The sequence below is a fragment of the Dendrobium catenatum genome, unplaced genomic scaffold, assembly GCF_001605985.2.
Source record: "Dendrobium catenatum unplaced genomic scaffold, ASM160598v2 fragScaff_scaffold_133, whole genome shotgun sequence".
NCBI classification, from domain to species: domain Eukaryota; kingdom Viridiplantae; phylum Streptophyta; class Magnoliopsida; order Asparagales; family Orchidaceae; genus Dendrobium; species Dendrobium catenatum.
In genome coordinates this window covers 7,270,702-7,332,334 of record NW_021318595.1, presented here as the reverse complement: position 1 = coordinate 7,332,334, position 61,633 = coordinate 7,270,702, and the positions used below count along the sequence as shown (strand labels likewise).

The 61,633-nt window shown below is 32.9% G+C and overlaps 3 protein-coding genes across 3 annotated transcripts; 1 reads left to right on the top strand and 2 right to left on the bottom strand.

The window, feature by feature from the left end:
* The first annotated feature begins 1,733 nt into the window (after window positions 1-1,733).
* On the top strand, window positions 1,734-16,862 carry LOC110103096 (ubiquitin-conjugating enzyme E2 36). Its single transcript, XM_028699772.1, has 5 exons — window positions 1,734-1,787; window positions 11,353-11,394; window positions 11,467-11,540; window positions 12,515-12,612; window positions 16,539-16,862. The coding sequence occupies exons 1-5, from the start codon at window positions 1,773-1,775 to the stop codon at window positions 16,574-16,576; spliced, it is 267 nt and encodes an 88-aa protein (XP_028555605.1). The 5' UTR covers window positions 1,734-1,772; the 3' UTR covers window positions 16,577-16,862.
* Window positions 16,863-22,130: 5,268 nt separating this feature from the next.
* Window positions 22,131-32,389, bottom strand: LOC110103093 (polyadenylate-binding protein-interacting protein 9). The gene is made up of 8 exons (XM_020831660.2): window positions 31,808-32,389; window positions 31,511-31,618; window positions 31,342-31,386; window positions 23,175-23,247; window positions 22,967-23,079; window positions 22,785-22,844; window positions 22,373-22,423; window positions 22,131-22,292 (listed from the first exon to the last, which is right to left on the bottom strand). The coding sequence occupies exons 1-8, from the start codon at window positions 32,120-32,122 to the stop codon at window positions 22,146-22,148; spliced, it is 912 nt and encodes a 303-aa protein (XP_020687319.1). The 5' UTR covers window positions 32,123-32,389; the 3' UTR covers window positions 22,131-22,145.
* A 26,983-nt stretch (window positions 32,390-59,372) lies between these two features.
* Window positions 59,373-61,510, bottom strand: LOC110103098 (gibberellin 2-beta-dioxygenase 1). The gene is made up of 3 exons (XM_020831666.2): window positions 61,058-61,510; window positions 60,303-60,651; window positions 59,373-60,167 (listed from the first exon to the last, which is right to left on the bottom strand). Exons 1-3 carry the CDS (start codon window positions 61,435-61,437, stop codon window positions 59,925-59,927), a joined length of 972 nt encoding a protein of 323 aa, XP_020687325.1. The 5' UTR covers window positions 61,438-61,510; the 3' UTR covers window positions 59,373-59,924.
* Between the last annotated feature and the right edge of the window lie 123 nt (window positions 61,511-61,633).

Sequence of the window (61,633 nt, the reverse complement as noted above, 5' to 3'; positions counted from 1 at the left end):
AGAATCTTAAGATCTGGTTTTTTATTTGTTTTAACAAAGAAATATAAGGGGCTGTGTCTTCCACTTTTCTTTCTTAGCGTGAAGTTATCTGAGTCCTCGCATCTCTGTCTCGTCCCTTTCCTTCTTTCTCCTTCCTTTCAGTCGTCTGCTGCTAGAGGAGAAAACTACAGGTAATGGCGAATACCAATTTACCGCGGAGGATCATTAAGGTAATATTATACATCTTCCGATCTTGTAAGATCTTTCAAGAATTGCGCTCCGGCTAGAAATGATTGGTAAATATAGTTGCTCTCAGCTGTTACGATTTTTCTTTTTTTGTTTTTTTTTACTTCGTTATTTTCGGACTCATCTTGAAGTTTCCTGGTGTTCGCGACGTGTGATTCATGCAGTGAAAACCCAACGATCTTCTTTAGGCCGAAACTCCTTTAGGTAATTTATTCTCGTCCTTTTGGCTTCTGGTGCTCTTGTTTTTAATCGGTTATTGCCTGTCTGAAGCTGCTGTATGTTGGGTTTATGGAGTTTTAGTGTTTAGCTGGAGTAAGAAAGGTTTTGGGTTGTTGGTTTTTTGGTGGTCTGATCTGCCCCATGTTTTTTTCTTGATAATTTGATTTTTATGATTGTTTTCCGTTCTTACTTTTCAGCCCATGGGATCAGTTGACGTCACCTTCGGAAGATAACACATGCCGTATTTTAAACGTTAATGATTCTTTGGGCCACACAAGTCTCCGTTGATATGTGTAATATTCACTCTCGTTGGTACTGTTTTGCTCTTTAATTAATAGTCATGTGCCTTTGTGTTTATATTTTGTTTCTTCTGGCTTCTGTATGCTTTGTTAGTTCAGATCTGGGTTGTTAATTTTCAAAGTTTATGACATTCATATCACAAAATTCTTATGTTGTTGCATATCTGATGCCTAAATTATGCATCCCCCGCCCATAGGAAAGTTAGCTGCTTTGGTTTTTGACTTTTTATGTTGATTTATCATTCTCTCTTTCATTACTCAAAACGCTGTTTTTAGTTCGTATTTTTTCTTTGATTATTTATACTGTTCCTTTGTTTTGGTTCTTGACGAGCTTTATTTTAATCAACTCAATAGGATTTCGTTGCAGCCGCCAGTTTCTTAAAATCATTGAATCAAATATCAACTAAATGAATCGATGACTAAGCAACCCACACAACAACCAAACCAGTGAACTCATGATTGAACCGACCCACACATCTTGACCTTTGGATCAGAAATACCAAAAGAGTACATTTCGTTCTCATAGGCATTATTATAGGCATGTTTTCCACGAATTGAAAGCACAAACTACTAAATAAAAATTTGCAAGGCAAAATAATTAGAATGAATTAGTATTTAGATTTTGAATTTACTCATTGTAATGCACTAGAATTGTTCTTTCAGAGTGTAGATCTTCAGATTTTCATGGCATATAAAATTTAGGAAAATTGATGAGTTGATCTTCTGTGAAAGGAATGGAAGAGAAGTTGTGTAATGGGATTTATGTAATGTGGAGTTAACGTCACTTGCAAACCTCAATGGAATGAATGCCAATGATGGTTTCATAAAGAAAACATCAAGAAGTTCAAATGACTAAAAGGATTATTGATGATGATGATCTCTAGTAACTCAATTCTTTACTAAAAGACGAATGCCTTTGTAGAAGTTTTTTTTTTCCTCTAATTCCAATCTGATGTGTTTTTGTTTTATCTATTCCTTTGATTAGGAGGGGTTTTTAAGCTTGAATTGTTTCTTCCTGAAGAATATCCCATGGCCGCTCCCAAGGTATGCAGAATGCTTCTGAAAAATGTTTTCATATTTTATTGTTACTTTTCTGCAAAGGTTCTGATATGTTCTTTCCGCTAGGTTTTTGTTACATGCTTAAGTATTATATACAGGTATGTTAAAGAAGTAATTTGGATAAAATGTGGTACTTATTAGTTATCAGAAGATTTGAACTTGTTCAATCCATTTGGACTACCTTAGTTTATTCTCTCATTTACATAATTCTCATGGCTAAAGTTATTGGACAACTGATTTGGCTATTACATCGAGTCAGCGCATCAACTAAGGCCGAATTTTTAAAAGAAACATGTTTAAGATCTAATTAAATAAAAGAAGCATAATTAACAAAAAATTTAAAAAAGAGCAAATTTACCAAATTATCTAGCGCAATTTAAATACACCAAATGATTTGGCGAGTTCAGATTAAGTCAAATCATTTGGCGTATTCACCTAGAGAGAAAAATAAGTGTGAGTGAGGAGAAGAAGAACGAGAAGAGAGAGGGGAAAGAAAATAGAGGGAGAAAGATTACCAGATAAGAGAGAGGAAAGCAATGATTTTTGTTCTAAGTAAAAGGAGAGCAAGTGATTAATAAACTTAATATAATTAAAAAATTATAAGTTTATAATTAATTTAATTACGCATCATTTTAATACATTATTAAAGTAAATCAAACATTAATTAAATTAAATTAAGTTATTAAAATTAGTTAAATTATATTATAAATTTAAATAAACATAATTATAAATTAAAAAGTTATAATTATAAATTAAAAATTATTAATTATAAAATTAAATTGAAATTATAATTTAAATAAAGTTATAAATTTAATTAAGTTTTTAAATTTTAATGTAATTAAACTAAAATTTAAATAAATTTATTAAAAATTAATGAAATTAAATTAAATTAAGTTTATAAATTTTAATTTAGTTTAAAAAATTTAATAACTTAGTTTGTAACTAATTTAATTGTAATTATATTTTAAATAAATATTATAACTTATGTTAAATTTATAAATTTATTAATTTAAATTAAGTATAATTTAATTCAATTTATAATTTAATTTTACCTAAATTTATAGCTTAATTTTAATTTAATTATGTTATATTTTACTTATAAGTTATTAAAATTATAACTAATTAAAAATTAAAGTTATAATTTTTATTTTTAATTATATTAAGTTATATTAATACTGCTCCTCATCTCTACTTAGAAAAAAATCAGCTGTTCTCCCTCTCTCTCTTTCCACCCTCTCTCTCTCTATGGTGTCCGTTCTCTCTTTCCTCACAGTTTTTCTTCTCCTAGAGAGTACGCTAAATGATTTGGCTTATTCTGAACTCGCAAATCATTGGCCCGTATTTAGACTGCGCAGAATTTAACGGGGAATGGTTGCTCCTTTTTTAAAAATTTTTATTAATTACGCTTCTTTTATTTAATTAGATCTTAAGCACGCTTCTTTTAAAATTTCGGTCGGCTTTGTTTGCTTAAGCTTGTTTAACCTTAATTCTTGATGAACCATCAGGATGATTGGCTGTGCTTAATAATTTGAGGTTCCTGTACTTTTCTGTGCACAAATTAGTGGTAAAAAATGCACGGTCCCAGTACTTACTGCTTGCAGGGAATGCTGCAATTCATTTATGTGGCTTTCCACGGCCCTGGTATATCTAATGAGAATACTATTGTATTCCTTTTTCTGTTTAAATTTATGATGTGTATTGTTCATCATTTTGGTTTTATTAGTCTGTATCCCTGGTTTATTTAGACAAGGCTAATTATGATTATGACGTTGTATGCTATGTTATCTGTTTGAATATGTTACTTTCTTTGCTATAGAAGTTAGCTTTGGCATTGAGTTCCTTAGGAATTTCAAGCTTGCATAGCAATTTCACCATCTCTTGCTAAGCAGTTTTTTTTAATAAAATTTCTGGAAAACATGAAGGGTGTATTTTTGCAAGAATTTAACAAAATGGGGTATCTTATTCTTCTCATATAGTCCATTTCATGTGAGCCTTTAGATGATTTCTCAACAGTAAAGATCAAAATTATGTATTTTGAAAGTAAACAGATATTTAATAAAAACATACAGTCGGGGAACCATTTTACTAGTGTCCAAAATAAAGTACCCAAATGTGATTTTCCCCAAAAGAGTGGTCTATAATGTCATGCATGCAACTTGTTGATCAATATAATTGTTGTTTTTTACTTTTTTCTACCTATCATTGTCAATTAGGCAAGACAGATAAGGTCATAAAGCCTCATGCATCTCTTAGGTAAATATTATTATTAAGGTGTTGCTTTAACAAGCATCTTGCCTTTGGGTTCTAGAAAGTGAATAAATCACTATTCCTTAATTAGAGATGGTAGTGTGAAAACTTCTACATGGAAGATGATTTTGTTCAACATGACAATTTGACATGTGTCATATAAAACAAGCATCAATATTTAAATTAAATGTAGGTTAGAAAGCGTCATGTTCTAGAGTTGTAAATCTTTAGGGCAAAGATAATATGATGGTGGTGGGTAGCTTTTTAGTGAGATTAATGGTTATCAGATGTTATGGATCTTTAGTTTAATATTTAGAGAGGTGTTCTAAAGTTTTGGTGGAATGTTGAGGGTTTTAGAGGGGTATATTAGTAGGAATGCCAAGACTAGTTCAGTTTAGGCTGATTTAGAAGATCACTTTTGGGGATGATTTTATGTGATATATATAGCTAAAAAGATGCTGAAAGGTTAGCTTAGAATATGAACATGTGATATGGAATTAATGGTAGAGTATTTTGTATTTTAAGAAGGCGTTAAATTATAGGAAATAAGACTAAGTTCAAGTGTTTTTTTTTTAATTTGGGCTGATGATTATGTGAAAGTGTTTAGAAGAGTTTTATGATTTTGATTATTGGTTTATTGGTCTTAAAAGATGCTTATAAAGTAGAGGAAGAGTTATGAATAGTTTATGGCAAGTGTTTAAGAGGACTTATAAGTAACATAAAAACAAAGAAAACTAAATAATCTCATGAAAGAAAAAGTATATACTTGAAGTAAAAAAAAATCAAACAAATTAAGAGAACTTCTTCACAAAATTATTTTATTTCAAAATAAAAAATTACAATGAATATCAACCCATATTTATAGACATTATAAGTATAATTTTTGGAGATAAAAAGAAGAAAAATGGAGGGAAAGAGGAAATTTATGTGCATTAAAGAGGAGTTCCCACTACCTCCTTTTCTAATGCTTTCTCCTTACCTAACAATGTTATGGCTGACCATATAAGCTTCTAGATGATAAATAAAATATAAATTGCATTTAAAATATTTAAAACTATGGGCTCATTATTGAGCTATTGTAATTTGGGTTTTTCTTTAATCATTTTTTAGGCTTTGGTCTTAGCTTTTATAATTGGGCTTTTAGCTTGATTATCTTCGTCCACATGATGTGTTATATCAACTCCCCTAACTTAGTTGAGCTCTACTCTATAGAGTTAAAATTCAAGTAGTTTTCTATCAATTGTGGGGCCAAAGTCTTTAAGTCAATACGCATTAGTCACATATCATCACTAAGTGATTTATTATTGCAACAAACCCAAAATGATGACCAACAATTAGATTGGTTGGTGCTTTCTCAATGATGATATAATCGTGTAGATAAAGATAATCAGCTAAAAGTTTTATTGTAAGAGCTAAGATCAGAGCTTAAGAAAAAATCAAAGAAAATGCCTAATTATAGGGGCCCAGTCAAGAGCTCAATAAAGAGTTCATAGTTTTAAATATTTTAAATGTAATTTTTATTTTATTTTTCATCTAGAAGTTTGTATGGTCAACCATGAAATAGCTAAGTAGGAATGTGACATTTAGAAAAAGGATAGTTGGAACTCCTCTTTAATGCTCACCAATCCTCTATTTCCTTCTTTTTTTTTTTCTTTAAAAATTAGACTTATCATGCCTATAAATAAAAGTTAATATGCTTGCAATTTTTTAGTTTTGGAATGAATTAATTTTATGAAGAAGTTCCCTTAATTTGCTTAGTGCTTGATGGCTTTAAGTGTGTGACTTTTCTTTGCTGAGATTGGATAGTTTATCTTTATGCCTTTTTTGATACTTAGAAGTCCTTTTAAACACATGCTCTAAATTATTCTCAATTCTTCCTCCACTCATAAGCATTTTTTAAGACCAATAATTAGCAATCAAAATCATAAAATCATTCTAAACACAAAAATATTATTAAGTATTAATTTTAGCAATAATCAGTCACTTTTAATATAAAACAATAAAAATATTTCATTCAGAAAAAATGATAATTTAATAGTCTTAATTTTGAAATTCCACAAGAAAAATAACGGATGAATATAACATTTAAGCAATGATTAGGCTTCACTTAATGAAATGGAATCCAGTATGTATCACACTTCATAAAGTTTTAATTACACTTGTAAATCAACCTCTAAACAAATTAAAAGAAAGAACAATAATGAAATTCATCCAAATGAAGGATTGGGTCTCTTGCCAATACTTGGAGAAATCTCTAGAAGTCTATATCAAGACTTGCCGGGTACTCAACGAATACACATCCAACCAACATATATATATAAAATTGAAGGAAATTGGAATTGGTGTGTAATACTCAATATTTTTTCAACATGCCTTTGGAATCCTATTTAGCCCACAAATAGGAAATTCTCACCAACCTCCTAGTAAAAGAAGTTCTAATTCTCCCAGCATTTAAACAATTGGAATCAACGTCAAGTTTCAAAAATTTCAATTAAATTCTTCCACAAGAAAAATGAGAGGTGACACAATAAAATATATATATATTCTATGCCTTAGGTGTGATATTTAATGCACAAACAACTTAAATAAGAAATTTCTCATAAGTCTTATTGGTCTTGTAAAAATAATAAGTTCAAATTTCCCCAACATATAAATAATTTGAATCAACCTTAGGTTTTAAAACTTTCAATCAAAATTTTCCACAAGGACAATGAGAGGCGACATAAAAAAACGAGAGCTAAAAAATTTGAGTTAATGGCTGGACTATGGTATTTCATGGAAGAAATTTCTAGACAAGTATAGTCGGAAATATGAATTATTGCAACAAATCTTGGAATTGTAACATCAATTGAGACTGTAGCATAATAATGACAATCAAGGCTTAGTGACTATAGTCAATTAGCTAACTATAAAGTTCCCAATTTGCATTATTCTGCTTGAGATGGAAAATTTTGGCTCATAAATTAAGTATTTAATATTTTTCATGTAAAGCTAATGCAATTCTTGCAAGGTAACTTATGAATCTCCACAAATAAATCTATCATCTCAATACACAAGAAACTTATGGTTCCCACCAGCTATAGTTGAAATAATTATTGCATATTAGTTAACTTTTAGAACAAGATGAGTAGATCCAACTGTTAAGGTGTTTGATATGAATTCACAAAGAAGAGATTGAAAGAGAGAAATTTACCTGATTATAGTTTCATGAACTAAAGTCAAATTAGATGATCTTGAAGTTTGGACTAGTATCTGCGCTTTACATATTTTTATTGCATAGGTATTTATATCAATGCACTGTTTGATTTTATATGACTCCATATTTCTTCGTAGGGAGCCTTTCATAATTTAGCTGTACCATTACATTATCATTTGGTTTAAATTTCACATGTTTTTGGTTCACATCAATAATTCACTTGTAATCAACTGTTAGTTTTTTTATCAATCTCTTTTTGCAAATCATAAAACTTATATGTAAATCAAGCAAATGATATGAAATAAATAAAAAATAAATTAAAATGCCAATATGTACCCTATTGATTATAACCTATCTCTAGATGATGAGACAACAAAGGAGAGCTTGCAAGCCTCATAAATATGAAAATGCCTATCTGGAGGAACTACCTCTAAAGGAAATTAACTTACATGATCTAAATATCAATGAAGATTATTTACACTTTGAAATTCAATTAAACTTTAAAAATTTTATTTACTTAGATAATTTTTTATTCACAAATTTATTGAAATATTGATAATATTGATGCAATTTTACTCTCTTTGATGTGAAACCACATGCAAAAGAGCTTGATAAGAAATTTAAGAATAATTGACAATGTAATCTCAATTAATAATTTATTGAAATAACAAACAAATTCATTAAAGAATCTTAGTTTTCCACTTGCTTAGGCGAAGGAGCACATGTAGGTTAACCAAATCTTGTAGATAAACAAAAATAGTAGCAATACGAAGAGCTATTAACCGACAATCCACAATTTAATAATGAGAGTTTTCACCTCGGGGATTGATCACTCAACTACACTAGGCTTTGGCGAGAGAAGATTTTGCACGCTAGAATCGAGATCACCACTAGGAAGACGATGCCGGAGGTCTTTGCCCACAGGAAAGTAGTCGGAGTTGGTGGAGGGGCTGACCGTGGATGATCTAATCGTGGTCCTGGAATTCTCTATGTTGACGTCACGAAAGACGATCTCTGAACGTCCACACGTCCTTGGGGATCAAAGACTAATCTCTGATCGATGTTCAGATTGGCCATACGTCTTTGAAAGGGAGGTGGAAGGGAGTCGTCTTCTTCTTCTCTTGGCTTCCAAATTCACAAGGGAGGGAGAAATGAGGGAGGTGACCAAGGTAGAGAGAGAGGGGGCGAGTGACTTGGGTGAGGGAATTTAGGTTAGGTGGGGGAGAGAATGAGATTTACTCAAATCTTAAATTAACTTCAGAATTTGAGTAAATTAGGAGGGAATCAATTTGAAATTGATTTCAAATTTCAAATAGGGATAAGGGAGTAATGGGCATTAAATGGGGCCCATCAAGAGGGGGGCCGACGGGTTCTAGAGAGAGGGAGGGAGTTTTTTTCAAAACCTGAAATTAATTTCAGGTTTTTGAATGAAATAGGGGGAATATTAATTTGAAATTGATTTCAAATTAATGTGTAATCAATGCATTAATTAGTGGCTTGAATGGGGTTCCATTTATGGTGAGGCAGGCGGCTTCTGGAGAGGGGAATAGTATGGGAGCCATTGAAGAGTTTCTAAATCGGCACATAAGATTTAGGAAAGATTATAATGAAATCCATTTGAATTTGAATTCCATCATGATGCGGATTTAAATACTTTCCTAATTAGGAATTTCCAAAATTGGAAAGTTTTGAAATTCAAAATTTGAATTTCAAATTGACTCCAATTTTTCCCTCTCAAGCCCAACCAAATTTGGAAGGAAGCATGATGAGTGAGAGCTTCATCACAATCGGAAAGGGAGCTTGGTGGGGGCGGCGGCAAAGTGGAGGGGAGGATGGTTTGATTGCTTGACGTCGGGTTATGGTGATTTTGGTGGAGGAGGGAGGTGAATTGGGGAAGCTATTGAGTGAAAAGGATGGGAGTAAGTGGACGAAAATGTGGCCGGTGGCTTGGGAATGAGTTAGGGCCGGCGGGTTGGGGAAAGAAAGAAGAGCGGGATGAAGGGGATAAACCACGAGCCACAGACTCTTCAAATGACTGGTGGGTATTGCTTTAGCCCTCACCTTGGGCTTTCTCTCTCACTTCTCTCTAGCTCTCATGCAAGAAGAGTAAGAAGAAACAAAATAAAATTTTCATTCAATAATTCATCATCTTCATTACATAAGAAATGGCCATATATATAGGCCTCAAAATGATAAAGGAAACAAAAGACTAAATGCCCCTTGGGCTACAATAGCGACCAAATACCCATAAGGATAAAAACGGAAAAACTGAAAAATAAAAATAAACTACTGCATAAAATGACTTAAAATAAAACTCCTGATTGTGGCTGTCAATCTCCGGTGTCTCCGATGGTACACGTGTCGAAATTGCTGACGATGTCCTCATCACTCTTCCTCAAGTCTTTTTATGAATCTATATTTCAAGAAATCTGAAAAAAAATAAAAATTAATTTTCATTTGATTTGCAGAAGTAGCTTCGTTAAAATTTTCATTGTGAGTTAACTTATCTCATTGATTTATGGGCTCAAGTTGTTCACATTCATATTTGAGATTTTCTTTATCACTTTGTCAATTGGACAAAGCAATTACAACATGTATGATTTGCTTAGCTACATTCATAAATACATTCTATGTATTCTAGAAACTCATGATTAGGTTCACGTTTTAAATCAAATTCAATTGTAGGGTCACTTTCAAATTTAAGTTTAGTTTCTAATGGAAGTATTGATTTGTAATGATCGCATGCTAAAATTTGATTTCTAATTTTTGTTAAATTCTAGCTCTTGTTTATAAATAAATAAGTTCAAATTCATATTCATATTCATGTTCTAATATAAATGTATATTCAGGCAACACAACAAAAGAATCCGATAATAATTTTTAATGTTCATCTAATTATAGGTTCACTTTCAAATTCAGTTGTAGTTTTAGAATTGATGTCATCTGCAAATTGGATTCATAATCAGATTCAATTGTAGTTTCACTTTCAAATTCAAATCTTGTTTCTAAGAGATGTGTAGATTCAAAATTGATCTAATGTTCAAATTCGATTATCAAATTTTGACTCAAATTTCATCTCTTTTCTAAGAATAAGTTCAGGCTCATGCTAAATTGTTAATGTAAGTTGATTCAGACTTCACAACATAAAAAATATCCATTTGTAACTATAAACTTGCATCTAATTCATCTTTAAAAGATAATTATGAATAGCGATTTCTTTAATAAAATCAGGTTTGACCATACATGATTTTTGTATCTGTCTAGTTCATAGGTTTGAGAGGAGAAGGTAAAGGTTTTGATTTTAATTATGGGTGTATTAGTAACAAATAGTTTTTTATATGGCTTTGATATCTACCTTATGTAGGATACAACATAGGATAACGTGCACTTTAAAAATATGCATAATTAAGACCACAATTTATAATTAAAAGGAATTATGTTTATCGAGGTGAATGAATGATTTTAGAATGAAGCTGTTGTGCTGTGATAGAGGCATTTTCTTACATTGGATTTACTTTTTCATCATTTAAATGAAGAAGATTTCAACAGGATTAAAATTAAATTTATTGAAGCAAGTTTTCAAATGTTTGTACATCCTTGTACGTACTAAGTAGTGCATTATTTAAGTAATAATTCTAAAAATTAAGTGGACTTACAGCAGAATGATAAGTTGATCAGATTCACCATAAAAAGGTCGCTTCACTTTGAATTACCAATCCAGTAAAGATAAATTCGTTAAGTAATAGATCTAAATTTGCTTCCCGATCATTAGAGCTATACATTTGAATTGTGATAGATACCGCTCCATGCATGTCTGGATCACGAAAATTTAGCTTCCATGTTATTTTATGCTGAGTTCCATGTTTATTAATTCTTATTTTTTAAATTTGATGGCCTGTGAACTTATTCCAACGTTGCATGTCCAATTTTTGTTGTTGTTTATGTTTGTATTCAACTTCAGAACCTTTTCCCCATGATGATAAATGTTTGCCTTTGTTTTTTCACACGCTGGAAACCTCTTCACTACGTCAAATAGAGTATTCAATTTGACCTATATGAGGATCCGATGCATATGAACTGTGATTGTTTTTTTCATTACTGAAACAGGTCCGCTTCCTAACCAAAATATATCATCCCAACATTGACAAGGCAAGTGCACTAATATTGACTGTTTTGTTCCTTGTGGGATAACTTTTTTTCTCAAGGTTTCTACACATGCAGCTAGGACGAATATGCCTTGATATTCTGAAAGATAAGTGGAGTCCAGCTCTGCAGATTCGAACAGTTCTGTTAAGGTGCAGGTCGATACTCTCTTTTTTTTCACTGAACAATATTTTTTCATATACTGATTGAAAGGTAAATCAAACTTTTCCATTGACACCATTGGAGAATTTATGTTCTTTCTGGCCAATTTTGTTGTGAAACAACTTAATGAAACATTACTCGAGTTTCTCCTTGCACTACTGGTACTTTGTTCGTCCAATACTATTTGGAATTTGGAGGGAGCACTGCTATGTTGTCAAAAAAAAGCTATTGTTATAAAAAAAAAAAAAAGTGTCCTAAGCATTGGCGAATTCAAGGTTGGGGCACTGGAGGCACAAGCCCCATTGGCTCAGGCTCGCATCACCATATTGTCTGATTGATTGGAGAATCAAGGTGTCCCTCCATCTTTTATTAGTTTATGACTTAGAATTAAAACATTTGTAAATAGAAATATGCCAGAGTCAGAATGTGGGAGGAATTGCAAACACACATATGCCATAGTCTTAGAGAGAGCACTAGAGGCATTACTGACATTTTAGTTGATTTTTCACTGTCTTGCAATTGGTGCAGTGTAGAATGAAATTTAATATAATAGAACTCGATTTTATTATAATGCCACAACAAAAAAAAATTCTAAATTCGCCCAAGGTCCCAAAGCATATGATGTATCTCACATCAAATAAATGTTTCTGCTATTCCTCAGATTTTCAATGCTGTTTTTGTCTTAATCAAACGGTCAAATCATACTTCAGAATTGTGTACCCAATAACCATTTTTTTTATCTTTTGTAGTTACAACTACTATCAAATTTTGTATACCCGTTAACGATTTCTTTTATCTTTTGTAGTTAGTACTACTTTCCAATGCTATGTTATCCAGTGTACATATTGACTTTGCATTTTAATTAATTTCACCACTTACCTATTACTCATATGTTTCTTTGCTGATTAATGATTATAAAATCTCTTATTTTATTTCATTTAACCATATTGTCCTATTTAATTAGCATCCAAGCGCTTTTAAGTGCTCCAAACCCAGATGATCCACTTTCAGATAACATTGCAAAACATTGGAAGACAAACGAAGCAGAAGCTGTGGAGACAGGTTAGCTTGGCATTTCTTATTGAAGATGAACTTTGTGCATTGTATTCTATGGGTAGCGAGTTGGTCACTTTTAATTTCCTTTGGGGCTCATTTGGTTGGTCTAAGTTCGTTAACATGCTTCAAATATTGATGAGATATATTATAATAATATAATCATTCAATTCATTACATATGAATATAATTCATCAACAACAACAACAACAACATTATCAAGCCTTTATCCCACTGCGGGGTCGGCTACATGAATCCGTTTTCTCTATTGTATTCTGTTAAGAGTCAAATTCTCATTTAAATCTAATAATCATTTCTAATACTTTCTAACCAAGTCTTTTAAGGTCTACCTCTACTGTTCTTAACATAGGCAAAAATCTAATACATCTACTCTCCTAATTGGGTCATTAGAAGGCTGACATTTTATGTGACTAAAACATCTAAGGCGGCTCTTTCTAATCTTATCTGCAATTGGAGCTATTTCTTCCTTTTTCACGTCTATACTTGTTTTGTCTCTAATAGTGTAGCCACTCATCCACTTGAGCATCCTCATCTCTGCAACACTTAACTTAATTTTATGCTTCTTTTTTAATGGCCAACGTTCCGCGTCAAAAAGCATTGTAGGTCTCATCTCCGTTTTATAGAATTTTCACTTTAGTTTGAGGGGTACTTTTTTGTCACACAATAGGCTCAATGCATTCCTCCACTCAACCATCCAACTTGAATTCTACTATTAATATCTCCATCTATTTCACTATCATTTGAGCAACAAGCCTAAGATATCTAAAATATGTACTCTTTTTAATGATTTGATTGCCCAAAGTCGCAATCACCCCACTAGATCTATAGCTACTAAAACTACAGGCATGTATTCTATTTTAGTTCTATTCAAAGGAAAGCTTTTAGACTCTAAGGTTGAAATTCAAGTTTTCCTTCAACTCTCTCCTTTTTAGTCTTATCAACAAGAAGAATATCATTAGCATAAAGCATACACTGGGGAACATCCTCTTGTAAATGTCTAGTAAGTACATCCATGATTAAAGCAAAAGAAAAAAGATATAGGCTTAAAGTTGATCTTTTGATGTAATCCAAATGAAATAGGAAAATACTTAGTCAAACCTCATTGTGTTTGAATACAAGTAACGGCTACAGCATACATATCTTTAATGACTTGAATATAAGCATTATTAACTCCTTTCTTTTTTAGAACTCTACATAGCACTTCTCTTGAAATTTTATAATATATTTTCTCTAAATCAATAAATATCACATGTAGATCTTGCTTATTTTATCCATGTACTTCTCTATCAAATCTCTCAATAAACATATAACTTCCATAATAAACCTACCTAGCATGAATCCAAATTGGTTTTGAAAAACATTAGTATCACATCAAAATCTATGCTCAATAACTCTTTCCCATGCTTTTAATATATAACACATTAACTTAGTTCCTATATAATTTGCACACTCCTATGCATTTCCTTTATTCTTAAAGATAGAAATTAACACACTCCCTTCATCTTACATTTTTTTAGTCTTCAAAATAATATGAACAAGTTTTGTAAGCGAAAAAATTCCTTCAACTATATTTCATATCTCTATTAGAATATTATTAGGTCCAATAAATTTTTCACATTTTATTTTCTTTAAAGTCATTCTAACTTCAATTTTAATAATACGATGATAGAAATAATTTTTTTTTTATTTAGGGTTCTTAAGTTCACTAAAATCAATCGTATTCTCACAATCTTCATTGAAAATTTAATGAAATATCTTATTCACTTTTGTTGAATATCCTTTTCTAATAAAAATACTTTTTGATATTCATCCTTAATACACATCACTTGAACTAAATTAATAACTTATACATATATTCTATTGCCCTTCTTAGTATCTAATATATTATATAAATCATTAAAAGCTAAATTCTTTGCATCGTATATTACTTTCTTAAACTCCTTATGAGCCCTTTTATATATTTTCTAATTTTTTGAGTTTTTACGTATAAACCAATTTTTATAATAAAGTTTTTTTAATGTTTTATCTTTTCTTACATTTTTTATTCCACCATCAACTATTTTTACTATTAGGAGTTTTTCCTTTTGATGCTCTAAGCATTTGCAACATTTTTAATATTACTACTTATTTTTTTCCACATAACATTAGCATCCTTATGTGCTGTCAAAATCTGAAGATATTAAATCTTACTCTTAAAAATATATTTATTAGTGTTCTTTTAATGCCCCATCTAATCTTTGAACAATATTTTATTTTATTTTTTATATTCCTTCCCTTCATCTTAAAGTCCAAAACTAATAAACGACGTTGAATACATAAATTTTCACTTAGAATAACTTTACAATTTTTGCAATTCAAATAATATATTTTTCTTATAAGAAAATAATCAATTTGAGTTTTACTATATCCATTCTTATAAATGATGAGATGCTCCTCTCATTTTTTTAATTAAGGTATTAGTAATTACAAAATCATTAGTTAGAGCAAAATCTAATATCATCCTACCAACTTTATTAGCCACCATGAATGCTTTTAAAATTTTCTATATGTGACTAGAATTCCTTTGACCTCATTCTACTGCTTAAAGCCAAAGTATATATTCTGAAAATAACAAGACTCGTTAAGTTCAACATTTGGTTGGTTTTCTTTTGACACCAATAATAACTTTTTAACTCCGCAAACATTCTAAAATTTCTCTATTAAGTGATTTCAATTTCTCACGGAAAGTAAATGTGAATGGAACATTCATTTTGTACGTGTTTTCTAGTTTGGGATCATTTGATTACTTGATAGCATTTTTTAAATCAATCATTTGGCTAGATGTGATTTGGTCCCGAAGGTAATTAAATGGATTTTATATAAGTTGGTGTATGGCATGATGTTACTACATGCTTTGTTACATCTTCAAGCGCATATCAAAGTTTATGTAAAGACACATCATTCATAAATGGCTATATAATTACATATATTTTGCAAAGACATGCATATATTATTCAATAGTTGGTATGCATAGCAATTAAAGCTTCGTTTGGGACGGTTTTTTTACTGCTTCTTAAAACAACTTTTTAGTAAAAAAGTTGAAATTTTTGTACTCTAAAGCTGCTTTAAGAAGTAACAAAAAAACCGTCCCAAACAAATTCTAGGTACTCATGTTTCATACTATATATTACATAATATGCATGAATGAAAGTTGATATGTTTTACCTTCTTCTGATATGTTAAGATTGACTTTGAACCAGCAGTATATTGATTCATAATTTGATAGATTTAGGCTTCGTTTGAGACAACTTTCATATTGTTTTTTAAAGCAGCTTTCTAAAAAGTTGAAGTTTTTTGTACTAGAAAATAACTTTAAAAAACAATAAAAAAGTCGTCCCAAACAAAACCTTAGTGGATGCCCTGATATATTTTTTATATAAGAAAATAATCAATTTGAGTTTTACTATATCCATTCTTATAAATGATGAGATGCTCCTCTCTTTTTTTAATTAAAGTATTAGTAATTACAAAATCATAAGTTAGAGCAAAATCTAATATCATCCTACCAACTTTATTAGCCACCATGAATGCTTTTAAAATTTTCTAGATATGACTAGAATTCCTTTGACCTCATTCTGCTGCTTAAAGCCAAAGTATATTATTTTACCTTCTTCTGATATGTTAAGATTGACAATGAAGCAGCAGTATATTGATTCATAATTTGACCTAAACAACAGTAAAAAAGTCATCCCAAACAAAACCTTAGTGGATGCCCTGCATCAGGAAAGCTCGACTTGCTCGTTAAACTATGAACTGATAATTTTCAAATTCATTATAAAATCTTCATTTATTTACAGTAAGCAGCAGTGTGACTTTGATCTTCTTGAAAATCTAAATATTCTTTGATCTTCTTCATCTTGGGATGATTAACACAGCCAAGGAGTGGACTCGCCTGTACGCCACCGGAGCTTGAACGGCCAACTTACTGTGAAATTCTGCCATTAGTGATTTTCTATCATATTTCTAGATGGTGTTGATGAACTTTCAAAGGGTCAGAGCTTCCTCTTCAAGCTTGAGGTAGCCCTGACAACTGCTTTGTTGACCTAATATTGCTCTGAAAGTAACTAACTTGAATGTCTTTTAGCTTCAGCTATTGTAACTGTTGAATTTGGCCTTAAGTTGTGAATTTCTTGCTTTCACAATAAGCAATCTATAAGGTGCTTTATCATGATGCAGAATTATTATTATTATTATTATTTTTTCATATTTGTTTCTTTAGTTTTTATTAGGTGTTTCTTATGAGAGTGTTATAAGTAAACTCTATAAGACATAAAAGTAAATTAAAATAAAATAAAAAGAATGTGTCATTTGATATGACTTTAATTGAAATGATGAACACTTGGGCTTTGTTTAGGATTAGTTTTAGGCCATTATTTTTTTTTAAATGATTTTTTAACTAAAAAATAACTTTACAAAGTAGTAAGAAGGTCGTCTCAAATGAAGCCTTGATCTTATACACTAACTATTTCATTTAGGTCCATCAAGTAGCTTTTTAATAAATGCCCTAATCGATATGTTTGGGATATTTTTGCAAAGATTTGTTATATATTGTAAAAAATAGGTAAAATTATTCTGTGCGGATATGGACGCCGTTCGGATGTGAATCAGAGCGCACCGTGTCATCTCTTTGTTGTGTACTGTGGTTGTGTATCCACTGTGTATTAGGTGATGTGATGCATTCTGATTCGTCTTTGAATGATCAGGTGTCCGCACAAAATAATTTCTCTTAGCTATGAATGTGGATTGAAGGCGAAGTAACGTTTGTACTTGGCCATGATATTTTTATTGTAGGGGCTCAAGTAATTTCTATCCATTGATTTGATGAGACAATAAGAAGAAACAGAAGTAGGCTTGATTTATTAATTGAAAATATATTTTTTTTTAAAAAAAATCATAACATTTAAACGGCTATGCTTCTAATGATATCTATAAAAATATAATTTTATAGATTTATGATTCCTCTTTATTCTATACAAATCTACCATGTTATACATTTGCCCTCGTCTTGAATTCTGTGATGGTTTCATTCTTCATATTCATCTAGCCTTCATAATATAGGTGGTTATATAATTGATGACAGTCAATTAACAAATAAATTAGAATTTTTAAAGAAAATATAATGTAAATGCATTAAAAAAATACTTGGGTATGTCTGATTTAATATAAAATGATATAAATATCTTAAATGCAGGGGTATTTGATCAAAAATAAAACAACAACAACATCAAGCCTTTGTCCCACTACGTGGGGTCGGCTACATGAATCCTTTTTTTGTCATTGTATCCTTTTAAAAATCAAATCTTCATTTAAATCTTTCTTAACATAAGTCAAATCTAATACATCAACTTTCCAAACTGGGTCATCGGAAGGCCTCTGTTTAATGTGACCAAATCATCTAAGGCGACTCTCTCTACTCTTATCTTCCATTGGAGCTACTCCAACCTTTTCACGTATATGCTCATTTCGTATCCTATCTTTAAGGGTAAAGCCACTCATCCACCTAAGCATCCTTCTCTATGCAAACACTATTATGCTTCTCTTTTAATGGCTAACATTCGACGACATAAAGCATTGCAGGTCTCACCACCATCTTATAGAATTTTCCCATAAGTTTGAGGGGGACTTTTCTATTGCACAACAAGCCCGATGCATTCCTCCACTTCAACCATCTAACTTGAATTCTACTGATAATATCCCCATCTATTTCACCATCACTCTGAACGATAGATCCAAGATATCTAAAACGTGTACTCTTATTATCGTCCAAAGTCACAATCCCCTCACTAGGTCTATTGCTACTAAAATTACACTCTATATATTTAGTTTTAGATCTTCTCAAGCGAAAACCTTTAGACTCTAAAGTTGACCTCCATAATTCAAGTTTACCTTCAACTCCATCTCTAGTCTTATCAACAAGAAGAATAGCATCATCAAAAAACATACACCAAGGTACATTCTCTTGCAAATGTTTAGTGAGAACATCCATGACTAAAGCAAAAAGATATGGATTTAAGGCTGATCCTTGATGTAATCCAACTGAAATAGGAAAATACTTGGTCAAACCACCTTGTGTTTGAACACAAGTAATAGCTCATGCATACATATCTTTAATGATTTGAATATAAGTGTTATTAACTCCTTTCTTTTCAAGAACTCTCCATAGCACTTATCTTGAAACTTTATCATATGCTTTCTCTAAATCAATAAATATCATATGTAGATCATTCTTATTCTTTCTATATTTCTCCATCAAACCTCCTAATAAATATATGGCTTCCATGGTAGACCTACCCGACATGAATCCAAATTGATTTTGAGAAACATTAGTATCAAGCTGCAACCTACGCTCCATAACTCGCTCCCAAAGTTTTAAAGTATGACACATTAACTTAATTCATCTATAATTCACACACTCATGTGCATCAACTTTATTCTTAAAAATAGGACACTCATTCTCCACTCATATGGCATTTTTTTAGTCTTCAAAACAATATTAAAAAGTTTAGTAAGTCAAGAAATTCCTTCATCTCTTAAGCATTTCCACATCTCTATTGGAATATCATCAGGTCCAATAGCTTTTCCACACTTCATTTTCTTTAAATCATCTCTAATTTCAGTTTTACTAATATGTTGATAAAAATAAAAATATTTATTTTCATTTAGAGTGCTAAAGTCGCTAAAGTCAATCGTATTTTTACATTCTTCATTAAAAAATTTAGCAAAATATCTCATACACCTTTCTTGAATATCATCCTTAATACACTTCACTTGAACTAAATCTTTACTACTATCTCTTTGTTTGGTTAATTTATACATATATCTTTTTCCCTCCATAGTATCTAATCTTTTATATAAATCATTAAAATCTAAACTTTTTACATCGCAAATAGCTTTCTTAGATTCCTTACGAGCTTCTTTATATCTTTCCCTATAACAAATCTTCTTATTTTTTATCTTTTCTTACACATTTGGATTCCACCACCAATTATTTTTATTTTTAGGAGTTTTTCCCTTTGAAACTCCAAGTACATCTTTTGCAATATTCTTAATATCACCAACCACTTTTTCCACATAATATTAACATCGCATGCACAGACATAACCTTAAGATCTAAAATCTTATTTTTAAAAATACTTTTGTTAATATTCTTTAGATATCCCAATCTAATCCTAGAAAATTATTTTACTTTATTTTTTAATTTTCTATCCCTTTATCTTAAAGTCCAAAACTAATAATCGATATTAGGTAAATAATTTTTCACTTGGAATAACTTTAAAATCTTTGCAATCTAAATGATCTAACTTTCCTATAAGAAAATAATCAATTAGCATTTTACTAAATTCATTTTAATAAGTGATCTAAAATTAAAAAAATAAAATAAAATATTTAAAATTCATCTATTTTAATTTTGATTCATTTAAAAATTATTAAATTTGATTAATTTTTAAATATATTATAAATTTTATATCATTATTATTAGAATTTATTGTTGACACTGACCGCTATCATTATTGAACTTTATACTATATTCATATTACTTCAAGGCAAATAAAAAAAATAATCACTTATTTCTATTTTACACCCATTCAAATAATCCCAAACATTTCAACTACGCTCATTATTCATTTTTTGTTTTATTTTAATTTGCATTCCCAAATAGCCACTAAATACAAAGATATAACATAAGAAAATAACACACATTAATGTCAGCATACATGAGCAAGGAAGTAGGTTAACAACTAGCTTGAGGAATAGATTTAAAAAAAAAATATTTTTGGTGCTCCCATTCTTGATTTAGAGAAATTATCCTATGCGGACACTGAATAGTCTGGAGGCTAATCAAAACGCGCCACATCACCCTGTACTCAACTTTACCCAGCACCGATACCGACCAAAAAAATGATGTGGCGGGTCTGATTGGCCCCCGTATGACATCCGGTGTCCGCATAGAATAATTTATCCTTCATTTGACACCAAACAATCACTTTTTCATGAACAACATAAAAAAAAAAGAAGTTAACAATCTCCAGAAGAACCTAACAGGTTGAAAATCTATTTGATTGATTAAAACCACCAAGTTTAATCAGGTTTGGTTCAAACATCAACTCATTGCATGGCTGTAATTCCATCTAACTTCTAACCAGACACCTTAGTTTTCAGAAAATACAAAGCCGTAGATGTCTCAGCACAATGCATAAAAGAGAGAAACTGGAAGATGATCATGTTCAGATAAACTTTAAATTCAGGCAAAAACCATACATTTCATCAGCTCTTCATATAAATATTACTCCCGGTTGAACATGTAGATCGATCCAGCTTTTCAAGCAAACCTTAAGTCAATGCGATGCTGTGCGAGGGATGCGAGGCCTCACTGGAGTCTTTGATGGACTAACCCTGACAAAAAAAAAAAAAAAAAAAGATAAACCTAATTTGTTAAGCGGAAACTTCATAGATTAACTGCAGCATTTGATGATTGGAGTGTAATATACCTAATTTGGAAGAAACCAAGGAGGCTATGCCACTACAGTTCAGTAGCTAGAATGGCACACTCCAGCCTGGCAATGAAGAGGAACAAGAAAACAAAATCCAAAGAGTTAATATCGAAATCATGTTGTGTAACAAGATCTTCGTAGATTTTTAGTAAATGTGATCTCTATTACAAGGGTTTTTAGTCTTATTATTATAAGAGTTCTTAAGGCCAATTACCCTCTCCCCTAAAAAATTTAGAATACTAGTCCCTTTAGCAAATTCCCCCCCCCCTAAAAATTATTTATTACATGTCGAACCCCACTAGGAGCACTGCCCCCTTGGACCCCCGACATATATGCAAAACGTACTACGATCCAGTATATGAACAAAATGTTGATGATATTTTCAAAATATATTAAGTACTCAAGTACAAAGAATCATTAGTCACTAAAACTATATATATAAAATAATTCTCAAAAAAAAAAAAAAACCAATTATCTATACATTTACTTATAAGCTTGCCCCCCCTGAAAATTAAGGTTGGTTCCGCCCCTGTATCTATAAAACATTTTCAAATATCATAATTATCATCACTCTCTATCATTAGACCTTTGTTCATTCTTGTTAAGTGCCATATGAGGTATAGCTGAAATTTGTGAAAATGTTATTACACAACTTCATATTAGTTATGTATATATATCTAATTATTGTGACTTCTACCCCAGTTGTACATGCTCTAATCACCAAAATATATATTCTCTCACCTTATCTTGAATATATACAATCTCACAAATTCTCTCTACTACTTATTTTACCACCACATCCTTATTAATCTTACCACATCTATCATAGAATTCACGTTTCTTCCACAATATATATGATTATCAACCTTCGTTATAGCCTAATAGTCGAATTCATATAACATAATTAGTCTAACTATAGTTTATTAAATCATGCGGTGCACAAAATATATATTTTATTTGCACTACATATCATGCAGGTTTAACCCCATGTCACGTTGAAACAGACGCATTAAATGGTATTGAGATTCTGGTGGTAGACCAAATGAAATGAAATGTATGAAAATTTACCCGAACAAACTCAACAAAGGCTATCCTAGTTGAGTGCACATTATCTCCAAGAAGTCTTAGACGGGAAACCTGCTAAGGAGAAACACATTTTCTTTAAATAATCAAGAAATCACCAAAATGAGTAAGAGCAAAAATGCGAGAGTCCTTACCTCTCCACAGCAGACATGTTCAAAAAAACGTTTCACTTCTGACTGAGTAACCTGCAGAAGAAGAGAATCCATACTGGAAATATCAGAAAATCACCAAAACTGCAGACTGAATTTATGTTCAAGCATGGATCTATTATCCCAAGATAAATAATATCCATAACTAAATCAATGAATGCAATTGAAATCTGAATTGTGGCCAGTCGAGTCCGAATGAGAATTCTATGTGAACAATTGCCAGATTTAGGCTGCGTTTGGGACGGCTTTTTTATTGTTTTTTGAAGCAGCTTTCTCGTATAAAAATTAAAAATTTTAACTAAAAAGCTGCTTTAAGAAGAAGTAAGAAAGCCGTCCCAAATGAAGCCTTAATATATCAACGAGCAGCCGTCATCTTCAAGAACAGAAAAGTACTCACCTTCTTGTCTATGTTTGTACAATATACAGTTCTCACAACCATTTCTCTTTCATCGTTGGACTGTGATAATTTCAACAATAAGTAGCCAATATGAAAAAATGCATGTATATGAAATGAAAAAAAGAAGGTAGTGAAATTTTACTAAGCACAGAAATAAATGAAAGCAAGTTCAAAATGCACACCCGAGGAAGAAATTTGGGATTCACTGGCAAAATTGCAGTTTTTGAAGGTAAAACTTTGACAGGATAGTAACCTAGCATGGTTCCACCAATATTCAAAGCTGCTCTAGCACCCTCTGCCAGCATAATGGTGTTAATATTTTTTAAGAAAATTGTACAATGATCTGTTAAATGCAAAACTAGCCGAGCACAAATTGTTAGATGAATTTACCCTCATCAGCAAACTCTACGAATGCAAAACGGAGAATCGAGTGTGGGTCACCACAGATCCGACAGTCAACTACCTTCAGAATTAGAATTCCAGAACAATAAGAGCATTAAAATTTTGTGTATGGAATACAAACCAATCATATTTGAAAGAAAATAAATAGTATCATCTTTACCTGAATGATATTTAATGATAATCTTTTTCTGTTTGCGAATTTGTGTGAAGGGGCCGTGTTTATTTATTTCTTGATAGCATACAATGAAGTTTCATAAAAGGTGCTAGATGTCCTTAATAAAAACATCAAGTAAAAGAACTGCGTGCTTCTGAGAAAAGCTAAATTGTGATCATAGTCCATAAGAGATAAAAGAAGCTATTCTGCAGAAGTTTCCCCAGGTTACATTAACCTAATTTACTTGTGTTATTAAGATACAGCAGTCATTTATCTTTTAAACATTACAATTTAGGAGGAACATTTTCAATGGAATTATATGGGCTAGTTTGATGAAAATCAAACTAGATAAATGAGTTTCAAGACCTGATTCATAGATGAATTTTAGTGGGAGTCTGAAGACCAGTTATGAATGTATGGTCTGGTCAAAAAACTTTTAACGCTTTCCTTCACAGTAAAAAAACTTCAGCAATTTTCTATAGAAGCACCATGACTTGTAATGATCTAGTGTTTGATGCATCTAATGTTATGCCATTTTTTTTTGGCCCAATAACATTTTTGGTTTGAAGGAATTGAAGAAAATGCAAATACAATTTAATATGTCTTTATCGTGACAAACATATCCTTCACAAGAATAAAAATTTCAATTTCTCATCAACCTGATCTACAAAAATAACAACAACAAAAAGTCATTATTTGACTATGTTGGATCATCTACATGAATCATTGAATCTTTTTCTCTATTGTGTCCTATTAAGAGTCAAATTCTCATTCAATGATTTACATCTAATAAAAAAATGCCATTTTTAATACTTACCAAATCTTTTTAGGTCTATCTTTACCTTTCTCAACATAGGCCGATTTTAAAACATCTACTCTCCTAAGAGGGTCATTAGAAGGTTGATGTTTTATGTGACCAAATCATCTAAAGCGAGTCTCTCTAGTCTTATCTACCAATGAAGCTACTCCAACCTTTTATGCATATAATCATTTCACATTCTATCTCTAAGTATAAAACCATTCATCCACCTATCTCTGCAACACTAACTTAATTTTAGGCTTCTCTTCTAATAATCAACCTTTTGAGCAATAAAACATTGTAAGTCTCATCACCATCTTATCATTTTTTTTTTAAATTTGAGGGGTACTTTCAATCACACAATAGGCCCGATGAATTTCTCCACTTTAACCATCCAACTTGAATTCTACTAATAATGTTCCCATCTATTTCACCATCTCTTTGAACAATAAATCTGATCTAAAACATGCACTCTTTTTAATGACTTGATCAACCAATATCACAATCCCAGAACTAGATCTATTAGTACTAAAATTACAATCAATGTGTTGGGTTTTAGATATACTCAAACAAAAACCTTTAGATTCTAAGATTGACCTTTATAATTTAAGTTTTTCATTAACTCCTCTAATCTTATCAATCAACTCGATTTGAAATAAAAAATATTTATAGCTCAATTCCTCCTAAACCAAACAAGTACATGAAAACTAATTTCAATTCAGTTCCTTCAACACAATATTAAAAAATACGTAATTGAATATTGAGATGGTTTTTGTATGTGAATTGAGACATAATCCTCAAGATGTTTTGAAGTATAAGCCTAACGATAATTGGTAAAGTTAAAAAAAATGAAGGTAAGAAGTAATATAGTAATATCATAACAATTAATATATAACACAATGAAAAATTAACATTTCAATATAATAAGTAACAAATTTACGTTTAAATCAAGTAAAATACTATATAAGCCGTAAGTATACGTAACAAATTTTAAGAACTCGAGTGCAATGCACAAATCAATAAGTCAAACTAACATAAGATATCAAAATCAAATGAAGAATATAATATAGAAAATTATATTAAGACATCAACTAAGTTTAACATAATAAGTTTCTCTCCTTCGTTCCAACATGACAACTTCCAACATTCTAATGATCAAATTAACAATATAACAATTAATCAAAAGTCCTTAGTTCAATGCATGTTGTCTCTAAATATGTTCTTAACCATGTGAATTTGAAACATGAATCAGATACATAACCTTATAAGATAGCCAGAGTGGATAAAATTGCTATTTTTGTATCTAAACAAGTTTAATTCCTATTCAGTTAGCTAACTGTAATAATAAAATCTGGTGACATGTAATGCAAAAAGATCTTTGCATATTTTTGAGTAAACATGCATTTAAAAAATCGGTAGGAGGATGTGATGTATGCTTTGATAGATAATGAATTTAATGATGCGCATTGGGGGTTCTGATTTTGCCTGATAATGTTAAACAAGTATTGGTTGATTTTCAATATATTTGTTCTGATGAGCTTTCTAATGAATTACAATCATTTAGTAGCATACATCATGTCATAACTTCAGTTCTTGAATCATCATTGCCTAATTTGTCTGGTTATAGGAAGAATCAAGCTAAACATGCTGAGCTTAAGAGGCAAGTCAACAAATGCAAGTTAGTAAAGGGATTTATCGGGGAAAACATGAGTCTATGTGTTATATAGTTTTGCTTATAACTAGAAAAGATGGGAGTTGACATGTATGTGTATAGTAGAGTCATCAACAAAATCAACATTAAATATAAATTTCTTATAGCTCATTGGATGATATAGATGATGAACGGTGTTATGATATTTCTAAAATTGATTTGAGAAATGACTATCATTAAGTTCAAATAAAAATGATAAGTGAAAATTTGCCTTAAGATCAAACATGAATAATATGAATGATTGTTGATTTTTCTAGATTAACTAATGCATTTAGTACCTACACAAGGATAATAAACATGTTTCACTGCTTTCTATTGAAAAGTTTTTCACTTTTTTGTTGTTTGTTTTGATGATATTTTAATATATAACTAGACACAAGGCAATCATTTGGTACATTTTAAGAGGGTATTTGATGTTTTACAAGCTGTGAAATTATATTTAAATCTAAAGAATGTTGTTTTGTGACTCCATATATTATCTTAATAGGATTTCTTGTACTTAGAGATGAATAGTATATTCATCATTATAAGATCAAAGTGATTAATAATTGGTCAAAACCTACTAATATATATGATAGTCAAAATTTTTCTTATTTGCATGCTTTTTATAGGAGATTCATTAAAAGACTTAATATTTTCAGGACTCTATTTAGTAATATTCAGAAGAAAGGAGAATTCAAACAAACTAAATTCTCTGAGCATATTTTTATTGAGATCAAAGACAAACTTATAAATGTTTTTGTGCTTAAGTTAATCAATTTTAAGAAGGTGCTTAAGGTTTATTTTAACACATTGAAAGTTGTTATTGCATGAGTGATAAGTCAGAAAGAACATCTTATTGCATTCTCAATTGAGAAATTGGCTGAAACTAGGGGTGTCAATATTGGACCCGACCCGAAAACCCACCCTGAATCCGACCCAAAAATTTTGGGTTCGAGTTGACCCGAACCCAAAGCGGGTCGAGTTCGGGTTCAGGTTTTCGACCCGTTTCAAAAAAACGGTCGAGTTCGGGTCCGCAAAACTAACCCGTATACAAAAACGGGTCTGGTCCGGGTTGACCCGAATAGTGCCGGGTCAGTTTCGGGTTCGACCCGAACCCGACCCGTGACCCGAAATTGACACCCCTAGTTGAAACTAAACAAAAATATTACTCCCATATTATTATGCAAGCTCTTATTTATTAGAGACATTATCTACTATCTAAAAAAGTTTGTATTGTACTCTGATTATCAAGCTTTTAAATATTTTAGTTCTTAAGAGAAATTAGGACATACATGCTAAGTGGCTGAGTTTATATAGAAATATTCTTTTGTTCTCAAACCTTGTGTCTGAAATGAGAATAAGCCTGCTAATGCATTAAGTAGAGTTTTTATCATCCTACATATAAAACAAGTTAAGGTGACTGGTTTTGATCATTTAAAAAAAGAGTATGTCACTTATATAGTAAGATTCACCCAGACTTAAATAATAATTTATTTTTTCATAATGAAGATTATATATATGAAGATCGCTATTTATCTCATCTTTGTATTTCTGATTCATCAAACAAATCATAAATATTTTTATTTATAACCACATGCTAAGAGTTTTTATTGACATTTTGATAGGAATGAGACCATTGCAATCATTGAAGATAAAAATTTATGGCTAAGTTTAAAAAGGGATGTGGTACACACAATATAGGATTATTTAGTTTGCTCAAGGTAGGAAACTATTAGACCGGTCCAGGCGGGACCGGTTCACGGGCAAAATCGCAAAAACAACAGAGAAAACTTCCGCCTGGGCGGAAGCCGCGCGAGACGCGCGCAGGTTAGATGTACATTTTCCAATTCTTTATAAACCATTGAACGATAATATTAGAATGGATATTGGGTTGAGTTTACTAGAAAATCTAAGATTTTATTATCGCACTGCATGATCTCTTTTTTAAAACGACTCATTCATATTAAGTCATAAAACTATTGATGCATCTCACATTATTAAACAATAGCTTAATGAGGTGGTTAAATTGCATGAATTCCCTAAAATAATTATTTTTTATCGGGATGTAATATTTATAAGTAATTAAAAAACCTTTGGATGAAATAAGAACAAAACTTAAATTTTCATTACTTATCACGAATGCAAGATGAAGTAGTAATTGGAGCTTAAGAGATCTATTACATAGATGAAATTTGATATTATGTATAATTGAGGTTGCATACAATTCATTTGTTAATAAGTTGATTAGAATGAGCCTATTTGAGTCTGTCATGATTTCAACGTAAAAACTATACATCTTGATGAGCTTCCTATTGAGCACAAGCCTAGCTGATGTGAATTGAAGGTATGCATAGTTTACATATGGCAATAAAGTCATAGTGCATTTAAATTCAAAAAAAAATTCATCAAGAACCTTTAAAAAAGTAAATGTGAGAAAGACAGGGCCATTTAAAATTTAACAATGCAATAAAATTAATACATAGTTACATACAAATTAAAAATTCAAGGAAATACCTATATTAATTTAGTTTTTAATGTATCTAATTTGACCTTATTTTTATAAATCTATTGTCAATTCCTTAGATTCTTCTTTCTTTCTACCTTAAGCCAAATAGTTCTATACAATTTACTCATAAGACAATTATGAATGAGATCTATCCATAATTGATGGAGGATTCCATCCATATTTTGCTCACTGCAAGACAAAATTTATTTGTAAGACTGATGTATTACTTTGCTGGAAACAAAACTTGGGTCATAATTTACTTGATGAATATCAAATGTTAAAGTCATCATAGCTGAATTTTTCCAAGCTAGGTAGATTTGATACAAATTTCTCATATATATTCTTATAGGAAGTATCAAATCAAGAGCAACGATCTATGCACTTTTATTTGATTTCATTAGTTTTGTTATTTTATTCAGTTTGTAATTTCTATAGTTTGGCATGCATGTAATAATTTTTTAATATTAGGTTGATCTTTATGATTTGGCCTAGGAACATATTAATTTAGTTCACAGATATTGTCAAGTTCCGCATTATGATAATGGCAGTGTTTACTTGCATGATGCCAATTAAATAGTGTCCAATTTTGCTTTACAATGTTACAGATTTAGAGGACTTGCTGAATTGCATGCTGTCACTATTTGTGAAATTTTTGTTTCACTTTATCAAGTAGCTGTCACTATTTGGTGTTTATGGTATGAGCTCGTTGTCGCTACTTATGTACTTCAAGTGCCATGGTATGGGTTCGCTGTTGCTATTTCTTATGCCACTATTTGGAGTTATTCTGGTGCCCCAGTTTAATTTATTGTAAGATTTTTCCGCATGGTTACTAATACGTCTCCAATGTAAAAACAACAAACCAATCAATAGAAAACTGCAGGAATGCCCAAAATAGTGGCTGATTTTGTATTATTTCTGTAATATGAAAGCAATATAGATGTGATCTACTATTAGAGAGGTAGATGATCTCTCCCACAAGATCTAGACGCCGCTAGAAACTCACAACAAACACTATGAACATAAAACTTAGCAATAGCATGATACCTAACCTTAATCAAAACTCCCCCTTAAATAGTTCTAGCCACGATAACATAAATAGAACCTTCCTAAACAATCAAACATATTTAATCAACCGATATAGCCACAGAGGACCACATGCCTTTAATCTCAAAAAGTATGAGGGTTCAATATAAAATTGTAGACTAGGGTGTCGAATCACCACATGGAAAAAAATTATTTTGAGGTTTCTATTGAAAAGTAACGAGCTGGGCCTACAGAGAAACAATAACTTAAGTTGATTAAAATCAAAGAGTTCTATTATGCAAAGTTATGCAAATTCTTCAAATGATCAATTTCTTAAAAGGCAACTAGAGGAATGGTCAAATGAACATAATTATGTCCAAGTGTTACTCCTGATTAAGAAAAATCCATTCTATTACATAATCAATCATTACAAGAGAGGCAATTATGAGTGGTTGTGACCAAAATAACATCTAACCCAATCCTTATTGCCATAGAACAGGAAAATACATCTGAAACAATACATGATTATTGATGCTAGACATGATTTTTTCATGCACAAAGCACAACAATTACTATATTTTAAATCTCTTATCAAGGCAATTCCATCAGCCCTATGGTACCAGCTATAAATACTAGGCATGTAGATGGTAAAATTAAGCCCTGTGGTGAGGATGAGATAGCCTAGAGTCATTGATAATTGGGTAAACATCAACTCAACATGAAAAAGGCCATTGGTATCCGCTGCCAAATATGACTTATAACTAGCTCAACCAGTCGCCTAGTCATAGCAGTGTAAAATCATAAAAACCTAGAAGTATGTAAACACACAAATTGACTCAATCCAAGCAACAGAAACAAATTGCAATCTTTAATCTAAGAAGCATACCAGTACCATGCATGCTAGCTAAAAAAAATCCAAATAGAGACTTTTAGCATCAAGCTTAACCAATAACTCTCTAGAAATTTTAACTGCATTTAATTGGTAACATTCAGAAAAAAGAAAAATAAAAAAGAAGAAAAACAGAGGATAACATTTTCAGATCATTACTTTATCATTTCCACAATTTCAAAGTATTGGTAGATGCAAATAATTTACAGCAGTTATAAGTAGAAAACTAAACACTGGATGCTACCTTTATGATTAAACAACAATTTATCAAGATCAAAATATAAAATGAACATAAAAATGTAATAATAAAAAGTTCTATTAGTAGAGAACGATGCCATTTAGAAGGGAAAATGGGGAAAAAAGAGGCATGGAACATGATCCTAAGCCAATTTGCGAATATGAGTACCATCACAATCAATATGTAGGCATCCAAATGCATAAGAGAGCTACCCGCATCTTGCTAAAAGCTGATATAAAATTTAAGGCAACCAAATCATGGGCAGTTGCATTTACCATTCATGAAAAGAACAAAAACAAATGTGGAAGTGGAAGATAGAATTTGTGAGATATAACTTAAGGACAGAGCAAAAAATATACCATTAATCAACATCGAAAAGTGCTAAGAAAATTAGATGGGTTCTACCATATGTTAGCAAATTGATTATTTTCTAAGCAAGAAAGCCTACTTAATGCAATTGCCATCAAATGTCTCACAACAAAGAAAAATTATTCTGTGCGGAAGCAGAACCCCGTTTGGATGCCAAAGGCCGCGGCTCAATACCGCGGTACCGAGCGTGGGTATTGCTCGGCACCGCAGCTAGGTATGACTGACTTGGTTCATTCTGATTGGTGTTCGGATGTTGAGCTGCGTTCGGCGTCCGCACAGAATAATCTCTCCAAAACAAATAGCTCTATCATAAATTTAGCATTTGTTAAGCAAAAAAACAAATGACTAAAGCAAACAAATGTATGAAAAGTCATTTAAAACTACCCGGAAACAGCAAGAAATCGAATAGAGGAAAACCTTTCATGAAGACAACGCCATATTCATCTACAATAAAGTTTAAAAAAGTGATTATCCAAGCACTTACTTGACCACAACCAGCAAATAGTTCAGCAAGGCGCTCTTCAGTGACCTGATCAATGCAACACGATCATCAATGCCAGTAAAAATAGGGCAAGCAAAAGCCTTTATCTAACACGTAAAAAAGAAAAAAAGGAAGTATGAAAAGGGAGATATCCATCTTCCGGATTGCTCACATTGAGATCTATATCAGAAACATAAACTGTTCGTCTAATGCTTTCATCCCTTTCAGCTCTTCTCACCCTTTCATTCATCCTCCTCCCTTGGTTATATACATTCCTCCTCTGCATAAAATCCCAAATTACTATAACAAGAGCTGTGATGTAATTACCAAAACTAAACGGAGGGCAAAATTCCACATTGCAATGCAAAATCATAGATTTCTGAAATGATTGCTTTTATCAAATTAGTTTTTTTTTTTTGGTCGACCCTATAAAATTATCTAACCTAAGATGCAAAAATCACAGCCGTACCCTTCGATTAAACAGCTGATTATTGGGAGATCCATCACTACTTGAATCCTTACTACTATACCCATTGTTGCTATTATAATAATCGATCGACGCAACGAAGACCGGCGCATCAGCAGAGAGCCGACCATCAGATTTTGCGCGGTGGGGCATGTAAGACGACGGGAAGAACTCCTTAGCCGATGGATTCAATTTCGAAAGAAGGTCTACCAGCTTCCTCACATCCCTCTGATACTCCATCTCCTGATTGCAAGAAGAGGGCTTGCGGTGGATGAACTGATCGTCTACTCCGATCGAGCTCTCCGCAACCGCAGCCATCTCCCCTAATTCAACCCCCTTACAAACAAAAAAAAACCCCCACAATTCACCGCTGAACGGAACCTTAGAAAGAAGCCATTTTGATCATCACCGGTGCATTTTATCTCTACAGAAGCACTGAAATTTCACCAAAAATTTCTTTTTTCTTTTTTAGTTTGGGAAGAGAAAGTGAGGGAGAGAGGGGAGCAGGGAGAAGAAATAGAGTAGATGACGCAAAAATACAGGGGTAGAAATGTAGCAAAACTTTTCCCAAAAAACAGAAATGTAGCAAAACAGAATAAGCTAGTGATCAAACCTTACTCAATAAATAAATAAAATTATATATATATAGTCTATTACTTCAAAAATATTTCTTAAATCCTTAAAAATATTGTCATATAAAATTTTAATTTTGACAAAATTATGAGGTGTGAGCACTGCTTAGAGGTCAATGTAGACCTCTCCTTAGTTGCATGAATCAAGAAAAATAGTCTTAATTTTAATTTTACATTTTTCATAAAATCGATGTATCCATTAAAGTAAAAATTATTTTTAAAAAATTGTTGCTAATTTTTGCTCAAATTTGATAATAAATATTTTGTTAGACTTTTAAATGTGACAAAATTGAGATTGAAATATCAAAAATTTATTTCAGGGGCCCAAAAAGACTAGAATAAGCTTGTTTCATCTTGAAATTGAACTCAAATTAAGCTGGCCAGTGGCGATATTAGGGCTTGCCAATGCTTCTATGCCTTCTAGTGGGTTTTTTTTTTAAGAAAAACTTTTCTTTATTTTTTAAATCTCTCTCTCTCTCTCCCCTCTTAGAGAGATTTTTTAGGTTTTCTCTATCTTATTTATTTAAGAGAATTTTTTTATTAGAATATTGCAAATTTTTTAACTTCTAGCCCTCCTCATTGAGCTATAAATACTCATCCGTAAGAGTAGGAGATTTCTTATCCCCTTCTTGTAGTCTCCAATTCTTTCTCTTAAAAGAAGCTTTCCACTTTTTTCATAAAAATATATAAATCTTTATTTGTAAATTTTAGTAAAATATCTTCCTCGAAGATAGACAATATGTATCTACCTTACATGCTTAAGTGCTCATCCTTTAAGACTAACGAATTATCTTTTGAAGCTGCGAGAAAAATTCAGGTTTTTCAATAGGTTTTGATCCTATATTCTAAAAGAACTAATGTTCGATTGTATATGCAAAATATTCTCCCTTCACAAGCTTTTGTTTTCTCTCTATCATGAGTAATGAACCAGTTTATAGGTAGTGTTGTGAGTGACACCCAAGTTTTTTAATATCTATGACGAAGCTTCAGCCTTCCTCTCAATAGGAGTTTGACTCTCTATTTGAAAGAAATTTTCACCCCATTTGAAATCTACAATTTTCTCCTTAATAGAAAGGTAACGACTATCAAAATTTGATATAGAAGTGATCATATGAAGATGATGTTGAAGAAAGCACTTTAAATCATAAAATTTGACTTTCAACTTAATAGTGATGATTCCAAGCACAAGTATTAATATTAAAGCCATTAGAATCATTTGGGATGTTTTGAAGATAAAATTCATATCGTTGCATCAAATTTTAAGTGGGAAGAAATCGCTTGTTGAAAGTTGATGCATTAGTTTGGAGATCATTATAATTTGACATAATATAAATCTAATCATTATATATTTTTCAATATGTTGAAAGTAATGAAATCTTCATTTTATGTAAGAATGCTTCAAATTTGTGCATGAGAATTATTTCCGTGGAAGAAATTAAGTTCCCTATATGACATTAAGATATTCTTGAAATATTCGATTCTTGATAGAAAATATTGCCCCCCTACTGAAACATAATGATCTTAGTTCCTTACATGATAAGGCCTTTTTGAGGCTTTTAGTTTTATATGATTTTTGGAGAATTGAAGAAACCTATATATTATGAGGTTTATGGTCTTCTGGGATTTTTTGAGAATCGGAGAAACATGTACCCTTTTGAGGCTTGTAGCCTTTAATTTCTTTGAAAACTAGAGAAACCTATACTCTTCAAGGGTTTTAGCCTATTGATATTTTGGTCTATCTATAATTTACGGTGGTTGAACCGTCGTGTCCGATCGGGTATGTCGGTGGGATGAACGGTTGAGTCTCTTTCTTTTTTTTTTTGTTCGGAGCAGTTACAGTCAACACTTAGTTCCTTACATGATAAGGTCTTTTTGAGGCTTTTAGTTTTAGATGATTTTTGGAGAATTGAAGAAACCTATATATTATGAGGTTCATGGCCTTCTGGGATTCTTTGAGAATCGGAGAAACATGTACCCTTTTGAGGCTTGCAGCCTTTAATTTCTTTGAAAACTAGAGAAACCTATACTCTTCAAGGGTTTTAGCCTATTGATATTTTGGTCTATCTATAATTTATGAGGCTTTTATCTTCTTAGATTTTTTAGATTTATGCCTTCTAAAATTTTAAGTAAATTTATACCTTCTTTAGAGATCATGTCTTCTAAAAAATTTTATATACTTTTACCTTCTATGATTTTTCATATATATACACCTAAGATTTGTGAATAATTCTTTACTTTTTGAGACATTTATCTTCTGACCTTCTGCGATTTTTAAATAAGTGAAGATTCTCTCAACCAGTTGCTCACGTGGCGCATTTTTATTGGTCTCCAGACCACATCCAGACTTTGCACCTAATAATTTGCCCTATTTTCTTATAGAGTTACTCTAGTGCATACCATCAAGGCTACCTCTTAGGTGTGCCTTTTTTGGAGATACAAGTGGAGATCTTATCTATTACTTGCCCTTATAGGGTTTTCTAGTAAGGATCATATTTATTACTAGCTTTTCATCAAAGCTATCTCATAGGTGTGCCTTCTAGAAGTTTTTTTTTTAGATGAAATATTTTTTATACAAAAAAAAAAAAAGAATATTGATAATCTAAAGATACAATCCATATATAAGAGCTCGTAGATTGTGATGATACTCATATTCAATAACTATGATATATATATTTTACCATGAGTCTTCAGATATTCTCTATTTTGAGGTTTTTGATCAACAAGAATAGGATGTTCTTAACGAATCCCACGTACAATCTCTTCAATTAAAAATATATTTTATTAAATACCCTCTTGAAAGATAAAAATGATAATATTGAGACCGTTCTCCGTTATTTAGATTCTTTAGAGGTTTCGACCAGTAATTGAGCTCAAAATTTTAAATCTTCATTAGAATGTTACCCTCAAATGTAGTTAATGTAGTTGTAATTTGGTAACTCAAGTTGATTTTGGTAACACAGGCGTCTTTGATCTCTGAACTGCTCTTGCTTTTTTTAGTTGGTAAGACCGATCAATTTCTTATTGTAAATTCTTTCAATTACCTGAGAATTATTCAAATTGCTTCCAACGAGCATTTACAACCTCATCAAAAATTATTTGTGCTTCTACTCGATAACTAAAATCGCCATAACAATAAATTATTTTTTACATTAATGAAGAGTAAAATGATCCAGAACGGATATATAAACCCATAGTCAAAAGATATTTATTTATTTATTTTTTTTTTTTGACGAAACTTTTACTTAGTTGGCATGTGTTGAATGTTGTTGTGATCCAATTTTTGGTACGATGAAAATTAAGCCCCACGAGGAAGCCACGGACTTGGATTTCGAGGCAAAATCCAGCGGCTTCAATGCATATTTCAAAGATTCTTCTTCTAGATAAGCTATTATATTATTATTTTATTTATTTTTTGTTGAATAGGATGTGAGATTGGATTTACATTTTGGTACAATTAATTAATTTCTTTCATTAATGATGTTGAATAAAGATGATTAGCTAACATTTCAATTTCTTCTTTTGAAGATTTGAACATGGAAAAGAAATTTTAGCTTAGTTATTCTGAATTCTTTTGAAGATTGGAACTAATAAAAAATAGTGATATAAAATTATCCCAAATAAAGCTTTAGAATTCAATGAGAATTCTTTATATTCTCATGTCCATACAACAACAAACAACAACATCAAGCCTTTATCCCACTACGTGGGGTCGGCTACATGAATCAGCTTAGTTATTCTGAATTCTTTCGAAGATTTGAACTAATAAAAAATAGTGATATAAAATTATTCCAAATAAAGCTTTAGAATTCAATGAGAAATCTTTATATTCTCATGTACATAACAATGCAAAAAGAAAACAAACAATATATAATTTATCTATAAAATATAATAATACATTAAGACTTCATTTGAGACATATTTTTTATTACTTTTTAAAGCAGCTTTTAACACACAAATTTTTAATTTCTAAATTTTTGTATTAAAAAATTACTTCATAAAAAGCAATAGAAAAATCAAAAACCATCCCAAATAAAGCCTAAATCAATGATGATTATGTAAATATAAAAAATACACATCAATATAATTGTATAAATAAAGCACTCATCTTTAATTTAATTAAATTTATACAATAATACTTGACAAGCTTAGTGAATATATTTTGAAATACATGAGGATTAAAAGGAAATTAGTTCATTACATTACACATAAAACATAAAGTTAAAACCCAAGCCTCTTAATGGAGTAATGATTCCGTCAGGTTACCGAATGCATTCGGAAACCAATAACAAAACGCCACGTCACTAAAGTGCTCGGTATTGTGCTCGGTACACTCGGTATGCTCGGTATTTTTACCAGACGCAATAAAAATTCCTCTTAATGACCATCATAGGAACAAATAATAACCATGGAAATTATTTTATAACTCAACATATCTCACATAAGAATCATTCAAGGTGCGAACAAGATCTTTCCTCGAATTCCATAATATTTACTTAGGATTCATTTGGGACAATTTTCTCATTATTTTCTAATATAAAAAAAATTAAATTTAAGAATTTTTATATTAAAAAATATTTTAAAAAGCAATAAAAAACTGTAAGCCATACTCCGTAATGAAAACAACTATTTGGAAAGGTCACTCAAACACATCTCTGAAACTTTGGTTACTCTTTTGCTTCTCAGCATTCGCATAAGTTTGAAGAGCTCAGTCCTCAAAAAGGAGACATTTTTTTTTGTGTGGACACCGGACGATCCGGAGGCCAATCAGAACGCGTTATGTTATCCGATATCCAGTAGTACCCAGAACCGGTACCAAGCAAAAAAATGACCTTGCACGTTCTGGTTAGATTCCGAACGGCATCCGATGTCCGCACAGAATAATTTATCCTCAAAAGGACTCGACCAACACCTTATTCCTGTTATGTAAGTCTTCTATTTCATCTTCCAATTTCATCCTTCCTGCATGTTTATGTGGCTTGCCAGAAAGAAGGTAGAAACTGGAGGCTTGCTTGCGCATTACGTATATTGCAATCTGCAGTATCCACATTATCCGGGTATCGCCTGCATGAACTCAGAATGAACTATTAGCCAAAAGTCATATGCAGTTGAATTTAACTCATTTGAAGCCTTCTTCCTAACAAAGAGATGATCGAGACCAAACTAGTCCCTGGAACAAGGTTTGAAAAACTTTAGAGGATGGACAAAGTGATGGAGCACATAGAGATGAAATTTGTGGAAGATAATGTAGAATGGGGAAAAAAATGCTAAGAAATTGTCGGGAGGGAAGCGGATGGGAGCCGGCGGTGCGTCTCGGCCTGAAGCGGAATGGCTGTGGCTTGTTCCCTACGGCAGGAGCCCGGGCGATCGACGCTCGAGGAGGCACCATCGGGGCGGTCGGCCAGGTTAGGTAGTTGACCTCCTAGAAATAGAAAAATTATTCTGTGCACACACCGGACAATCCGAAGACCAACTAGAACGTGCCATGCCACTTAGTACATAGTGGTACCGAGCAAAAAAAATGACGAGGAGAAATTTTTTTGTGTGAACACCGGAGGATCCGGAGGCCAATCAGAACGCGCTATGACATCCGGTATCCAGTAGTACCCAGAACCGGTACCAAGCAAAAAAATGACCTTGCACGTTCTGGTTAGATTCCGAACGGCATCCGATGTCCGCACAGAATAATTTATCCTCAAAAGGACTCGACCAACACCTTATTCCTGTTATGTAAGTCTTCTATTTCATCTTCCAATTTCATCCTTCCTGCATGTTTATGTGGCTTGCCAGAAAGAAGGTAGAATGTCAACTGGAGGCTTGCTTGCGCATTACATATATTGCAATCTGCAGTATCCACATTATCCGGGTATCGCCTGCATGAACTCAGAATGAACTATTAGCAGAAAGTCATATGCAGTTGAATTTAACTCATTTGAAGCCTTCTTCCTAACAAAGAGATGATCGAGACCAAACTATTCCCTGGAACAAGGTTTGAAAAACTTTAGAGGATGGACAAAGTGATGGAGCACATAGAGATGAAATTTGTGGAAGATAATGTAGAATGGGGGAAAAAAATGCTAAGGTTAGGTAGTTGACCTCCTAGAAATGGAAAAATTATTCTGTGCACACACCGGACAATTCGAAGACCAACTAGAACGTGCCATGCCACCTGGTACACAGTGGTACCGAGCAAAAAAATGGCATGACGCATTTTTTGTTGGTCTCTGGGCACCGTCCGGGTCCGCACAAAATAATTTCTCCTAGAAATGACAACAATAGAAACTAATGCAATGCTCAATTTTAAGTTATGAATGTAATTTTTTTTGGGTTGTGCTTTGGATTTTTATTTGTATAGAAGTTAATAGTGGTGAAAAATCATTAAAAATGTTATGTGACATGCAAGTTAGCTTTTTAATCTAGGATGAAGTTCATGCTACCTACCCTATCACTTCATTGAAGTTCAGGTCAAAGCAAGCTTGGCTGGTCATCTTTAGTGGGTTCATCAAGCTTTTAATGTGATGTTCTATCTTCCAATAGTAACAATAAATTGGTCAAATAGCCTTTGAGTTTCCAAGATGATGTAATGAAGCCTTAAAGTAGTTATAATAACCACCTTTAATTTCTTGTGATGTTTTGTCTCCTCATTCATTATAATGCTTTTGATGAATTGAAATAAGATTTTGGTTAAGTATTCTACTTCTTTAGAAAGGCTTGGTGGCATTTCCTTGATATTTAGGTTGGAGGCCTAGATTAGGGGTGTCAATATTTGAGACGACCAAAAAACTCGACTCGAACCCGACCCGAATATTTCGGGTTAGGGTCAACCCGCTTCACAAACGGGTTGGATTCGGGTTCCCGGATTCGACCATTTGAAAAAAACGAGTCGGGTTCGAGTTGACCCGGCAACCTGAACTTAACCCGGGTTAACTCGGTAAAAACTCGTTGACCGTGTATGCCCGCGGTCATGTTCGCGTTGACCGCACTGCCCTTTGACCGCGTCCTCCCGCATCGCTTCGGGTGCCCGCGCTGGCCTGACGTCCCATCCCGAGAGCCCGTCTTTGTGTTGAGTGCTCGTCGTTGCCGGTACCGTCGCTGCCAAGTTGTTGATGCCTCACCCCGCCTGCATCCTCACGATCTTAGTTCGTCGTCGACTTGCCAAGCAGTTGACCGTGGTGCTGTCATCGTCTGATAACTCAGTTCGCCGCGAGTCTAGTCGGGTCAACCCGACAACCCGCGCGGGTCAGGTCTGGGTTGAAAAAGTTGACCCGTATGCAAAAACGGGTCAAGTTTGAGTTGAGTCAACTAGTGCCGGATCAATTCCGGATTGGACCCAAACCCGACCCATGACCCGATTTCGACAACCCTAGTCTAGATCAAACCATCTTCAATGAGAGATTTTACATCTATGTTTATTACAGTGTTTTGTTCGTTTTCTTGCCATTATTCTCTCCTCTATATCTACCTAAGTATTATGAACTTGTCTCTAACTTCTTACACTTTCATCCCTTGTTCTCTTGCAATTTAAGAAGCTTTATTAAATCTATCATAACCTAACCACTCTCCCGATCTTCCACTCCAAATACCAAAACTTCCATGCCACAATCATAAAGCCATCGTCTTTCTCTTCATAACCTTCCATTGAGCTCCACAAAAAAAACAGCCACTGGACAGAGACCCAAAATCATCCTTGAGGTTCTTGGCTGCCTTTAAAAAGCAATCCTCCCAATGTTTCTAAGCTCCAAACCACTCGCAGACATTCTAATACACCCCCTCATCTCAATCAAAATTATTCCCCTTCATATTCCACTACAAACTTCACCATATACCTTGACTCTTTATCATTATCCATCTCCCTCAAGCAGGTTGTCCTCGTTGAGAGATTCTATTTTTCTCTGCAGAGGAACCCTCTAATGAGATCGCACGTTGACTCTTGAAAGGCTGTAAAACAAAAGGCCCTGAACTCAAACAGGCCTTCGTAGAAATGATTCTCTTCATAGCTAAAATAATCCCCATAGAACTTACGCCTCTTCTCATCACTAAGCGATTGGAGTACTCAATAGGATAGAGGATTCAGGATCCGCAGAAATCGTAGCCAAACTCTAACCCTTCAGCATCTTTGACAAATCATTGTCTCTAGCCAATGGGTAGAGGATTCACGTTTAGGTTAATAGTCCCAGCCCATCAGTCACTGAAACATTCTTGCTGACATCCCTATGAAAGTTCTAACAAGTAAAATTAATAAACTCACCAAGTAACAAGATCGAACAGTGGGTTGTGGGCACCTGCACCGTCTTTTGGATGTACTTGCACAGTGGGGCCTTCCGACCCCCGATTTGGTTGCTTCCATGATATGCAGAAGGGTTAAGAATGCCACTAAGGATTATAGGTGTTAGGCTCTAAAGAAATTCAAATCAAGAAGCATGAAAAATGTTTCTAAGAGCTATGAAATTTTGGTCTCACTGTTTCTCTCACAGAGATTCATTTCATGAATAACAATCTACAACTCATACATGTATTTATACTAATAAGTAGGTGTGTGTGCTAGTACACGTGTCTAGCTTTGATTAGATGAGTCTGTTACAGTTTGTAGATGTCGTTCTACTTCTGTTATTTGAGTTGCTTTTATGCCACAACAATTTGTTGGTCCGGGACGGACTGTCAAATTTTTCCGTAGAAGTATGAACCATGCTGTAGAGAGATGCTTAGTTAGGATGTCAGCTATTTGATCTTTGGTGCTTATAGGAACAATCCGAACTGTATTGGTGTTGACATGATGCCATATGAAGTGATGATCTACTTCTATGTGTTTTGTTCTAGCATGAAACACCGGATTGTTAACCAATGCTATTGCTGATGTATTGTCACAATGTATATCTGTGGTTGATTTGAGATCAATGTTGAAGTCTTGCATCAGTTGTCTTAGCCATATGATATACGTGATTGCAGCTGCTAAAGCACGGTATTCTGCCTTAGTTGACAACCAAGCTATAGTATGTTGTTTCTTTACACTCCAAGCTATGATAGTGTTGCCAATGAATGTGCAATAACCAGATGTAGACCTTCTTGTTGTTGTATCACTTACCCAATCAGCATCTGAAAACGACATCAGTGTAAGTGGAGCTTTTGAAATTGGAATACCATAATGCACTTGCCAATAATGTTGAGTTTTGATTATTGAATCTTGCGAGATAACAGTTGGTATTTTGTACAGGAAGGATTTGCTAGAGGTTTGCATAGAAGCATTTTAGCTGCAATGAGTATGGATATAACATATTGCTGTTGTGATAAAAACATATATTCTTTATGATCTTGCATTGCTATGCCAAGGAAATTATTTACTATACCCATATGTTTCATTGCAAATAGAGTGCTGAGTTGCCGGATGATTTCAAAGACCTTTTTGCTACTATTTCCAGTCAACAAAATGTCATCTACATATATAACAAGATATACTTGATCATCATCTTTTGTAAAGATGAATAATGATGGATCAGCCTTACTTTGATGAAATCCCAATCGTTGAAGTGCTGTTAATAGTGTATTAAACTACAAACGAGGAGACTACTTAAGCCAGTATATTGCTTTTTTAAGTAAACACACATGATTTGGGAACTGAGCATCTTCAAAACCAGTTGGTTGACGCATGAAGATAGTGTCATTTAAGGTTCCATGAAGAAATGCATTAGATACATCCAACAGTTGGATTTTCCACTGCTTGTTGAGAGCAATTGTTAGCAATGTGCGAATAGTAGGGAACTTTGCATTTGGACTAAAAGTTTCAAAATAATTTATGTTGTATTCTTTCTTATGCCCTTGAGCTACCAACCTTGCTTTATATCTAGCAACAGATCCATTTGAATGTAATTTAGTACGATACATCCATATACATCCAAGTATAGGTGCTTTCGGTGATAGTTGCACTAATGTCCATGTTCCTTGTTGTTGGAGTGCCAAAAAATTATGTTGTCATAGCTTGTCTCCAGTGAGACGTTTTTGAAGCTTCGGTATAATAGGTGGGGTCTGGTGGAGGAAAAGCTTTTAAAGAATGTTGATGCATCAGGTTTAGCATGGTACGAGGTATAAGAGATTTGGTTTTTAATCTTGTTACCATGGGATGAATTGACTCGGAATTTCTAGCATCTGGTATGGGTGATGAAGAGATTGAATTATGTGGGCTGTTCATTGGAGTTAATGTCCTGTTTTGAGACTGAGAAGATTGCTGAAGAGGAGGAGATGTTTGGTTTTGGTTTGATGTGGTTATGATGTTGATATGAGAGTAGGTGGATGCGGGAATGAGCAGAGATGGGCTTGTAGTTGTGAACTAATTTGTTGGAGTTGTAGGTGAGTTGTGAGCAAATGGAAACATATTCTCGTCAAAGATTACATGTCTAGATGTGATGATTCGATTATTAGATGTATTTAGACATCTGTAGCATTTGTGTGTTGAGGAATAACCTATAAAAACACACGGAGTGGACCTGGGCTCAAGCTGATGTCTTTGTTTTGATGGAATCCATGGGAAGCACCTGCATCCAAACGTTAAAAGCTAGCATAATTTGGTTGTTGGTTATATAGCAGCTGCATAGGAGTTTTATTGATAGTGGTATGGGACGGAAGATGATTAATAAGATATGATGCGGTTAGCAAAGCATTAGGCCAGTAGGAAAATGGCATGGATGCCATGTGTAGAAGTGTTCTGGTTGTCTCGATTAAGTGCCGATGTTTTCTTTTGGCTAAACCATTCTGTTCAGACGTGTAAGGACATGAGACTTGATGAACAATTCCATGTTGGTTCAGATATGATTGAAAAACTTTGCTTATGTACTTCGATCCTCCATCAGATCGAAGTTTCTTGATATTATGAGAAATCTGTTTTTTCACCATGGTTTTAAATGTGATGAATATAGAAACAACTTCAAATTTATGTTTCATAGGAAAAAACCAAACAAAGCATGAAAAATCATCAATGAAAACAACATAGTATTGATAGCCTTGGTTTGACGTTATGGGAGAAGGTCCCCACACATAAGTATGAACAAGTTCAAGAGGAACAGTAAAATGAGACATGGATTTCAAACATTTCAGCTTGTGACTTTTTGACACTCTACATGAAGAACAAACAAAAGGTAACGTGACAATGTTAAGCTGTTTATTGCTATTGGAGATACGAGTAAGAGTCTGCGGATGTCCCAGGCGATTCTGCCAAAAAGACTTTGTGTTGCACAATGTATGAAGAGCAAGTGAGCTACGACTTGAGGAAGAAGGAGTTATTCTGGATGTGATTTGCGGAATGGGATAGAGCCCGTTAGAACAAGGCCCCTTGAGTAGAATATGTTGATTCTGCATATCCTTGATAACAAACCCAGATGCATCAAAAGAAAAAATGAGATTGTTATCCTTTGTTAGGTTTGAAATAGACAGCAAATTATGAGAGATGCTAGGAATGTGGAATAATTGATTCAAGTGAAGCTTACGTGTAGGTGTAGGTAGTATATCATTACCAGTAAGAGCTATGGACATAGAACTTCTGTTCCCATTTGAACATTATCTGATCCTTGATAGCCAGAGGGGTTGTTAATCCTGATAAGATCATTGGTGAGATGAGATGATGCTCCTGAATCCAGATACCAGTCTGGATTGTTTGCTTATGTAGTTGCTACTAGTGCTCTGGATGTATTACCATTAGCATGTGGAACGTAGTTAATATTCATTCTGTGCCAGCAAACATTTGCAAGATGTCCCCTTTTGTTGCATATTTGACATATAGGAAGTGGTGGCTGAGCTGGTTGCTGAGATCGCTGATGTTGATTATTGTTCATGTTTGATCTGCCTCTTCCTCTTCGTCCTCGTCCTCTGTGCGTATATAACGCAACAATTGGATCAGGAACGGTTGTATTCCGAGTGGATTCCGCTTGAATGTTGATTTCCTCACTAATTAATAACGAATATAGGATTGAGCATAGTCCTGATTGACATCTTGAAAGCATTATATGTCGGCAGCAAGCCGTTCAGTGTATACATGATTATGTCTTCTACATCTATTTTTGATCCTGCTGCAGAAATTTTGTCATAATATTCTTGATTTCTATTAGATATTGCACCATGATAAGATTCTTTATCTCTATGTTATGTAATTCATTTTTCAATTGAATTACAGGCGATCTGTTCGTGGCTTGTAATCGTCGTTCGATCGTCGATCAGATTGTCGAGCAAGATTCTAAGTGTAGTACATATGGTAGTATAGATGGTGCAATTATTGAACACAGTGTTGCCGCCAGATTCTGGTCTATAAGTAACCATTCTTTGTACCTGGGGTTTTCCGATGTAGTTCCATCAGATGTCTGTATCATTCAAGATGGTGGTTCTGCGCCATCTTCAAGAAATCGAGCAATTCCATTCCCCCTTAGTAACTTCAGTACTTGAGATCTCCATATAGCATAGTTATCGCTAGATAGCTGAGTCGGAACTATCGTCTTCTAAAACTTTAGAGAAGCTAGAACAGAGTATCCTTCGTTAACTTCTTCGTAGGTCGAGTCTCTGACTTGCGAGGAATTCGATTGAGCCATTGTTCTTTTTGCAGGTTCCTTGAACCTGCTCTGATACCAAAAAGAAATTCAAATCAAGTAGCGGGAAAAATGTTTCTAAGAGCTATGAAATTTTGGTCTCACTGTTTCTCTCACAGAGATTCATTTCATGAATAACAATCTACAACTCATACATGTATTTATACTAATCAGTAGGTGTGTGCTAGTACACGTGTCTAGCTTTGATTAGATGGGTCAGTTACAGTTTGTAGATGTCGTTTTGCTTCTGTTACTTGATAACAAGTAAAATTAATAAACTCAAAACTCACCAAGTAAAAAGATTGAACGGTGGGTTGTGGGCACATGCACCGTCTTTTGGATGTACTTGCTCAGTGGGGCCTTCCGACCCCCGATTTGGTTGCTTCCATAATATGCATGAGGGTATTAAGAATGCCACTAAGAATTCTAGGTGTTAGGCTCAAGCATATTGTAGTTATGTCTACCAAAACTAGAGGAATATAAATGCCAAAAAGCATGGGCAACCAACAAGTACGCCTTCTATTATGGCAACCAAGATCGTTGACGCCATCTCCCACAAGTTTGTTCTTTCCTCTCCGGAGCACTGAGGTGTTTCTCAACCCTATGGGTTGTTATCTTATTCTTCCTGGTACCCTCCCCCTCTGGATTGGTTGAAAATCAATGTGGATGGAGCACTTCTTCGCTCTAAATTTCGTGGAATTGGAATCATTATTAGTAATGATCGAGGTAAGCCTATTATTGTTGCTGGTTGGCAAGTCGAACAATGGGATAACACGCATATTGAGTTTCAAGCTATGCTTCACATAGGCCGGATCCTTAAAGATTGGATGTTCTAGATGCGAGGTGTTGTTGTCGAAGGGGACAATGCGTGTGTGATCAAATATCTATAGAAGCTCAAGAAGAAAAGAATTTGGGACTCTTCACTGATGGACAGTGACGACCTTAACTGGCATGGGCTTTTTCACAATGTTATATTCTCTCACATTCCTAGGAGATTTAACCAAACAGCTTATTTTTGCGCCCACATGGTTTTAAATTACAACGCTTTTATAATCTTTTGGGGATAGGAATAGCGATAATATTCCTCAGGACTTTTTTGATATCCTTGGGGAGGAAGCATTTTGTAAATCTTTTTAGTTTTTGAATGCTTTATGCAAACCTTCAAAAAAAAAGTAACAAGATCGAAATGCAAGATTTACTCTCAACACTCGCAACAAATATTGATTGCTTCATTAACATATTCCTTGTTGCAGAATGGCAACAATCAAGGATAGTATTTTTCATATCCATGTGTTGAGCATACTCACAGTACAAAGAGAGTTGGAATTGTTAGCTTCTCTTTGGAAAGTTGACCAACTAGTAAGCACTTTTAAGTAACTTTCTTGTTCGTGTCCAAATATTCTCTGACACACCTCAAAAGGCTCAAAGCGTATCTGACATGCTCAAAATTATGTTCAAAGCATTTTGAAACAAAATTAGGTTTCTTAGTATGTGAAATATTGTGACACATATGGAGGGAAAACTTGCCTGTGAGATATCAACAAATGCACAAAATATTGTGACAGATAACAATGAATACTGAATGCTAATAATAGAATGCTATTAACAAAATGATAATTTTCAGAAGTGTTATTATTAATAATGTTTATTTTAGTATTGCTATTATTTAGTTTCTTTTATTAAGAATATACATATGATACTATACTTCACTAGGTGATGCCTTTAGTAAAAAACATTATAAATTACATAATTTCTATTAATAATTTAAAACATATAGCATTGCATCAATGGTGTGTTGTGCCCATTTTTTTACAGTTATGTTGTGTTGCCACGGCCATGTCATCTTATGTACATGTATGCGATCCATAGTTAGCCAGCCATTCACCAACTTCACAAAGAATAATTGGACTTTATAGTCCACCTAATTTTTTAACCGTTCCATCTTAATATGTTTTGAAAAACATAAGACAGTTCTCTACTCGAATCCCTTGATCCTAAAGAAAATGATGGAAGTGCCGATGCTAGCAAATTCAAACATCTCCCAGGTCGGGATAATGTTAGAGAAGTTATAGATGATGACAATCTCTAATGATAGAGAAAGCTACAGACCAATCTAGAATTGATCTCTACAGAAATAAAGTTAAAATTGTTGAACAACATGTGAGAGAACTCATCTATTTTAGGCGCCCTAATAGTGAACTCATTGTCGAGCTTAAGATCTTCCACCACATGCTTTACACTTCTCTTTGTCATAGTCGATGAGAACTTCCATTGATATTTTACAAAACTCTCCTTATATTTGACAATTGTGCAGATATGTTTTTGGATTAAACTTTCCATTCGCACCAAGCCTAGATCTAGTACCCTCATAGGGCTTGTTCTACAATGTTTTGAAATCTTTAAAATCAAGTAAAAAAAATTAGCTCCTTGCGTTGAGAGGTGTTGAATTCCAAAATCTTGTTGAGCTAAGAACAATAAAAAAGGAAGATCATTAAGTGTTGAACTTGTCGCTCACTGGCATCGCCTATGAAGCAATCAACTTTGATCATGTCGAAGAGCCAATTCTAAATAGATCATCCATTATGACAACTAATGTCACTGAAGTTACCAGTCCCTCAATAGTAATCTCATACTTGCCAGAGGTCTTTTCGATAACAATCACAGCCTCACCTTAGAACTTCTTGACAACAAATTTAACCTAGCTTGTGGCTTCTTGGCAACAACCTTGATCTTAGAATTTTTTTTTTTTTCTGTCTGCCATAGGCTGATTTCTTTGCAACCTTGAACTTAATGAAGGCACCCTCAGTCATGTCTTTCTTTTGGTCAGAATTCCCCTCTATGACCATAATGATTAGTGGTGGTGTAACCTCTAACCACGGTTGTAAGGTCATGGAATGACTCCACAAATAGCAATAGGTCCAACATTCTCAAAACATTAGTAAAAAAAAGTTTAAAAGTAAAAGAAATGAAAAAAAAATTAAATAATTACAAACATAGAGAGAGAGATAGAGAGAGGGAGAGGGAGAGTTGATAATTATTGTTGTTGATTGTGCAAAAGCAATGTCCATTAAGATTGTTTCCATTCCCCAAAGAATATATCTTAGAGAAAATGTGATCGGCAGCAACTCTCTGGGGTAAAATGGCTCTTCCTACATATTGTGCACCTATTGATGAAGAACCGAGAACAACCGTCTGTAGTTTTGTTTATGATTAAAATACGAAGTGGAATATACTTTGAAACATAATCATAAAAAATCTTTATCCCCCAATTTATTGTCAGAGAATAAGTCAAGTCTCAGAAGTAAACTCAAAAGCAAGGATTTATCCCCCTTGTCATCAAAATAAAACTGTCTCCTCTCACATTTCATAAGGCAACAACTTTGGAACTGAAGAGTGGAGAGATGAGGAGAATCAGATTCCCCCAGTAATGCAAAAGCATAGGCATGCAACTTTGCCTAGAGGCGAGTGCATTAGGAAGGAGAGGTTGGGGTGATGAAGGAAATATATGTATATGAAATAAGCTGCTCTAACACATTTAAATAAACACATCCAAAACCTCATCCCTCGGCTGAAAATTTCTCAATAGGAAAGACTGGGTTCAAGCTTCACTCACAGAAAGATAAGGTAATGGGCTTATAAAATAGTCAAATGCACAACTTGTAATTAATCCATTATTTCATGTTTCAGACCAATCCAGATTCAATGAAGAAGGTGAAAGAGTTTCACAAAGGAAACGATTGATGAATCTTCAATTAGACTAAGTATCAAGCATTTCCACTGCATAAGCATGCGAGTAACAAATCAATATAGGTTTCGTTTGGGACAGCTTTCTTATTGTTTTTTACAATAGTTTTTTTAGTACAAAAATTTCCTGAAAGCAATTAAAAAACATTGATAAAAAATAGTCTCAAACGAAGCCATAATCAAATCACTTTAATCCAAATAAAAAAGAAATCTTTGTAATTAGAGCAATTTGTATAAATCTCCTTGAATTTTAATGCTATCGTAAAAAATAATAATATATCTAGGACTTTCTACAAAAGGAATAATATATTCTTATATTATAAAACAATTACAACTATCTCTAAAACCTTATTTTATAATTAGAAATTATAAGAGCACATTGGCATTGGAATTAGATATTACTCTAATATTAATACCAAAGTTTTATATAAAATTTAAAATAGTAACATCAAGATTTCATAACAGATTTAGTATAATGCTAGTGTTTCATGGACAAGTGTGTGTGTGGGGAACAATTATTAGGTCCTCTGACCGAATGTTGCTATAGGTTCGGCCTCCAATATTTTTACGCCATGTAGCAGCCCGAAGATCCGACCCAAACCCGTGGTAATTACGATTTGTTACGTCTCCTTTCACTAATTTGGCTGAAACGGGCAGGAAAACTTTAAAACCCGCGGTTACTTTATATGAATAAACATTTGGCCGATTAGCTTCTGTACACAGAACGTTATACAATATTTAGGGTTTACATGTAGAAGAAAAAAGTTTCGCAAAGCGTTTAAGGCGATGGATGAGAAGAATCCTTCTATTACTTTGGAAGAGTTAGACGATTTCGACGAAACTTTTGGCACTTATACTCTGGATGACGATTTTTCTTATTTTATACAAGTAATTTCTCATCCATCTTCGTCTGATCAAATCATTTTTGTTTGTACTGAACCTTCTGATGACTTCGTACTACTCGGTATTATATGTAATACTCGGTATGTATATTTGTACCGGAAATATAATTATGATAATTTTGTAACGAGCCTTTTTATAACTAGGTACTGCTCGAGATTTATTTCTATTATTTGGAATTGGTCTTTGTACCGATATTATAATTATGAAGAACTTGTACCGAGTTTTTTGAGAACTAGATATAACTCGGTATTTATACGTATAACTCGATATGGATAAGTTTTTCGTATCTTTACGTCAATTCTGTTCTGTATATACCGAGATTTTAATTTTAATATCTTTGTACCGAGTTTTGTTAAAATTGGAATAGTTCGGTATTTATACGTAAAACTCGGTATGCTGAGTTTTCTTGTTTGTTTTCTGTCAGACTAGTTTACTATGTACCGATTATAAAAACCATATGTTTATACCGACCCGTCAGAAAACTCGGTACACTTCGGCATGTTCGTGTATTATTAGGTAATTATTCAGTAGTACACATTCATAATATTGGAATTTTTTTTCACAGGGGGTTTACAAATCTGAGAAGCAAGCATATGTTAAATATTGCCAATACGCACATGCGCATGGCTTCAGTGTTCGGAAAGAACATCTTTCATACTGGCCTAATTCAAGGAAATTAAAATCAAAGGTTTTTGTCTGTTCTAAATATGGATTCAAGAAGGACACAGAAAAAATTCAGAAGGTTAAATTTCGAAAATCAACTACAAGAACTGGATGTCTTGCTATGGTGAGATTTTCTGTTAGTGAAGATGGAATATGGACGGTGAAAAATTCGGTAGAAACACACAACCATGAATTGGCAAAACCGGATGATCAACATTTGCTGAGCACATCTAGGCACATCACTGAAAAAAATGCCTCCGTTTTGAAATCAATGGCTGATGCGGGAATAAGAACAATAAATACATTTTCCTATCTATCTGATGAGGTTGGAGGTGTAGAAAATATGGGGTTTACCAAGAGAGATGCATACAACTATATTCAGAAGGAGAGAAGAGCAAAAATTGAGAATGGGGACAGCCATTCGCTAATCGAATTGTTCAAAAACCGAGCAGCTGAAACCATCTGTTTGCATGGGATGTGCAAACTGATGAAGAAGACAGGTTGATAAATTTTTTTTGGGTTGATGGTTTGGGGAGAGTGGATTACGACTGCTTTGGGGGTTGGAGGTTGGATAGGATAATCAGTTGGGCTTGGACTGCCTGGAGTTGGAATTGTTGGTGGAGATGGAGTTCGCTTACTAAAAGACATATGTCGGGTTGTGAGTGGAGTAAGCACAATTTGCAGATGCTCTCCTGTATAATATGTCGAAGAACTCTGAATTAAATTCTTCTCATAATCTGTTATCCCTTGAAAATATGTGAATATCTGGAACAAATGTTTTATAAACATCCAAAATATATAAGTACATAATAAAGTTAAATGACTGAATATATGAATAGTACCTTGGAATCCTGAAGTTGATTTAGTAAATTTTTAACATCTTTTTCTCTATAATTAAATTTTCCATCCCAACGAAGGAGACGGAGTCGAGCAAATTCATCTACTTACCGGGTGGAACTTTGTATGCTCAAAAAACCATATCTATACCAAATAAATTAACAATATAAATCAGTGTAAAAATGATTAAAAAAACCTTATATAATAGTGAAGCAAATAAAACAATTTCATATGTGTAAGAATTACTCACAATTATAATCATAATAAATCCATTAACATGTCCTAAGGATTGACTTTTTGATCGTTTTTTTGCTATTGTATTAAATTCAGTCACGAGGAAATCCCTAATAGATCGGGGCCAATTGTATGTTCCGAAGTTTTGGACATTCTTCGCAACGTCCAATATTGTTGATTGTACTCGAAAATTGGCCATTGGAAATAATATGTTGGACAATAAGTATACAATGAATTGTTCCCTTACATCCTCGATTAGCGTTGACAACTCCAATTTCAGAATATCATGCCTTATGTCATTTGTTGTTTTTCCACCAGTTGTAGCAGTCCCAAGTTCAAATTTGATACCTCTGTTCGGTAAACCAATAATCAAAGCTACTTCATCAAATGCAAAAGCTAAAGTCCGGCTGTTAATAACAAAACTTTAAGAATTGATGTCCCACGTCGACAATAACATATAAACAATTGGAACATTCTGAGGGAATCGAGGCATGTATAGGAACTGATTAATTTGTATCTCCCGTAGGCTTGTAACAAACTGCTCCCCAAATTTCACAAACATCTCATTACATGCTTCTCTAAAACTTGATGTTCAACATCTAAAATGAATCTTGGGGAAATATCCCTGCATAATAAAATAGATGATATTATATAATACCGAACAATACCGAGTATTTAATCTGGAAATAAGTTGTACCGAGTTATACCGAGTAAAACCAGTTGTACCAAATGGTAACAAACACAATATATCAATATTTTAAATATAAAATACTCATATATTTAATGAAAATACTGAGTTGTACCGAGTTATACCGAGTATTATCAATAGATTACATATAAAATTTTCATATATTTAATGAAAATACCGATTTGTACCGAGTTATACCGAGTATAACTCGTTCCACCAAATCGTAATTTATATATATAATACTTAGTATATTTAGTGTGCATCTCGAGATTTGATCCTAAATCACTAAATAAAGGGTTGTACCGAGGTATACCGATTTGTACCGAGATGCACTAATCATCACCCGAACAAACGGAATGACAAAAAAAACCTAGCATTAAAGAACATTATATTATAATGAAATACTCAAATATTTTTTGTAAATACCGAGCATCTGATCTGAAAAATCCCCTGTACCGACGTGTACCGACCTATACCTAGAAACATCAAACAGCACCGAATACCGATTAGTACCGAGTTTCATCACGTGTACCAAGTTTTATAAACTACCAAAAATAATTGAATTCAACGTCCTGATAGTTGTCATTCCGTTTTGTATACTAAAACCGAAAGATACAAAGTTAACCCTAACCCTAAACATACTTTTTTTTTATATTTCAAACGAGATAAACAATATGATAAGAAGGAAAGTTTTTCGCCATTAATATCTAACCTCAGGCATTTTATCAGCGAAGGTTTTCGGCCGGAGAATTCCTTCAATTTCACGGGAAATGCTAGAAAACTACGAACGAAGGAAGTGAATAGTGACAGGGAGTCGATTCGTCGTTAAAGATTTGAAATATATCCAAAAGGTAAAAGCATTTAAAAATCCGCACGTGCGAGAACCCAAAATACAGCGGGTCGGGTCGGCGACTTTTCTTCATGCTACGTGGCGCTAATACATTGGTGGCCGAACGTAGAGAAACGTACGTTCACCGGACCGAATAAAAGTTCGTGTGTGGGTTTCTTAAGATTGTAAATGAACCAAATCAAGCCGACCTAAGTACTATCTTATTCAATCTTGTTCATTTATTTTCTCATTGAGTTTGAGTTGGGCTTGTATATGACTGAAGTTTCAAAATTTTGCTTGAGCCCACTTATTATCTTTCTTACTAAGTTCTTTCCATAATTGAGTTTTAATCAAACCTAAATAATTATATTTTATGCTAATCATTTAAATATATATGTTTATTACTAGACATAAATGAACATATAAGCTTCAATTATAATTTTCATAATTCACTAATTAATATTTTATTGTTTGGGGAAGTTCAAATATTAATAAAAATAATTTTATTTTATATATTTAACTATTTATTTATTATTTATACACATAATTTTTGAAGTGCATAGGACATAAGTAATTTGATATAATAATATAGAACAATTCATCCAATAAATAATTAAGCTAAGCTAAATGAGCATTGAGTGCACTAATTCACTTACAACCATTAATTGAAACCCTAACATGTATGAAATAAGTTGTTCCATTGTTCACAAAATAAGTTAAAGCCTTTAGTATTTTTTCCCTAAAAAAAGGTAAAACAAACAAACAAACTGTAATGAGTTCTATACAAATTTCCCTTTCAATTATAATTAATTATAGTCCTTGAACTGAACAAGACAAAATGAGCTTCCACGAAGCACCTACTAATAATAAAAAAATCAACGATAGAAAATAACTCACTGGCATTTTCATAATGAATATGGTCCAGCGTCTTAATCTCCTGATTACCACCTCCTCGCGTCGCCTGATACGAATCAAAATCCAACATGACTCAGCAGACAAATGTTTCGGATCAACGAACAATGTCATAAAACCCTAACCCTAGAAAAACGGCATACCAGAGCCGAAAACAATACATCAGCAATTATTAGAAGAAAAGATTGAGCAAACGCACAAGAAAGTCCGGCCAAAGACGTGTCAAGCTCCGGCGTCTGCGCCACTACAAGCGCTGGCTGTGGCAGCGGCCCTACCTGGTCCATGTGGGTTCCGACGTCTAAGGTCCAAGCCACCACATCAATCTCCATCCCCCTTCGCCTTCCGACTCAAAAAAATAAAAATAAAAGGTATATGGAATTCTTTTTAACTAGGCCCAGCAATTTATGAAACGAAAGGGATAGATATTGATGTAGCGGTCCGTGTGCCCACCTTGTGATATCATAGGTCAAAAGACTCAAAAAAAAAAAAAAAATCAAATTTTTTTTTTCATATATAAAAATTTGATTGAGCAAAATAAAATTGAGGCACTATTTTAATATATAACCTACTAAATATTTATATATTAGAATAAAATACGCAAATCCTTTTATACGTAGTACTATCACATTATTTAATATATAATATTATAACATTTTGCTTTGAAATTTCAACCATTAATTTTCTGTTGTGTAACATCTCTTTCATCTTGCAACTTGCTCTAATATATAATGAGCAACGCAATAAATCTTTAAATGTTATTACTCACAAAATGTGACTTATATGTCACAACTTAGGCTTCGTTTGGGACAGTTTTTTATTACTTTCTAAAACGAAATTTTAGTACAAAAATAAAAAAACTTGTACTAAGACTCCATTTTAGAAAGCAATAAAAAAGCCGTCCCAAACGAAGCCTTAGTCTTCATTTGGGACAGCTTTTTTAATGTTTCTTAAAACAACTTTCTAGCATAAAAATTAAAATTTTTATGCTAAAAAGTTGCTTTAAGAAGCAGTAAGAAAGCTGTCTGAAACAAAGCCTTAATCTAGTTTTGAAAATATAATATGATTATTTTTATTCTTTTTTTTATATTTTTGATCATATAGTCTCTTTGGTCTTTATGGTGCTAGAACCTTTTCCATACTTCTCAGCAATTATACGCCTTTTACCTTCCCCGTTATTCCATGCATCAATCTAACACTTCCTACATGAATGCTCAAATATTTGATACTTCTCTCCTCACTAAGACAAATGAAACAATCATACTCTCTACTCCCAAGCTCTTGATGAAAAACATCAAATAAGTTATTAGATTATCCCTCTCCAATGACAACTATCCATTGTAGTGATCTCATATAATCAAGTTATTCAAACCAGATGAATTTGGTTGCTTTCTTGATGACTTCTTCTTCTGTCCGTTGAAAACATTGTAGATGACATTGACTAATTACTTCCCAACGCATAATACATTGCCTAGTAACTCACCTCACTGTAGTTTTTCTCTCTACTATCATAACATCCATCCATCCCTATATCCTCAACCTTGACTCTTTCTATAACATTTAGGGAACTATCAAAAACCGAGTATCCTCCACAAATTGCTCTAGAATCATCTAGTTGAAAATTGAGCTTCAACATATCTCCATGAAGAAATAAACCACGATGCAGCATCTCTTAAAAATCAAAGCTCTTGTGGAAAATATAGTCATTATCAGATCACAACTCGACAACGAGGATATAATCATCTACATTCTTAATGATATATCACCCACCTACCAAGCCTTTGTAATCTTAATATGCTCCAAACTCACTCTAGCTTGCCTAGATGATATCTATATTCCATTTTATGTTGCAAAAAAATAAACATTACAACTAAGAACGCCAAAGAACAAGCTTAAGTTGACCTGCATCTTACTCAACACATCATGAGGTAGGGGAAATGATGACATCTCCCATGGAAGGGGACATGTACAAATTGAATTATATATAAAGAATGGGAGGTTGTTAATTTTTGTGAACATATCTGCATAAACATTTGACAGTTTTACATTAGTTTGGCGATCATTAATAGTTAAACATGTTAACACTTTGATCTCAGGCTAATTCGATTTTGCAACTAAAGCTTAGTTTATAGTCATTTAGGTTTTGTTTGGGACTACTTTCTTATTGCTTTTTAAAACCGTTTTCTAATGCATAAATTTTAATTTTTATACAAAAAAACAACTTTAAGAAATAGTAAGAAAGCCACCCCAAATGAAACCTTAATTTGATATGGAGTCGAGCTGCACCAAACAAAGTAAAGCTGTGTCACGTCGAGCCAAATCAAGCTAAGTCGAACAGATTAAAATAAGCTAAATCTAAGCCAACCTAATCAAGCTAATCTGAGTTAACCTAAGCCAAGTCAAGTTAAGGTGAGCCAAGCCAAGCTACACATTGCGAAATAAAGCCTAGCCAAATTAAGCTAATGCGACTCAATAATAGATCTAAAATTTGAAGAGACAAATTCAAAGTTGATCTCAGCCTTTGTTCTTCCTCTGGGCCACATCCTGCTCCCTGCACTTATCACTTACAACTGCAAAAGGCAATCTTACTATTTCTCTTCCAATTCAGCTCACCAATCTTCTGTGTCTTTATACTCAACAAGAACTAACCAGATTTTTCTTTTTTTTGTTGCAGATTATCATATTTGTCAAGACATTATTGTCTATTCTGAAATTATATGAAATAGTAAGGAGTCTCCATTATTATCTAGCTTTTCAATCATATGTGAAAGCATCTTTTGATAAGAAAAAAATAAAAAAAAAATTATTTGAGAGTCCTATTTGGAGGAAGGGTGCTACTGGATCTTGAATCTTTGTTCTATATGTACTGGGAAAAAAAATAGATGTTTTGATCATAAAATTTTGAATTTATTTTAAAATAAGTGTTATACATAAATAAATAATTAATATTTATATAGCTTGTTCTTTTTAAATAAATATAAATTTTTTGAAATTTATTCTAATTGTATTCTGATTAGAATATCTTTAAATAATTATTTCTAAATTTGTTTATTTGGATGAATAAAATATTGTTGGATTTATTTTGAGATAAAATTATCCATTCATTAGCAAAAATGATGTTGTTAAGCAATTTATGTTGTTAATCTCTACCATATATGATGGATAATTGTGCATGGGGTATGAGTCATGGAAGAGTGGCTTGATTATATAAGCAATATGCTTAGTAATGATCATGTCTATAGTGTTGCAAAGAGATATAGGATGAAGCCATTTTATGCTTCAATGTGAGCATCTTTTGAAATTAAAATCACAGTAGAATGCTCGACATAGTTTGGAAACTTTGAAGAAGAAAAATAATATGATAGCATAAATAAACGAGGAGCCTCTGATGCACCTAGAAAATTTTTCCTGTAAAGATATATAGTCTTAGAATTTTATCAACCCTAATGCTGAAAATATCCTGTTTAATTTTTGTATCATTGGATAATTAGGAGATTCTCAAGCATTGCATTATCCATGGGAAAGCAAAAGAAGGAATGAGGGGGAGCACTTTACAATTACTATAAGTTGTAAAATGATAGATGACTTCAATAACAACATCATCTTAGGAGTATCAGGAGCCATTGGTTGAGATTTCTTTAATATAACTTTGATTCCATCTATTTTGTTATTCTTTCATATAGGAATTTAATATTATCTTCTCTTCTAAATAACAATGCACATTTGATCATGTTCTTAATCTATTTGAACTTGATCCATTTGACATCATCCTACGTTGCCCTTTTAATTTTAATCTTCCTTGAGCGAGATGATAGTGTTAAAATTGCGGGCAAAAGAGTAGAAATAGTACCCTTTAAAGCAATCTTCATATTGTTTAGCCTATTATAGAAGAAGATTGGATCACCAGCAACAACAAGATTCCCAGCCTCATGAATGATGTCATAGATATTATAATAATGTTTCAAAGTATTTTTATACATAAAGTTGTGCTTAAGGGTTCCTAAAGTTCCCGTCCTGATAATTGAAGGGGAGTGATATGATATTAGATGTCAAAGTACTTTGAAACATGAGAGGGGAAGTGTTGCGCCCAATAATTATTACAAATTACTCTATCTAGCAAGCATTTAACCTAATTTTTTTATTTAACTAGCTAAATGATAAGCTACTATTAGGAAGCTCCAAGAGTCCAAAGCTGAATATATATGAATTAAAACAAGTTTTACAAGAAAGAGGAGATCCACCAAAATTTTCTTCAACCATTCTAATACATTTGAAATAACTCTAAATATTTATGGAATATTAAATAATTCTCTATATTTCTAAGATTGTTATCACCTAAATTTTGGATTTAAGGCTAGCTAATAGTTTCCCATTTACTATCTCATAAGTCCTTACTTTATAGGCATTTTCTTAATCTTATTGTTATAAAATATAAGTATTAAATTTGTAATAACATGAATAACTCAAATAATAAAATAAAAAATTTCAAAACTTTAAGCCTAACATAAGATGGTTTGGAGTACTATGTTTCTCAAAATCCATTGCTATACTCTTCTTTCTTTGGCTTCAAAAAAAGAATTGTTTGAAATCAAACTAATTATTTTTTAAATTCCAAAAGAACATCCTTGTCTAAACTTAAAAATTATTAAAATGTTTGTCACTATTTTAATAAAAAAATTATAAAATATTACTTTTTTTTTATGATGTAATTAATCAAAAGAGCCTGTCATTACGAAAAATCTATATTCCAAAGTAAAGAAAATCTATCTCATCTATATTAGATAGAAAGAAAGTTTCTATTTTATTTATCTAATATGTTAAAATAACATCTTAATAGATGGTGATATATTAAATTAAATATTACTTAAAATTTAATATTTTTAATATAAAGACAATAGAAATCATCTATTTCTTCATCGTATTTAATTAATGATTAAATTTATTTTTAAAAATAAAATGTGAAAAAACTCACAAACAATGTAATTTAAAAAACTTAATCAAAATAATCATAAAAATTTAATAAAATAAAAATTAAATTATTTTTAAATTATAAATCAATATTAATAAATTATTTGATCTTATATAGAAGATTAGTAATAAAAAATTGAAATGATGTTATATTTGGAAATATAAATGAAAATATTTTGAAGCTATAAAATAACATTAAAAACTTTTAATTTTTTATTTGGAAATATAAATTAAAAATAAATAAATTAATGTTATATTTGAAATATGTAAAATACAAATAAAAGGACAGAATCTATCAAAAAAATGATTGAGAGGTGTCTTATCAAGCCCATCATATCTGAGCATACTATTCTCATCTGCCACCTCATTTTAATTAGGTCAATTGTCTTTGAAAAGAATCGTTTGACATAACTTTTTCCAACTCACTTTTTTAATAAATAAATTCCTTTCAAAGAACTTGTCAAGAAATTTTTCTTTATATTTTAATTTACAGCTTTTATATAATATCTAAATTTTATATTTGTTTAACTTAAATTATTGGAAAGCACACAATTTATAATGAAAATTGCATTTACAAACATATTTACAAAACAAAGCACAATAGTAGGAGAAAGCCTTGAGTCTGTATCGGAAGAACCGTCTGTATATATGAAGGTACATATTGTGTACATTGATATGATATACATTATGAACAAATATATACACAGTTTGTATCCTCACATAACTAAACGGTGCTTCATGTCTGGACCCACAGAAGAATTTCTCTAAAAATAAACTCCTCAAATGGGAGAAATTATTATGTGCAGAGATCAGACGCAAAATGTCGTCCGGTGACAAACCAAAATGTACTACGTCAGCGGTATCAAACCATGGTACCGAGCGGTACCGCATAGTACCAAGCTACAGTACCGAGCGAAGATATAATGTGACACATTCTAGTTGATCTTCAGACGGAATTCGATGTCCGCACAGAATAATTAATCCTCGAACGGATGGTGATAGTGTTGATAAAACTAGCATAATACCAACTAATAAAACTATTATTCAAAATAACACTCTTTTAAGTACTACTAAAAAAACCTATGAAAAAAAAAAAAACAATAAACCATTGATTCCATTTTCCTTGAAGACCAACAAAACCAGCAGAAACACCTCAATTCTTCTCGAAGAGTCCAAGTCTATTATCAACAAGCTTCGTCTTGTACGCCGTAGTCTTATACTCACACCAAGTGAACTCTCTATACAGACTCTCTTCACCTTCCTCCATCAACAGCGGCAAAGGAGCTACTCTCTCCTTCAATGGCGGCCCACCGAAGAAGATCATAGACAATCTTGACTGTACACTATTCGCCAAAACTCGATGTTTAACGCTCCTAAACCTCCCATTCGTCAGCACCTGTAGTAGAATCCATTAAAGGAAAGAATGGATCTTTCAGATTCTTAAACAGTAAAAAAGATTGCAACTTTTTTATGAGGGAAAATTGGATTGCAACTTTTTCGCTGAATAGGAAACAGAGGATGTATTGGTTACCTGTAAAGAATCTCCGACATTTACGAAAAAGGAGCTTTGGTCGGGAGGGACAGGGACCCATCTCCCATCTCTGAGCGAAATCTGAAGGCCTGAAGTGTTGTTTGATCGGAGAATTGAGATTACCTGTGGATCTGTGTGCTCGCCGAAGCCGGTGACGGAGATGTTGTTGCGCTGTTGAGAAGATGGGCACGGGGGGTAGTGATTCAGCCTGAGCATTAGATCGCTTTCTTCATCCATTAGAAGCTTGCTTAAGATATTCCTTGGCTGGAGCCCGAGGCCTTCAGCCATGAGCTCGAGAAGCTCGCAAGATAGGTTTTTTATAGTTGATATGTAGTCGCTTAAAGCAGAGCTGAAACATAAAGGTAAAAGATTCGATTTTTATGCACCTTTTGATGATAATAAGAGATTTTCCATATAAAAAAAAAAGATGAAACTTAAATTACTTAGCGGAAATTTAAAATATGATAGATGTGACTAATAAATAAAATTTAAATTATGTTTATAAAAATATTATTGAAATATATCAGTGATAAGAACAACTGACACATATTTTAATATTGTCACATCTATCAAATAAATTTGCATAAAAATTACATAAAATCTAGTTTTTAGATTAATCAATCACAAGAGTGTCATTAAGTAGATTTTTCTTTATGGGAGTGTAACACTTTCAGTCATTAAATCATTACAGATGTCATCAAATAAAAAAATATATATAATACTTCTCGAGATTCATGGTAGGATTTCCAACTCACCGAAAAGAGCTCGAGAGAGCTGGGTTAATGGAGTTAGCTTGCATCAGCAGATACTCAATCCAGCCAAAATCCCAAGTGCCAATCTTCCGGCTACCGTAGCCGAACGGCGCGGCGGAGCCGGCGGCATCTTTCTTCCAAATCGGAAGCGAAAAGAACTTCACTGCCTCGCACTCAAGCCTATCTATGAGCTCAAAGGAGATGCCATGGTTAGTGAGTTTGAAGAAACCGAGCTCCTCACAGGCTGCTACAACCTGAGCCGCGGCGGCGGGAGAGGTTAGGTCGACGAGGGGGACGTCGCCGGCGAAGTTGCCGGAGACTGGGCGGTGAAGCTTTGTAATGGGGAGTTGCTCGACTGCTGAGAGCTTGGTGATTACTACCATGGCTGTTTAGGATAGAAACAGGGGAGGAGGTTAAGAGAAACAGGGGCAGTGGAAGCAGAGTGGAGAGAGTCTGTGTGAGGAAAGAAGGAAAGACCGCCTGCCTATATATAAGCCGGTTGTAGGGAACATGGAGATTCGCGCTACGCTTTTTTGCATGTACATCCTAAAAATATCTTTATTTTACTTTTTAATCTTT

Bases quoted from the DNA above. Each gene is read 5' to 3' on its own strand.
- LOC110103093 (XM_020831660.2), bottom strand. From the start codon at position 32,122: ATGGCTGCGGTTGCGGAGAGCTCGATCGGAGTAGACGATCAGTTCATC. The intron at 31,387-31,510 runs GTGAGCAATCCG...TGCATTGATCAG, and splicing joins TTTCTGATATAGATCTCAAT to GTCACTGAAGAGCGCCTTGC. The intron at 22,424-22,784 runs GTGAGTACTTTT...CTTCTTCTGCAG, and splicing joins GTACAAACATAGACAAGAAG to GTTACTCAGTCAGAAGTGAA.
- LOC110103096 (XM_028699772.1), top strand. The intron at 11,395-11,466 runs GCAAGTGCACTA...CTACACATGCAG, and splicing joins ATCATCCCAACATTGACAAG to CTAGGACGAATATGCCTTGA. The intron at 12,613-16,538 runs GTTAGCTTGGCA...TGATTAACACAG, and splicing joins AGCAGAAGCTGTGGAGACAG to CCAAGGAGTGGACTCGCCTG.
- LOC110103098 (XM_020831666.2), bottom strand. From the start codon at position 61,437: ATGGTAGTAATCACCAAGCTCTCAGCAGTCGAGCAACTCCCCATTACA. The intron at 60,652-61,057 runs GTGAGTTGGAAA...TTTATGTTTCAG, and splicing joins GCTCTCTCGAGCTCTTTTCG to CTCTGCTTTAAGCGACTACA. The intron at 60,168-60,302 runs GTAACCAATACA...ATTCTACTACAG, and splicing joins ATGTCGGAGATTCTTTACAG to GTGCTGACGAATGGGAGGTT.